Source organism: Aythya fuligula, chromosome 19 (assembly GCF_009819795.1).
Source record: "Aythya fuligula isolate bAytFul2 chromosome 19, bAytFul2.pri, whole genome shotgun sequence".
In the NCBI taxonomy this organism is placed as follows: domain Eukaryota; kingdom Metazoa; phylum Chordata; class Aves; order Anseriformes; family Anatidae; genus Aythya; species Aythya fuligula.
The window spans coordinates 3842259-3909949 of NC_045577.1; the positions used below are offsets into that span (position 1 = coordinate 3842259).

The window sequence follows — 67691 nt, forward strand, 5'->3', positions numbered from 1 at the left end:
GTGGTAGGATGGGGGATCAATCTGTGGGTGCTTCCCCATGCCTCAGTTTCCCAACCTGCACAGCAGTGCCTGGGAAGCTGCTTTCTGCCCCTTTTCTCCCCTCCTCTTGTCCTGGAAGTACTTTGAACATGAGCATTTCTCTATGCAGTCTAAATATGAAGTGTAGCTTGGCTAAGAGTTCACCTAAAACTGGGTCTGGGCAAATATCTGAAGGTCATAAACACCCGGCTGAGTAATTATTTAGAGTGGTCTAAGGGATATGGGTAATGGGATAAGAGAAAGGGAGGAAAATGTAGCATAGTTATCAGAAAATTCTCCCTGACACCATGCTTAGTGCTGCAGAGGGAAATGTAGAGGTCCTTGGTAAATCTGAAGGGGCGATTTATGGATTGGTTCAAGAGATGGTGGTCAAGTCCCCAAGGAGCAGCAGCGAGTGGTCCATGTCCTGGGACTCTGCAGACTTGGCTTTGTGAAGCAGGTAGACCACGGGACATGGGGTGAGAGACGAGCTGATTCACAGACAGATCTTGTACAGATCTTGTTGGTGTGCAACCAAGTGGCTCTGAACTGCCCAGGAATAAGTTCAGGGTGAGAAGTGAGGAGCTGGAGGTGGGGATGAGGATCTTGTCCAGCCCTGCTGGAGCATTTGAGGAAGCCAGCAGGTTTGGAGATGGGGCAGAACTGTCTGCATGACCTGGCTGCTCGCAGGCAATGAACTGGCAGCCTCCAGCCAGTCCTAAATTCCTGTGTGATGTGCTCTGTGAGGCTGGGGCCATCCTCACATGTCCGGTGTTGTGTTCCTAATAATATTCAGAGCTCAGAGAGCAGCAGGCTTCCTTGGCAAACATTTGGATGTTCCCCAGTGCATCTGGAGAGTTCCCTACCTTAGTGGGTGATGTATCTTGTAACACTAGGGCTGATATCTATGTTGTTTTTGTAAATGAAACACAAAAAATTGCTCACTGATTTGAGGTTTGGGCTGAGTTGTCCTTTTGTTTGGTTCTACCTGGGCACTTGTCTTGGAGATGCCTCTGATAGGGGTACCATGCACTGAGATGGCTCTTCTGATCTGATCTCCCTTTCTTCAAAGCTACAAGAAAAAATAAAATGGGGTGTTTTCAGGAAGCTTTAGGTGCAGCTGAGTGGCATTTCTGGAGGATCCTCCCTCCCCTGCATATCCCCTACTTAATGAAGGATGTGAGATGTCTCTCCTTGGGCTTTCTCCTCTCCAGATGGGCAGATGAAAGACTGCTTGGAAGGACGCAGGGGAGATCAAGGGTTGTGAGTGCGAGGCCAGGGGCTGACATGGTCCTTCTTGGTGTCATGTTCAGCTTATCTAACCTCAAGGATGTGTGAGCGACAGCAGAATGGAGCTGCTCAATGCCCTGCTGCCCTGGCTAACATGGAAGGACAGGCAGCAGGGACAGACAGACCATTTCAGACAGACCCTCTCAGGGAGTGTGGAGCTGGGTGAGGATCAAGGCTTTCCTGACCTCCCTCCAGACAGGGGCATTACCTGCCCATTCTCTGGCCCTTCTTTCTGTCCTGCTCCTCGGCAGCACTTTGCATCTTGCCCAGTAATGCCCGGGTTCCTTAATAGCATCTCATGTGGGATTTTATTAAAGGCTTTAGGACAATCCCAGTAAACTATATCTACTGCGTTCCCTTTATCCATTGTTTTGTTGATTCCATCAGAAATCATCTCCCAGAGCAGACGTGCATGCCTCACCTTTCAGAAGCCCCCAGTTTGCTCCGTTCCTCTCTTAGCCATGTAATGTTTCAATTAATTTGCCTGCTATCGAGTTATTGTTCTGAATAGCCCTCAGAAGGGATGATCTGAGGAGCACCACCGGCTTTCGTTGTGCCTAGGATCTGGATGTAGCAATCGAAGCTTCTGCTCTCGGGTGCCGAGAGGGATGTTTTGGTGGGATGCTCGCAGAAGTGCTGCGTGTGTTGAGACAATCCCTGCTTAGAGGAGCCGGGGACCTCCTGGTGATGAGATGTGCCTAAAATGAGCCCCAATAGCCCAGGCTGAGGCTGTGAGATGTGGTTTCAGGAGGACGTTCGTTTTCGGTGATGGTTGAGCTGCCTGAGCACTAAGTTGCTCCGGCTTCATCCTTGAAACCCAACGAGCGGGAGCAGTGTGCGGCCGGGCTGGAGCGGGGAGGAGGCGGTGAAGCCAGCCCGGGAAGGGTTAATCATTTCCATTGCAATTGTGTCATCTCTTTGGGGACCTCTCGCTCATTTTGCGAGCGGCCGCTGAAAGCCGAGGCGCGGGGGCTCTTTCTTATTCAGCCGCACGCAGCGTCAGAAGCACCGGACAGCCGCACAGCTGTGCTCAGCCGCCTCGGCCGTGCAGATGGATGGAGAAAAGGATTTGTGTGCGTGTGCTTGCGTGTGTGTGTGTGTGCGTGTGTGTGTGCCTGAAACCTAATTGTCTGCTGTCTAATCCGTCAGCCAGGGGGACAGCTTGCACAAGCCCCTTCCAGGCAGGCTGATAAATGCAGCGCTGCCAGGCCCCGTTGCGATGCGCTCGGCTTTAATTGGGGTGGCTACGTGCGTGGGCTCTGCGCGCCTGCCTCTGTGGGTGCTGCTCATGGGGAAGAGGGAGTCTGGGGTCCCAGGGGATGGAGCGGGGCTGGAGGCCTTGGGAGCAGGTTTTGGCACTGTGAGCTGGTGCTGGGCTGGGTGGTCTTTTACTACCTGGCGTAAAACCCAGGGCTGTTCTATAAGAGCAGTGGCAATGACAACAGCACTGGTTTGGGGGGCTCTGTGCCTCCTGAGATGGGGCTGGAAATGAAATAGAGGGGTGTTGGGGTTTGGGGATCGCCCAGGGTGTGATGCAGGAGGCACTGACAGCAGTGATTGGGCTTGGAGATGGCACCTGTGATCTTCAGCGTGGTGCGAGGAGCAGAGCCAGGCTCAAAGTGCCTCCCGAGCACGTGGCAGCTCAGGGACTTCCCCAGCCGGAGTGGCGTTTTGTCTTTAATACTCCTCAATGGATTTCCCATGAATTTGTCTAGTTGATTTTTGTAAACACATAAGCTTTAATCATCCCCAGAGAGCTGTGGCAAGGGCTTCCACTGCTTAACCACGTATCACGTGAAGAACCGTCTCCTCTTGTGTCTGTTGAACCCGCTGCCTCTTAATGTTATTGGATGCCTCCTAATTCTTTTATTGGGAGATGCAGCGAGCAATCAATCTTGGTTCACCTTCTTGAGGCCACAAACATGCCTCGCTGGCTGCTTGTTTTCCAGGCTGAGGTCTTCCTCCTGTGGACTTGTTTTTTGATCATCCTGTTCCGGACCTTTTTCCAGCTCTGCTGGTGATGTCAGGACTCCACGCCTGGTGTCATCCTTGCTTGTTATACAATTAGGGGTGATGTCATGATTACAGCAGGTGGTATTTGCATCAGCGTTGGTTGCTTGGTGCGTGTTGATGTCAGGCGAGCGTTGTGTCCTGCCCAGTTATGAGAACTTCTCATGAAGCTGCTGATCCTCAACGCAGGGGTTTAAAATAATAATAATATTTTGCCTTTGAGTTCCCTGCCTGAAAGGGACGGTGCCAGGCTGTTGTTTTTCAGCAGCCAGTGTGCTTTGCAAGATATTGCTGACTTAAATGAGCCATGTGTCTCAGTTACTTCACCCCCCCAGGTGCAGTCACCTCCAGGCTGGTGCCCACCAACTCGTCCATAATAAATGCACATCAGGTTTCAGGGCAGGTGACTCAAGGGAATCACATTTCCAGGAGGGATTATAGGATGGTACTCTGGTTGCTTGCTTGGCAACGTGACTGGGTGCCAAAATCTCCCCTCGTGGCTGCAAAGGCGTGCTGTGGTGCTTGGGGACCCCCAAACCTTTGGGAAGGACATGGGTGGAGGTGGCAGTGGGCTCGGTGGCGGTGCTGCAGGGTGCAGGAGGGGTGTCACTGCACATGGTCATCGTGGCCTGGCCACATGTGGGCACCCTGTGCACCCCCTGGAGTGCTGGGAGCCCCTGCCCATGGCTCCCTGTGCCCCTCTCCCTGCCCTCCTCCTCCCTTTGCCCTCTCTGCTTCTCTCTCTCCACACCTGCTCCTCTCCTTCCCTCCCCTTTTTCCTCTCCCTCTCCTCCTCCTCCTCCCCTTGCTTCTCTCTCTCTCTCCATCCTCTTATCTCATCCCCCTTGTTTTTCTCCTCTCTGCCTGTCCGGCTGATTTACATGCATGCTGCGTTGAAGCAGCTCAGCTGGATCTAATGCCTCCTGCCGCGAGGAGCAGAGCCGGCTCCGGCCTCGGTGCTGCACTTTTCCGGGCAGGGGAGGGAGAAGTGGGGCCACCACTTTTGGCCCCTTTCCTCGTTGCCTTTCCCTTTTCATCCTTTTTTCCCTTCCAGCCCATTTTTCCATTGCTTCGCTCCTCCTTTCGCTCTCCCTCCTGCCAGGTCCCTCACCCATGTCTCCTCCAGCCTCCTGTGCCCCTGCTGAGCAGCTCCCCATGAGACCACTGCTGCTCTTGGCTGGGAGAGGAGGGTCCAAAAGCCTTCAGCCAGCTGGAGAGCTTGGGGGGACTGGGGGCATTAGGCACTGACCCGGGGATTGCTGCTGAGTGCTCCCAGGTGGGTCTCGGGGCAGTTTTCCTCCACCCCTGTGTCCATGCCGAGAGCAGGGATCGAGGTGCCCACGTTAATCACTGGCTCTAATCACTCCCATTTCCATTTGGCTGATTTGCATTTCCGCAAGAGGAAGATGCCCTGATTAATATCCCCTCAGAAGAGCTTTATTGCGATGGCTCCTGCCTCTCTAATTGGAAAGTGGTCTTAACCTTTCATGCAAGTGGCTGGGACGTTCCCTGCCTGCCAGAAGCCCCAGGAAGGGTCTCTCTCATCCTGAGTTTTAGGGGAGTGGAAGGTTTGGAGGCTTCCACTCTGCCTCCAAAGCAGGGCAGGAGCCCTCCATCCAAAGGGGATGCTCCTGGGGGTCCCAGCTGCAGTCCCCAGTGCTGTACCCACCTCCAGCATGGGAAGTTTTCCCAACAGAAGCTGCAAGGGGACAGGGAGCAGGGGGTTGTGCTGGGGTGATCCAACACCGGCGAGCACCCAGCCAGCTCTGAGCAACCAGCTGGGTGCTCCTGAGCTCGCACCCATGTCCTAATTAATGACCCAGGGAGGATGAGCTCCTGTGATGACAACAGAGCTGTTCCCCCTCTGCCCATGTGTGGCAGGGAGGCAGGATCGGACCCAGCCGCTGGGATCCTGCATCTTTGGCTCCCCAGGGAGTCCCAGGCCCACCACCAACCCGCGCTGGCAGCTTGAAAGCCTGCCTTGCACTCGGCTGCTTTCTGATCTTCAAAGGCTCCGGATGCCCAAGGAAATCAGACCTCGTGGCTTCTCTTCCAGTGCAGTCCCCAGCTCCCAACTCTCGTGCAGTTTGTTATCCCTGCCGTGTGCTGCTGCCTCCCCAGCCCTGCGTGGCGAAGGGGCACTGCTCTGTGCCTCTTCCTTGGGTGATCTCTTCCAAAATTTGCTGCTGAAGGAGATGTGTGCGTGTAGGCATGGCCAACTTTATCCCCCCAAACCTCCCTGCTGGCTTCCCAGCACCGCCCAGGGCTGTTTTAAGACCCCAACTCATCTCCCAGGTGCTCTAACCTCCCCTTCCCTTTCCTTCTTAGGTTCAGGAAGTGATTTTTTGATTATCATTACTTTTTAATTTTGGTGTTTAAGCTGCTTTAAGGGCCGCAGCAGCGAACGTTCCCGATAAACAGCCTGGGAGATCCAGGGAATAATCTCTCTGCTTGGTGACGGCAGAGGCGCATATCGCAGCTGCTGGCAGCGCGCGGAAAGCTGGCCTCATCCGCTGCGTGCTCCAGCAGCCCGGGGAGGGGAAAAAATTGCCTCCGTCCTTAATCACAGAATTTGAAATCCCAGCTAGTCTGCACCTTTTATTCCTCAGGTTTATGGGGTTGGTTTTAGCCTCTGAGAGAAAGGGCGATAACTCCCACCCCCATGTAACCCTTTGCATACAACCGTCTGCGGAGCTGTGGGGTCGATCTTGGTGTTGTGTTTTTTTTTGTTGTTGTTTTAGGGTGATGTGATTTGCTGAGAAGTCTGCCCCTAGACCTGCTTGTGCTGTGCAGCCTGCAGGGAGCTTTGTGCAGGGCTTTGCTGTGTGGCTGGGGGGAAATCGGTGGCTGCTGGGTGGGAAGCAGGAGCTGGGGAGGGGGTAGTGAGCAGCAGCTCGCTCCCCTTCCCCAGGGACTCATCCATGACATCCTCGTGGTACCTTTCTCTTTGGGGTCTGGGAGTGGCTGTAATTTTTTACAGGTCACAAAATGCTGTTGGCACCCGCTGTTGCATGCTCTGAAGGCTTGTTTAGCACCATTCTGGTTGGTAAAAGTGCATGTGTTGAAATGCATCCTTGTCAGGGTGCTGGAGCGGCTCCCCAAGAGGTGCCGGGGAAATATGGCAAAAAGGGCGGATGGAAGGATGGAAAAACATAGGGAACAGCCAGAGATGCTTTGTTCTCGCCCCATATACACATCAAATATCAGCCTTGGGGCTGATAGAGAGTGCTCTAACCCTAGCCTGGAACCAGCCTCTTTCTGCTGCCCTGTCCCCTCCATCCTGACGTTGGGGCTGGGTTTTGGGAGCACCTTCACGCTGCAGCCTGTGAGTGCTGGCAGAAATCACACACTGACCGACACGGGGCTGCCATGGTCCAGGGCTGCCCGGGCACTTGGCACTTTATCAGAAACTTTCCACTGAGTGCAGAACATCTCAGCTATTTCTGTGAAAAAAATAAATTAAAAAAAAAAAAATCTAGGCTGATTCAAAAGGAAGAAAAGTGCTACTGCTTCAGCCAGGTCTGTTCTCAAGCAGAGCATGTTTAACATCCAAAAAAAAAATCCTCCTGTTTCTGAGTAAAAATGCTCAGGCGTTGACTACCAACGTGAGCAGCATCGCTCAGGCAAATGGTGTTTACACCCCGAAGCCTTCAGACTTTCTAGATTTCACCTGCTTCTCGGCAGAACCCCCTTGAGAAAATGTTACCAAACAAGGCAATACCGGGGTGGATAAATTGCCTGGAACAAATGAGCCGGAATTCACATGATCCCATTCTTCATGTAGGAAAGGTGTCGCTCCTCCAGCAGTCCCCGGGGCGAGCGCCCACCCTGCAGAGCGTGACCCCGTGGTCCCCAGCCCCTGCTCAGCACCGGGCACCGCGGTGGCAAAGGGCTCGCAGGCGCTGCGGTGCTTTCTGCCATCCCTTGCTGGGTGCGTTGGGAATCATAAGCAGCAGCAAAGCGAGCTTTCTGCTTTATTTTTTTTCCTAGATGAAGGGAAAGAGGGATTTTGCGAGCACTTTAGCATCGGCTGCAGGAATGGGGTGTCGAGAGGGAGGATTGGGGCTGCTGCTGTGAGAGTCGATCCCGCTGCCGGAGGCGTTTTGGGACACGCACCCTCCAGTCGTCACCGCCTGTCCCTCTCCTGCTGCAGCTATTTCTGCCTCAACTTTCCACCGAGCTGCTTCCAACGCTTCCCAGTCTAAAACCATGCTGGTTTAGACAGCCAGTTTCATCCCCCCTTCCATGTCTCGTTTGCATATATTTGCATAGCACACAGGTTTCTGGGAGGGGAGGAGGAGCTGGAGAGGCACATCCTTTATTCCTTTTATTTTTTTTTCCCCCTCTCAGCAGAATTGCATTTATTTATTTAAATCTGGCGCTGTTGCTAAGAGGGGCTCACTCCTCGCCTGGTCCCGCGGATGGGGCTGAAGGGGTGGGTTTGCTCATTTTTGGGTCAAAATTTTTGACTCGAAAGGTGTCGAGCAGGTGCACCCGGACCCCATCCTGGCATATTTACCATTCCCTCGGCCTCACTTCCAAAAAAAGGTGCCCCTCGATGGAGGCACTGCTGCAGCAAATGGTGCCCCCACTACCCACAGCCAGCCTGGCACCTTGCTGGGCTGGAGCCCGGTGTATTTTGGGGGTGGTGATGGATGTTCTGGGGGGAATTGGCTTTCCAGGTCTGATTTTTTTTTTTTCTAGTTTCCCAGCCAAATTGGAAATGCAAACTCTGGGCAGGCGGAGCTCCTGCATCTTGGCAGCTGGTTTTCCCTTCCAGGGATGCTCTGGATGCAGAATGCCCCCAGGGTCAGATGCGAGCCGGGTGTAAACTCGCAGGATTTGCCGCTTGCTGGGGGCAATCACACGGGTCCCAGCACTCGTCTGCCTTCCCACGGCACCTCTGCCATCGGGCTCTGCTCCTGGCTAAAAGTTCCTGGCTGGCCCAGGCAGGGGGTGACGGCACCCTCACCCCAACTCCTGCACTGGGATGGCTGCAGGGAGGGGAAAGAAAACTCCTCTTTTCACTGGGCTCTGCAGGGTTTCCTTTCCCCGGGGCTTTGCTGGGTTTGCATTCTCCTGTCTGGTCCCTGTCTGGGTTTGGTTGCCTCCTCGGCTCTCCTGAAGGTCTCCTTCCCGTGGGATTTGCTGCTCTTCTTGGAAAACAGCAAACCTTTTGGAGTAGGTTTCCCAGAGCCTAGCCATGGTCCTGCTTGGGGACCCGCAAAGAGCTCCGTCCCCATCCCTGTGGGCTCGTTCTTGCTTCTCCCAGAGATTAGAAGGCAAGTCCCTTGATGTCCTTGCTACAATATTTTTTTGCTCTAAGAGGATCAGGGCACCTCCTGGCTGTCCTACCAGGTGGAAGAGCAAACCAACAGGGCTGTGGGTGCGCAGGGCTCACCTCACCGGGATGGATTTCTCTTTCTCTTGGGGGCAAGATGAGGGAGACCAGTTGTGTGTCGAGATGGGGAGGATGAGGATGGTGATAGTGCTGCTGGGACCAGGGGCTTGGGGAAGGGAAAGGTCCCCGGGCTCCAGCAGCTGCCAAGAACGCCTCATGCCTGGCTGGGTTTAATTTTTTTGTGCTAACTGCTGCTTGCAACGAATGAGGTGCTGTGGTTCCTGGCGTTCAGGAGGGCAGAGGCGAGGGAGGGAGCTGCTGGCTAGGACCAAGCAAGGAAGGCAGAGGGCTGGCAAGGCACGGCTCGGCTTGGCACGGCTGCCGTGTCCCCGTGCACCACTAGGACAGGGCAGCACCGGGTGGTGGCTTGGCTGTCACCTGGGAAGGCGAGCTCCGTGCTGGCTTTCTGTCTCCGGGTGCTGGACACCACAAACCTGAAGACCTAAACCAGGATCAAACCCCCAGCTCTGTGCCACGGGGACCCCAACCCCAAGGAGCCCGGGGGCTCTGCTGGGAGCGCCCTTTGCTCCCGCGCCCTCTGGCTCGCCAAGCTTCCCCAGCGGCGCGGCGCGGAGGCTGTTTGTCTTCAGCTTGACCGTTCCTCCGCCTCCCCCGCCTGTCTCCTCCGCTTCCTCATTCTCGGTGTCGGGTTGAGCAAGAGCAGAGCGGAGCCTCCTCGGGATCAGGGTGAGGCCGGGGGGGCCTTGAGTTCCAAGTTCCTTTTTTTTTTTTTTTTTTTTTTTCTTTCCTCCTCCTTCGCCCTGCACACAAAGCCGGGCTGTGATGAAACTCCATCCCTGCCTCGCTTGCAGCGCTCACGCACGGCACACGCTGGAAATAATTGTCCTTGGTGGAGCTCTGCGAGCTGCAGGGATTTAACCGAAAAGAGGTGGCAAGCAGTTTTATTTCTGCGCTCTGCCTTTCAGTCTCACGGTGGCCCCTGGCTACAAGGTGGCTCGGAGGCAGGCATGAGCTGGGGGTCTCCATGCCCTGGGCCCGATGTGGGAGCTGTGTGGCCGCGTTGTGTAGCACCAAGTCCGAGTTTCTGTCATTCAGCAGTGCGTATCGCGTTGGGCTTGACATGGCTTTGATCTGCTGGAGCTCCAGCGGAGCAAGCCGTGGCTGCCTGCAGCACTCCGTGCAGTGCTGGCACTGCTATGGGTGTGCTCCGAGCCCTCTGTGAAGTCCCTGTGGGTTTTGCCAGGGTTGGGGTCCCATCCTGCGGGGGAAATTTCTGTAGGTGCCAAGCCTTAGAGAAAAAGCAAACGTGCTCTGGCTCTGGGGCCAAGCGTTGGAGGTGTTTGGAGCAAGGATTTTGTCTGAGCGTCCTTAGGGGTCCTTTTTCAGCACAAAAAGGGCAAGGACAGGCTGGCCAATGCCACCAGAACATCTCAGAGCAATTCTGGGTCTGTGCTGAGCAGAGCTCAGCATTTTCAGGGTGTCCTCAAGCTCCTGCATGGGGGTGCGTGCTCAGCACCCCGGGCACAGCTCGCCCTTCCCCTGCTTTGCTCCTCAGCCACACCAGCTCTCCTCCTCTCCTCATTCCCCAAACTTGCCAACTCACCCCGCAGTATTGCAGAGCTTGTCAGGCTTTTTCCCAGTTGTGGAATCTCTCTCCACAGAAACATTTTGTTTTCTTCAAAATCCCTATTCTCGTTTTCTTACTTTTTTTCCCCCCAACAGCCAACCCATTCTTCCATGAATCTCCATAGATTTCAGCCCTCGGCCACTGGGGATCTCCGTTGCTGGCTATCTCCGCTGGCTTTAGCTCTCTGCGCTTGGTCAAGGTCAGATGTGGCTCTTTTTTTCTGCTCCCACTGGAAACGAGCCCAAATCCTTTTGCTGTGGAAACGCGGGGCTGGTGGCACAGCTCTCCACCCTCGGTGAGCACCCGCCTGCCACCGCTCCTGCTCTCACCACTTCTGCCTCCTGGGGACGTGCCAGCGAGGAGCAGAGATCCCTGCAACCCCTAAACTTACTTTCTCCCCCCCAAAAATCAGGCGGATGCGATCCCACTTGTGTTCCTCGGGGCTGTGCAGAGAGGCTCGTGCATTATTTACCGAGCTGTGCAGCCGGAGCCAGCCCTGACCCTGCTCTCGCCCGGCTGAGATCGGCGGCGGAGGGAGCGAACCCCTCCTGGTGGCACGGTGCCGGTGGCCGGAGCCGGGCTCAGGTTTCTTGCTGGATGGATCTGGTGGCCCAGCAGCAGTGTCTGGCCCTGCTGCCCCTTGGTGTGGTGCTTGGGGCTGGGCTCAGCCCCTTGTAGCCCCCCGGAGCTGCACCCACTCATGTGGTGCTGTGCTGGGGGCGCGCGAGGCGGGCTGACCGTCAGCCCTGTGCGAGCACTCAACAGCGGAGCCAAATTCTTGACTTTTGGCCCTTGGCGGGGGAGTTGTGGGGTGGGGAGGAGGAGGGATGTGTTGTGTTCGAGCCCCGTTTTGCCTCCACCACCCCCTCACCATGAAAACAGCCCCAGCAAGACGCTGCACCCGCCAGCACGCAGCTTGGCCCCCTCTGCTCTCCCCATCGGAGCCGGCTGGGGCATGGGGGCACCCGCATAACACCCCCCTTTTTTCCTCCCCCCTTTTGTCCCCCTAGATCTCGCATCTCCTAAAAAAAACCCCTTCTCCCCGGCTGCTTTTTTTCTCGCTAACCTCCACTCGCTTTGCCTCTCCTCCCCTCCCTCCCTCCTCTCCATCTCCCTCCCTCCCTCTCTCTGGGGGGAAAAAAGGTCATTGCGCAAATGATTAGTCAGAGCTCAGTTGCTGTAGCAACCGGCTGCTGGAACTGGGACAGGCGTGCAGCGAGGACAACGGAGAGGTCGACCATCAGCGAGGGCTGGGGAGCCCAGCCTTTGTATTTGCTTCCCCGAGCCGGCGAGCGAGGCGGTGCGAAGCCCCCTGCCCCACGCCACGCATGGGGATGCGTCCGTGCCCGGCCAGGGTGGCAGTCCCCGGGTTGAGATGTCGCCCCCGTGGCATGGTTGGAGCTGGTGGCTCGGTGCCATCACGGTTTTGGAGCTCCCTGGCTTCTCCTGGCCACGTGTGGCTCTGTCCCTTGGGGCCGTGCCCCTGCTTGGGGCAATTTCCCGCAGCCACGCGGGGCTCTGGGGCTCTTTGTCCCCTTGTGGCATCCCGCATGGGGTGTATGAAGCTGGGTTCCTCCTGTTCCAGCACGAGGAACTGGGTGTTGGCTGTGTCCTGCCTATGTCCAGCTCCAGAGTGCTGCTCTCCATCTGCCTCTGACCCCCTGAGCAGCTTCAAGCAGAGACATCTCCAAATCCTCCTCTGCTCCCTGCCCCAAGCTCGAGGATATCAGCGGTGGCTGGGGGCTGCTTACCCCTGGAGGGCAGGGTGAGGACCCTGCTGGGGAAGGTCAGGCCACGTGCAGGGTGGTTTGCACCCTGCTGTGGTCTTCAGGAGGTTTTCTTGCCAGGCTCAGCCTGTCCCACTCCAGGAGGAGCAGTGGAGCCTGGCGGGACCCCGTGCAGGGCTGCAAAATGGAGAGAGCAGAGGGGTCCCCATTGCAGTCCTTGCCCTGGGCAGCGCTGCCTCTGCAGCCACACAGCTCTGCTATTTTCCTCTTTAGCCCCCCAAATCCTGCTGTGCCCCTGTGTCTGCCTGTCCCCATCACCAGCTCAGGAGCAGACCCGGTGTCCCACGTTAGGGTGAGGTGGGAGAGCTGTCTCCATTTCTGCTGTTTGCCTTGCACACCGTTCAAGGCGTGCAGAAAGCAGGTTTAGCTCGTAGCACACGCTGCCTTTGGGCTGCTCCCTGCTCTTTGTGCGCTGAGCAGGGATCTGGGGCCACGCTTGCTGCATGGGGGGTAACTGGGCTTTGAGACCCGCAAGGGAAAACGCTCAGGAGGAGCTGGGGGCTGTGGCAGCTCCGAGCTGGTACCAGTGCTGCTGGGGAGGGGATGAGAAACTTCAGGAGCATCTCTGGGACAGCTGGGTGGGCTCCGGATGGTATTTAAGGGATGTCTTTGGTGTCCTGCATAAGGTCAGGCTCTGCCCATTCATCTAGGAGGCTGTGGTTTGGCGTCCTCAAGCCTAGGAAATGATTTTAGCCCGAGTTTGTGAGAAGTGCAGGAAAAGGCTATTTATGCAGAAAATGGCTTCCAATAAACAGGCTTCCTCTGGGTTGCAGAGAGAAATTGCTGAGATGTGCTGGAAGTCTCTTCACTTTGCTGGGACCCTCCTTGAGTGCTGAGAGAGACCTGGCTGTGCCGTGCTCCCCAGAGCCCTCCTGGTAGCCCACTGGGGTGGCTGCAGATGGAGAGGGGCTCGGAGGGCACTGCTCCCACCATTTGCCTCGTCTCTCATCTCTTCCTTCGTTCCTTAAAACCTCATTTTTTGAAGCTGTGTGGCTGCAGAGTGCTGGCAGGGGGTTGGCTGCTTTCAGGGCTCCTTTCCTTGCCGTAGCAGAGAGGAGCGCAGCAGCGTGATGTAAGAGTGGCCTACAGGCTCAAAAGCCAGTAGGGAAATAAAAACAAGCCAGCCACTCTCCTTCCTTTTTTTCCTCTCCTTCCTTTTTTTCTCTTGCAAATCTCATCATTTTAAAAGCTGTTCCCTGTTTTTTTCCAGGGTCTGGAAATCTTTGGGAGATGTGAATGCTCGGAGCTGACCCCGCTGCGTTTGCGCTCTGCTTACCTTCGGTGCTGGATCCGTGTTTTCCTTTGGAGGTGGTGGGTGCAGCTTCGGTCCAGCTGACTAATATTTCAGGTTATCAGAAATGACAAAAAGAATGAATGAAAGGCCTCCAGGAGAGAGGCAAAAATTCACTGTGACTCACTCCAGTGATTTGCATTTGAGCCCGAAACCACAAAATGGTGCCTGCTCCCTGCTGCCCCTCGCAATGTGCTGGGAGACCGCCACCACCCAGAGCTGCGTCCTTCTCCCTTGGGCAATGGGGCCACCTAGTCCCCAGCCCATCACTGCTCCTTTTTGCTACGTCTCCCCTCTCTCAGCGCCCTCCTTGCTCCTGTAGGACCCCCAGGGTATAGGTAGAGGGGTGGCTGTGCTGGTGCTTGAAGGCTGCAACCCCTGGAGGGAGCATCCGTGAGCTGCAAGAGGCAGGGAGGAGGTTTGGGAATATTGGCCGACACTTCTTGTACCTGCTTGCTGATGGCGTCTCTTCCACCTTCTTATCCAACATCTTCTGGAGCTGTTTGCGCCCTGCTGTGTCCTGCAGCATGACTCCCAGCACCGCAGTGCCTGCTTGGTGAAAAGACCCCGAGCAGGTGCCTTTTTGTGCCAAGCCTCTGCTCTGCTCGTGCCCTAATCCCAATCCGTGTGGATGGAGCTCATGGTTCCTGCATGTTTTGGGTGCTCTGTGGGGCTGGGAAGGAGCATTGAGGCTTTTTTTTCCCCCCTTCGAGTGATATCTGAGAGACCTGAAGCAAGCAGTGCTGCCTTTGATGGTTTGGGAGCACATTTGTGGCCGTGTGACAGCTCACGGCTTGGAAAGGGCAGAGGGGAGGGAAGACTGGGGCCACCCTAGTCCATCCCACAGCAGTGGTGGAGGTGCATGCTGTCCGAGGAAGTAGGAAAGGCCTAAAGGTATTTAAAAACAAGTGCTTGAGGTCTCACCCACACCACTGCTGTGCTGTGCTTTGCTGGGAACCATCTGCAGGGCAGGATGGGGCCGGCTGTGAGGCCCATCTGCGGCGCACACCCAGTGGCTTGATGGATCCGGGCTGGAGGAGATGGGCAAGGAGCACAGGGGCGAAGGACTGAACCCTTTCCCTTCATTCTCCTGTCTTAACGCGCTTCTGCTCCTCCCAAGAAATGTACTTGCGAGCGTTTGTCAGTGATTGCCATCGAAACCGGAGAAAATCTATAAGCTGGGGTCAGGCTCCTCTTCCAGGCTGTCGTGTCAGGAGAATCCCTCCGCCTCCTCCCTAAAACCGCAGGGAGCAGCCCCCGTGCTCAGCTCTGCAGCTCGCTGACACGGGCACGGTGCTCGGGAGGTCTCCAGCAGATGTTGGCTGGCGGTGGCGAGGAGCTGGAGCGGTGCCTGGGGACACCACGGGCCCGGGGAGGTGCCTGAGATGAGCCTGCTGTGGGCTTGGGGTGATGGGGTTTGGAGGAAGACCCTCGAGGGAAACCCACTGCAGAGCTAACGCGTGCTGTCCTTTGGTTCGTGCTTTTGTTGAGGGTCCTGGCTTGGTGCCCGTGGGCTGTGTGGGCAGGGAGTGCCCGAGGCCAGCGGGGAATTGTTCCTAGCCCAGCAGCTCCTTGTTGGAGAGGACGTTTCACCCAAATGGGATGTGGGCTTGCTACCGAGCAGTGATCAGGCAGCATGGGGAGGAGCCCAGCTGCTTGTCTTGGTGTTTAGCTCACTGTGGGGTTGGGGGAGCACGAGGAAGCCGCTCAGGGGCTTTGCTCGGGGTTTGGCACATTGCTGCTGGTGCCAGTGGGGTGGGTGCTCGAGCGCCTGGCTCATGGTGCTTGGCTGAGACCTGCAAGTCAGCACCTCCAAAGGGTTGGAGGGTTCCTGGGTTGGTAATCTCTTAAAAGATGTCTTAAATCTCTTAAAAGTTGAATATTCATCAGTGCCTGATGGCTTATTTCTTGTGTGCCTGTGAGAAACCACCCAGCCAGCAGCTGAGGGAGCGCCTGATGGTGCTGGGTGCTGGCGCAGGGAGCCAGGCTGCCTTTCTGCTCCTTACCCACCCCATCTCTTCCACCTGGCCTGAGATGAGCCCCCAAAAGGACCAGGCTGGCTGTTCTTTGGCGATGTGCACCCCGATGGTGAGGGTCAGCCCTACTTCACCCTGTGAGGGCAGTGAGGAACAGCACGTCCCCGTGCAACCGAGCCCCGAAACGGCACGCGGGGAATGACGCAGCGAAGGTGAAATATCAAAGGGAGAAGGGGAAGTGCGTGGCAGGAGCAGGGGAAGCAGAGGAGAGAATAGCCGGAGCTGACCTCAGCGGGGCGGGAGCGGGGTGGGGAGCCCGGCTGCACGCATGGAAGGGAAATGGGGAGAGGATACAGCTGGGACCGGCCAGCGCCGCCACCGTCCGCGCCCTGTGCACCGGCACGCGCTGGCCCTCGCTGTTGGATTTGCCTCTTCCCCCTTTCCTAAGGGCAGGCGTTGTGGATGGAGCATCCCAGCGTGGTCCAGGGAAGCTTTTTGGATCCTTTCTATACCCCTCCTGTGCCTCACAGTGCGCAGGGATTGCAGCAAAAGCATCCAGCCTGGTGCCACCGAGCGCGGCGCTCGCGTGTGGCTGCGTCCCCGTGCCATGGGTGGGCAGCTGGAGGAGCCAGCCCCCATCTCGTGCTCAGCATCCCTGCTCGCTGCAAACCCTGCTGACAGCCACGATGCATCCAGACCCGGTTCTCTGTGCCCTGGGTGGTGATAAAGGCAGCACAGGACAGGTTTTGGCCATCGAGCCTTCCCCGGCAGTGTCACGGCGATTGGGGCCATGTGTTTGGAAGTGGCACAAGCCGTCCCAGGGTCGCTGCTGTCCCTGCAAGTGCTCCCGGCTCTGCCCAACGATGGCTGACTTTTTTTTTTTTTTGCATGTGGAGTTTTATTTTTAGCTGGAGAGAAAAAAAAAAAAAAAAAAAAAAAAAAAAAAAAGGCCCCAACAACCAGCCCTTAAAAACAAACGCACGCAAAGTTTTCGTGAAAAGAAAAAAAATAAATAAAAATCTCAACATAATGGAATTTTTCCCTTCTTCGCAAAACTGCCTGTGACATTTCTAAATGAAGGGTTCCTCCCGTCCTTCTGCTTTTCCCCCTCAATCTTCAGTGAAATTTCTTCCTTCCCTAAGTCGCCCTCTTTTCCTCCCTGAGATAAGCTCCCTCAGGAGGAGTAGCAGCGAGCACAGGGAATGTTTTTTCTGCAATGTTGCTTTTTGAAAAAAGGATAACAAGTATACTAGAAAAAAAAAAAAAAGGAAAATATATTTTTTGAACCTATTAGAGTGGGATTAATAAGTTTTATTGTTTTTCCTCCCCTTTTTCAAGCAAGTTCTTATCTGCTCTAAGCTTTTGGTGTGGAAGGGCTGGGACAGCGGATGGCAAGGAGTAGCTCTTTGCTTTGCTCTTTCTTTGTGCAAGGGGAGAGGATTTTCCCCCCGGTTGTCTTCCTTTGGTGCTCGAGAGGAGCCCTGGGAGCTCATGACGCTGTTGCCACCAAAAACTCAACACCTGGAGGGATTCGCACCCCAACCATCTCCTCTCTCTTTGCTCAGAAATCGGGGGAGTCAGGGTGGATGTGAGGATTTGGGAGCAGCACGGCAGAGCCCCCGTGTTCTGGGGTCCCTTCCCGGCTCTCCATCCCACTTTCTGGTGACCTTATGAAGGCCGCTTTGTCCCTCTTTGCCTTGGTTCCCCGACCTGGGGAAGAGGAGGGCTCTGTCTTTGCACCCACGGGTTTATTTAACGCCCTGTGATCGTGCTGAGTTGTTGCAGGAGTTTGGTCAACCACGACCCACTCGGATGGAGCGAGGGGCAGGAGTTTTCCTCCTGGTTTAGGAACCTCCGGGCGCTTTTCAGGAGCAGCTCCTGCTTTACAGGACTGGAAAGCACCAGAGATGGAGACGTCTTGTCCTGAGCCAGCAAAGCTCCATGTTCCCTGGTGCCCAGAAGCAGCACCCAAAGCAAGCCATGTGCCAGAAGCTCGGTGTGCCTGGTTCTGCCCAGGAGCAGCAGTTTTCTGTAATTTTAGGGCTACACAACCACATCTCCTGCCCGGGGATGTGGTGCCAGGGCTGAGCTCTTGGTGTGACGGACGTGCCCTGGGCCACTCGCTCCTTCTGGCCCCGGAGGCTTTGCAAAAATCTTGGTGCCAAGAGAAGAAAACACCCGAGGCTGTGCCACCCCAACGCAAATCATCCCCTGAGGTCCTGCCTGAGGGGACGGCGCGGCTCAGCCCCACGTACCCCATCCCTCGCTCAGAGGGGACAGCTTGGGAAGGGGCTGGTGCTCGTGCCTGCATCTTTGCATCCCTGCAAACCTCCCCGCCAAACTGCAGGGGAAACAACCTCTCCGTGTGCCAGCACCGCCTGCCTGCAGCCCCCGTGGAGCCTTACAGCCCCCGGCCGTGCAGAGCCGGAGCGGGGAAGGGGAGCAAAGCAACCACGCTCCGTCCAGGCTATTTATTTTGTGCTGGGGTAAGGGATTTTTTTTTTTATATATATATTTTTTTGCTTCAGACATGCGATGAGTGTGTTACTCAGCCATGACTCGAAAACTTGTGAGCAATAAAGTCATCCTGAAGTCTGCCAAAAAAAAATCTTCGCAGCACACCCACCTCCTCACACGTTCCCACTGTAGCTCCTTCAGTGTGATCTGCTGCCGAAACGCGGCTACCTCGAGGGGGGCTGCGGTGGCCATCTGGGAGCTTGCGGCAATAGCCCATGGGCACAGCACCCCGGGGTGGCACCTGCCTGAGGACTGGGGACATCACAAAAATAGCGGGTTGGGGCTTGCTCCAAAATCCAGGAGAAAACAGGGCTGGAAGGGCGTGGAGAGGCCGTGTACCTTGGTGTAGTCCTCCCCCAAAGGATGGGTTGGGTCCCACGTTGTTGGGTTTGACCTTTTGGGGTCCAGACCAACCCCAAATTCCACATGAGGTGGAGAGACATGGCCCTTGCACCTCCTGAAGGGAAGGGACCTTCAGGAGCAGCTCCACGGGGTCTTGGGTCCGTACGTGGCCCTGTGGGGACTGGCTGCATGTGGGGCTCCCCTGGGGCTCCAGAGCCCTACACCAGCCACCATTTGGGGTGGCCATCGGTGGTGGCCCCGGGAAGAGGTGCCACAGAGACGTGTAGGATCTGCTGCTAAACCAGGCAAGTGGGGTTGGCGTTGCGCATCAAAACCCAAATTCCCATTACCGGGGGCTGCACCAGGAGGCAGGGGGGAGCCGGAGCCATCACCCCTCGGGGTAAAGGGTCTGACGTCTCTGGAACTGGGGTGCTGTTGGGGTGGGATAACGGGGCTGCCAAGCTCTGGGGAAGCACTGGGGCGGGCCATAAGGGAGAAGATTGGAGTCAGAGGCACCCCGTAACCTCCCCGCGGGCGGGCAGCGGGTTGGGGGCAGCACCCCCCCTTTGCCCGAATTACCGGGGTAAAAACCTCCTCCGCCAAGGCCTCCTCTCCCCACCCTTTCCCCGCGACGGGGCCCTAAATAATTGATAGGCTGATAAATAATAGATCTGGGATTTGCTCCTTCGCTGTTCTCCGGCGGGGCGTGCGCGCTCGCAGCCTGGCGGTGCTGCATTAGGGTTACAGCGTGTGCGTGTGTCGGACGGGGTAGGGAGCTGTGCAGAGAGAGAGGGGAGAGCATTCCGGGGAGATAAAGGGCTGGTTTGATGTGTGTTCATGTGGCGGGGCTGTTTTGCCTTGCATGCCTTTCTCTTTTGCTTTATTTTTTTTTCCTGGAGTGAAGCCTGGCGCCAGCAGTCTGGAACCAGCCTGACAAGCTTTTGAGTTATGGAAAGGGGGGGAGGCGGCGGGGAGGGGGGGGGAGGAGAGAGAAAAGAGGGAGCGAGAGAGGCAGGGAGGGAGGAGGAGGGCGAAGGGAGAGGGAGGCAGCTGGGCTGGGGGTTATTAGGGGAGAACGCACACAGGGGGCTGGAGAGGGGGGTGGCGAGGGCTGGGGGGCTACCGGGGCTGGTGGGGAGGGGACGGAGCTGGCTCCTCGCAGACCTTTCAAAGGAGATTTCTTGCACTGGGGGGGGAGGGAGAGGGGGAATTGAGTCATTTTGGGCATGAAACGCAAAGCTCGCCGCGTCAAGGAACAAGGAAGTTTTTTAAAGCTCCAATTAAAGGGCTTGGAGAGGTCCGGGGCTTTTAAACAGCCTCGGGAAGGGGGGGTGTGTGTGGGGGGGTCCTGGCTGGCGTTCAGGCTGCCGGCCCATCAGGACATTCCTTTCTGCTGAACGCTGCTGCTCCCGGCCCTCTCCTCCTCCTTTTCCAAGCTGCCGTCGAATCCTTTCCAAGTCCCGCGTCCGAACCCGGGGAACTTTTTGCTCCGTTTCATCTCGCGCCGCCTGCCTCCCCCGGCCTCAGGCTGCGCTCGGCGCTTTGATCCTGCTCCGAGCCCCCCAGGCGAGGGGTCCTGGACTCACAGCTCACCCCCAGGAGCCAGCAGCAACCCTCCCCGGGGTGCTCTCTGCCCATTATTGCCCCAAAATTCCCCCCATCTGGAGGATGGAGACCCCTCATTTGCTGTCACCTCTCTGCTCGGCTCCTTGCTGCCCCGTTGGGGGGCAGCTGGCCCTGAATGGGGTGGGGTGGGATGGGATGGGGTGGGGTGGAAGCACCCGCTGGGGATATCCAGGGGGTGGCCTGGGCAGAGCTTTTGGAAGGGTCCCACTGGGGACAACCCGTGGGGGACGTGCGAGCACCGTGGGGTGCCCACGGGGACAGCTCAGGACCTGCTCCAGGGCTTTCTGCGGCTCCAAGATCGTGGCTGGCATCCCCCACAGATGCTCTGGAGCAGGGTTAGTGGCGCATTTTTCTCCCAGGTATCTTCTCATTGCCTTCTACAAACGCCCAGCACAGAAGGAAGCCCTACACCAGCTCACCTGCCCGTGCTCCTGAGCCCTGGCACCGGGACGGGGCTCGCCCAGGCTCGGGGAGGGAACTTGTCCTGCTGGGGCTGGGGATTTGGAGCTGCCTTTTGCAGGGGCTTTGCTGTTTTTTTGTTTCTTTTTTTTTTTTTTTTTTTGGTTTCAGCACAGCCCGTTTCTCTCTGGCGAACGTTTGGGAGAAAGGAGTTCTTTGTTCCAGATTGAACAGCCTGAGGTCTTCAAGTCAGCTCGTGCGGGGAGGCAGTAGGTGGGCTCTGGGAAGTTGAGGTGTCCGAGGGACGGGCTGGTTTTACACCGCTCGAACCCCTAAAGGGAGGAAACAGAATCGGGGTTCGTGCACCCAGCTCCCAGAGCAAACCCGAGCAGGAGCGCTGCGACGCGCCACCACCATCTGCCAAGGCTTTGTCTTCGCAGAGGAGGTGGCAGGGGGAACACCCAGCTTTCCGAGCTCTCCATTACAGGTTGCTTCTGAGCTGCGGCTCTTCGGAAAAAACACTTCTTTCTCTGGGTTTCCAGGAAGCAAAATGTTGCCCTCCACTGTTTGCTGAGGATCTGGAACACAGCTCGCTGCCTCGCAGCCCAGCTGGTGCCGTGCTCCGGCACCACGGCCCCTCAATCCCATGCCAGGAGGCTCGGGGAGGGACAGCTCCTGCCCAGCCTGGAGGCGCTGAGCAGACCCGCAGGAGGTCCTGTGCCCCTCCGCCAGCCCCCGATCCCAAACGCCTCCCGCTCTCGGGGCTCCCACCCTGCACATCAACGCAGGGCGTAGCTTTGGGTTCAGTTTGGACCAAGTTGGGTCAGCTGAAGACCAAGCTCCTCGCACTGCTTTTCGTACAATAACAGCCCTGAGCAGCTTCCGTGTGCATCCTGAGACCAAATTCCTCCATCCCTCTCTTTCCCTCTGTTTCTTCTCAGTGCTTATTTCATCTCTTTCAGGTAACCATCAAGGCGCACGGGCAAACTTGTCCTCCAGCTCCTCCTGGCTGGAGATGGGTCCGTCCTGCTTGGCTTCACAGACCTCCAACATTTAAAAGTTGGGGTCCTAGACCAGTAAATGGAGGGAGAGATTGCTCTTATCCATTAGGCGAGGAAACTGAGGCACGGGCTACTCATGAAAAGCAGTCGGAGCTCAGGGCAAGGATCTCTGCTGGCTTTCTCTTGGAAACCTTGGCTCCCTTTGTGCTCGTTGCACCTCTGGTTCCCGAGATGCTGCTGGGAGGGAGGTGACCCCGCTCCCCTCCCTGCCCAGAAGGGAGCTGTTGGGGATGGAGCCGGGGACATGGCCCCGTGCCCAGCTCCAACCCGCTCGCAGGCGGCAGGCGGAAATAAAACATAATTCGGGGCTGCCGGAGCCGGGGAAGAGCGAGATGAGTCTTGGTGGGGAGACCAGCCTCATCTTTCATATTCTAATGCCTTGCCTTTGCCTGATTTGTGAGCTCTGGGGAGTCCTGCTGGGAATTCACTCGAACGGAGGCACACGCCGCCGTCCCTCGGTAAATTACACAGAGATATAATGAAGGAGGAGAAATCAGTTACTCTGTGACTGCGGCTCCCCAGGGGACCTTAATTCAAATATTTGTGGAGCTGAGCAAGTGGGGCGTTGGGGAGCCGCCGAGTTGGAGTGTCTCCAGGCAGGTTTCTTGCAGGTGGTTGGTGACGGCGGGGCCGCGCGCCGGGCTGAAGGAGTCTCCTCAAAGGGGGCTTTGGGCTCCTGACGGCGCTTTGGGTGGCGTTAGCCAAGAAGAAGATGATGGAGGAAGACGGGGCCGTGGTCCAGGTGCAGCATGTGGGGCTTTGGTGCTTGGGCTGGTGGTGGCTGGGAGGTTTGTGTAGGGCTGGGAGCCCACAGCTCCGGGCTCTGCATCGCCCCAGCGCTGTCCTGCAGGGTCAGGGACTGGGACCTGGTTGGGAACAGCCCTTGTGAGGTTCCCTGCAGCGAGAGGGGAGCAGGGCATGTGTGGGTTTGCATAAAGGAAGCCAGCTCCTCTCCACCACCACGTGGCCTTCATGTTCAGTAGGGAACGTAGAACGGGCTCCGTGCTGCAGGGCAGCCAGGGGTGGGCGAACCCCGCATCGCTCAACTTAGGGATGAGAAAATCCATTTTCCTCCAGCTCCATCTCCAACCTGTTCCCTCCTGCACCCATGGCTTTCTCCTGCTTCTCCTCCCAGGGCATGCCAGTGCTGTAGACCTTCGAGAGCAGCCAGGACCCTCTGTGCCTGGCCAGCACGCCGTGCCACCAAACGGGGCAGAGCCGGGGCTGTCCCCACCTTTGCTGGGTGCGTGCAGCACCCGCGAGGTCCCACACCTCACCCTCAGGGCCCAGCCTGCAGCTCCACGAGGCCCCACACCGTAACCCGAGTGCTCAGAGATGCTGAGAGCGATGCCAGTGAGCGTGAACACCCGCAGCCGTGCACACAACCCTCGCGCACACCCTCGCACGTGCACCAGCCACCGGGCCTCTCCGCTGCCGTGCCGGCACCGAGCGCACAGCAGCCACGGAGGCGCACACACGCTCACTCCCCACCGGAGCAGCAGGGCTCAATTTCATCTCCTGGTGCCGGGGCTGCCCCATGTCACAAGGGTAATCCCGTTCCCACCCCGTGGCACCCATGGGTGCCCTCCCCTTGCGCGCACAGCGCCGCGGCTCTGCGTGCACACGCGGCCGCGCACAGATCTGCAGCACGCCAACTGTTGGGAAGGGGAGAAAAAAAAAACAGATTCAGCCGCGAGAGAGAGAGAGAGAGAGAGAGAGAGAGAGAGGGAGAGGTGGCGGGGGGAGAGAAAGAGAGAGAGAATGACAGACTGCAATCCCCCTTGAGTGCCTATCCTCATGAATATTAATAAGGTGGTAATTAAAATGCAGGGACACAGCAGGACGGATGCAGGCGCTGCCTTCGGAGCGCTGGGAACGGGGGGAGCGCGTCTTTCCAGGCAGGTTTTGATTCCGTTCTCTGATGAAAAGAAGAAAACGGAGCCTTCAACTTTAATCAGTTTAGAGTTTTTTTGACACGACATATCTTTAATTGCTGAGATTTCTGCTCTTCTCAAACCCGGCTCTACCGTCTCCAGTCTAACCGGAGATAACGAGCCGCGGTGAAGCGCCGCGGATCCGTGCCGTGTTTACGCCTCGACTTGTTTGCTACTTCGCCGGGGTTTCACTTCTCTGCCTCGGGTCGGAGGGCACGGCCCTGCCGCTGCTTCCTTCTGCAGCGAGGGGTGGGTGGCTGGAAACGCAGCCCAGCACCTCTTTGTGTAGCCCCCTCCCCACAAAGCGTCCCCATCAGCGTGGTGCTCGCCGTAACGCCACCTCCCCTGGGTAGGAGGGTTGGAAAATGGGACCTGGGTGGTGGCAAGAAGCTTGGGTTGGGCTGGGGAGGGCTCCTGAGGAGAGACATCCACACCAGAGGAGGTTCCTCCAGCGTAAAAACAGTTTTCTGCCATGATGTTGAGTTATGGAGGAGGAAGGAGGCTTTTTTTCCTCCAAAACCGGGGGTTGGAGGTCGGGTGAGGATCCTCCAGGGGATGCTCAGGGCAGGCTTGGAGGTGAGCAAGGTGAACCCAAGCTTTCCTTGCTCTTGGAGACGAGAGTCCAACGGGTCTGGTCCATGGATGGTGAACCACATTGCTGGGAAAACAAATGGGGGGCGATGGTTGGTGCCCAAAGGGGTCGTGTCTGGTGTGGGAGCTGGGCCAGGGCAACCCAGAGCTGGGATTTATGAGGGGCTTTCTCACAAAGGGGGAAAAAAGGGCCCACAAAGTACCCCAAACCAGCATGAATGTTTGTTTCAGGTCTGTTTTGGGCAGAAAGGTTTTGGTTTCATCATGCTTGGAGGGTGCTTAACTTATATATTTTTTTAGGTCTCCTCTTTCACACTGAGATTATATTTGAGCTGGAAAAAAAAAAAAAAAAAAAAAAAAAAAAGTAGATTTATTGGAATGAAAAGGTCACAAAATTATTTTAGAAAGTGCCCAAACACACCGATCCATCACGTGCACGATGGAAGAGGAAGGTTTGCATCTTCAGAGCCTCCTTCCCTGCCCCACACCCACCACAACCCTGCTGAGAAGGAACAGCAGAGCTGCAGCATCCCGGAGCCCTGGAGATTTTGTTGTCTGGGGGGACAGTGTTGGAGCCTAATGGGGTCTTCTCCACCTTGCCTCTTCCCCGAGGGATGTGGGATCCCTTCCCAGTGTCCAGGACGTGCTGTAGCAGGTGAGGGCTGCCTGCTTAGCCCAAGAGGCACCGGAGCATCGTTCCCTTGAGGCTCCAGCCCGCTCCCCAGACCCTTTTGGCCACCCGGGCAAGAGGAGGACGGCGCCTGGGGCTTGGGGCTAGCAGCAGGGCTTGGCCCCACCAGGCTGATGCCCTGGATGCTGCAGGGAGCAGAGAGGCTCCTTGTCCTGGTGCGAGGAAGCAGCTCAGCCATCTGTGGGCTTGGCTGGCTTCATCTCCTTGTAAATCCATCCCCACGTGGAGAGGTGGTGGTGGGTCTGGGTGCGGGTAGGGGCTGGAAATGGAGCTCAACCCCTCGGCTGAAGGGTGCTGACCCAGCTGAAGCTCTTTGCTGAGCGCTGGCTTTTTGTCCGAGCCGTCTCCCTGGGAAGCAGCGGTGGGCGACATCTCCCACCTCCTCCCCAGGGACAAAAAAAAAAATCCCTTCTGCACAGCCCGGCACTGGGGCGAGCTGCAGCCAAGAGCGATGGTGAACGGCCACGAAACAAGTATCTGTGCATGCCCTTAGCCATCAGGGTCTTTGTGATGCTTTGTAACGTGTTTTGGTGTGGCAGGGCTGGGGGAGTGATTTGCATCTCCCTTCTTGGCTTTTACTGGGGTGGGTGCTGTGGTTTGTGCCTGGGGTTGGAGCTCGTTGTGCAGGAGGGGCTCACGGACGGGCTTTTCTTGGCCTTGTTGGAGCTACGAAACCCAAGGAGATGCTCTGGGTCCCCACCAGGCAGGAGGGGACAGGCAGGGGATGGACAAGGAGCCGGGAGCTGGGGGAAGGGGGCAGCACCTTGGGGCCAGATAAATCCAGAGGGAAAACCAAGCAAAGCTGCCTTGGGCACCATTTTTAGGGGCAAAAATAATCTCTCCGTTCTTTTTTCTTTGTTTGTTTTTCTCTCCTTTCCCTGCTTCTCCTCCTCCTCCATCCCCTCCTCTCCCTTTTCCTGCAGCGCTAACGCAGCCGGTTTGAGGAGAGATGAGGGCCGGGTCTCGTCCTGAAGCCCCTCCACCCCAAAACCTCCCCACGTTTCCACCGAGCCTGTGCTGAGGAATCGCTGGGAACCGCCAGGTTTGCCAGGCAGACACCAAGACAAGGCAGGGTGACAGCCCTGTGTGTGCCCGGGGCGGGGAGCGCAGCACCCTACAGCAACCGGAGGGAGAAAGGAGTCACTCGGGACAGGATTTAGGTGGTGGGGAAGGGCCGGGGAAGGGCCGGGGTGACGTGCAAGGGAGCCGAGCCCTGGCTGGGGCTGGAGCGCAGGGGGGAGGCTACAGGATGCCCCCCGGGCACTGCTTCCTCGTGGCACCCCTCCAGCAGTCCCCGTCACCCCGAGTCACATCCTGCTTGTGCTGGCTCGTGCCTCATCCTGCTGCCTGCAGTTTCTCAACCCCCCTTTCCCTCCTGCCAGCGTTTCCTGGCCGCTGAGGTTGCCGCAGGGCATGGGGGGAGCAGCAGGGGAGCAGCGAAACCCTTTGGGGGAGCTCCCCAGGCACCGGAGACACCGGGAAATTTGGGATCGAGGAGCAAACGGGAGCGTCCTGGCTCACGCGGGGATGTTTGGAGCCTGACCCTGCTCCTGGCTGCTGCTTCATCCCCTGACCACAGGCTCTGATTTTGCAGCAGGCTCTGGTTTTGGAGCAGGCTCTGGTTGTGCAGCCCCGGCTGCTGCTTCCCGAGGTGGGAGCGCAGCGGGTGCCCGTTCCCCGTCCCTCTGCCGAGCCAGGGAGGTGGCACGCCGTGTCCCACGTCCCTGCCCCGGGCAGTGGCTGTGCCAGGATGCTTACACGAGCAGAACCCAGGGCTGCAGAAACCTCGGTGCTGCGGCGCTGCCAGCGAGGAGCCCAGCCCGGCGCTGCAGTCCCAGGCTGAGCTTGGGTCCTGCAGAGAAAAAAAAAAAAAATCTCGGCTCCATCCTGCCCTGTCCTACAAAACTGAGGGTTCGGAGCAGAGCCCCATCTTCCTCTTTCCAATTCCCTCCTGCCAGAGCAATCCCCATCCCCTGGGGCACGCCGCACCTCGCTGTGAGCATCCCAGCAGATAAAGGGTCCCCTGCTGGCTGCAGCCCCCCCTGAGCCTCCCCAGCTCCCCGTGCTTCGTGCCCGGAGCCCTTTTCTCCTCCGCAGCCCCATCTCAGCCCCATTTCACGCTGAACCAGGGTGAGCAGCAGCCTCCTGAGCCTCCTGGCTCTGCTCAGCGCCGGGGTGCTGGGCTTGGCTTTCCTGGCTTTGAAGTGTTTCTGCCACGGCCAGGAGGCTTCGAGGGGAGTTTTCGGCTGAGCAGGGGGGTGCAGCAGTACAGCAGCGAGCTGGAGCCTCGGGGAACGGGGTCAGCTCCTGCCTCTGCCACAGCCTTGCTGGGATAACCTCGGTCGAGGCTTTTTGTGGGGCTTGCCCTGCTTTCAAACAGGACTCCCTGCTCCTCCTGCCGTGCTGCTAAACCCGCTTGTGCCAAACCCCTGGCTGGGAAGGGAGGGGAGCAGAGGGTCCCCCCCAAAAAACCTGCTTTTTTAGCAGCTAGCCTTTACCGGGGGGGTGGCGGGGGAGCTCTCTCCCCGCGGGGTTTTCACCCAGGCATGACATTGCCTTTGCTTGCTGCTTCCTACCCACGGAGCTGGAGGAGAGGCTGCTGGCTCCTGCCAGAGCTGCACTGCAGAGCTCTGAGCCGCAGCTCCCCGCGCCCGGGGCTCGCCAGCCCCATCGGGGCACCGGAGGAGAGACCTGGGGCCGTGGGGCAGCTCCGAGACCCCTGCCAGCATCCGTGGGGCTCCAGCTCGCACCTCGCCTTTTGCTGAGGCCTGTGGCAAGTCGCAGGCTCAGAGCTTTGGGGTTTAGGTGCCCTGGAGAGCAGCCGGGGTGGGTGAGGAGCTCCGCGGGGAGCACGGCACCTGGGGTGCCGCGTTCCGCCTCGCCTCCCCCAGGGGAAGCCAGGACACGTCCAAGGGAGCCCCTGGGATCATCGCACCCACTCTGGGCTCAGGGTTGGGACCCAGGGGTGCCAGCACGACGCATCCCACCTCCTCCATCACCCTTCTCCCCGTGCCCAGGGCAGCGTGGCCGGGCACCGAGCCCACCCAGGGGTGCCGGGGCGATGGAGTGCGGGTGGCTCCTGCCTGGGGGAGCCCTCGGCTCCCCGCTCTTCCCAACAGAGCACGCAACGGTTAAATTCCTTTCCAGCTGAGCTGGCAAGCAGAGCCCAAGCATATTAGTCAGATCCCTGTAGGGGGTGGGGAGGAGGAAGGAGCAGGCAGCGAGGAGGGGCCGGAGCCCAGCGCCGAGCGCTGCTATTCTCCGGGGCGAGTGCGGGGAGGCAGGCGCAGCAGGAGTTGCTGCTTCCCAGAAACTTGATTATTTTTAACCCAGGAAGAAGAAAGGAAGGAAAGGGGAGGGGGTAGAAAAATAAAATAAAATAAAATAAAATAAAAAAAGAGGGGGTAAATCTGGAGGAACAGGAAAACAAGCAGTTGGCATTTGCACACAGCTTGGCAGAAGGGGGGGTGGCGAGGTGCTGGGGTGCCCGGTGCATGGGCAGGGGGATGCAGAGCGGTGCCAGCCCTGCCTGGGGGTGTCCCCGCTGGGTGCCCCAGGGCTGCTGGATGTGCCTGGGTTTCCTCCCAGCCTTTGCTTGCAAGTGGGGGGCTCTGCAGCCTTGTGGGGCTGGGGCTGGCAGGGGCTCCATGGGGAGCTGGGGGTCCCCAAATCGCTCTGGAAGGCCGGCCAGGCTGCCCGAGGGAGGTTTGGGGTTTTTTTTTTCATCAGCTGGAGAGGAGGTATGGCAGAGGAGAAAGTGAGGTCTTGCTTCTTTCATTGCCCAACAACGCTGCAGTGGGAGTCTGGCACGGGCGAGCTGCAGAGCCCTCTTGGTGCCGTTCCCACTGCGTTGCGTGGATATGTTTGGTCTGAGGTACAAAGCCCGTGGTGGCTTCGCAGCCCTGATGGGACCGTGGTGGGACACGCTGCAAGCCAGGCTCCCCCTTGCCCAGGGCCAGCACGGGCTGGCACAAAGCTCCCCGTGAAGGCCAAACCCTTCCCCAAGCCCACGAGGTGAAGAGCTGCCCACCCCCAGTATTTCTGCATTGCTGCAGCACCCACGTTTGCGTGGAAACTCGGTGTGCCCCATAGCTGCACCACCAGCCCGAGTCCTTCCATAAAACGTCTCGTTCTCCTTGGTAGAAATCCTCATTTTTGTGCTTTCTTGTGCTGCTCGCTGCAGCCCTGCTCCCCCCGCGCTGCCCAGACCCCAGGGACGTGAGCAGTGGGCAGGGAGGGTGCTTTCCTCCTGGGACCATCACCTGGAGAGCCCTGGGTGGGGAAATGTGGCTCTGCATGGCCAGCCCACCTCGAACAAGGGGCACGAGTGCCTCCCCATACAGGCGTTGCCATCTCGGTCCTTTGTAGGACTTCTGCTGTCATTTTTTTTCTGGTCTGCTGCAGGGGCCAGATCCAGAACGGGTCTGGATTTGGCCACACAGCAACGTCAGTGCCATCTTCTCAAGGAGAAGTCCTTGTTTTAGCCGACGTGGCCAGGCCTGGTCAGAAAATGGATCCTGTTCCCCGAAGGTGACGATGACAAAGAGTTCACCCGAGCCAGACCGGGTTCGGAGCAGGGAGCGGGCGCCTCTCGAACTGCAGAGCAGTTTGCAATTTTTTTCCATCTAATTTTGCTTTAAACCAACAAAACCTCTCAGCCTCCTGGCCGAGGTGCCCCTGCTCTGCTGGGTCTCGGTGGGGGTCACCCACATTCAGCCCCCGGGGCAGGGTCACCCCGTCCTGGCCACGCAACCCGGAGCTCCCTCGCCCCCAGCCCGGCTCTCCAGTGCGCAAACCCTGCGAGCCCCCGGGTACTTCCCTGCACCTCCCTTCTGAGCATTAACAGCACTAATTAATCCCGGGCTGTGCTCGGTGCAGGGAGGGATCAGCTGCCTTTCCCAGCAGAGGGGCCATGGGGACGGTCCCCGGAGCCATAGGGCAGGGGAAGGTCCCCTCCTCGCTCAGCTCTCGGCACCCACATTTTGGGGACGGGCAGCGAAGCCTTGGAGACATGGGGTGGGATCGTTTCGGCTCCCCAAACTGGAGGCAGGGCAGAGGGAGGACACCCAGCCTTCCTCCTGGCCTCTTCCTCTCCGTCTTACTCGGAGCTGGCTCTTGCCAGAGGGTCGGGGTGGGCACGGCGTGGGCATTTGGGTGCACGGCAGGAATTCCTGACTCTCGGCCAGTTTTCGGTGTTAATTCCCTGCTAGGAGGCTCCAAAGGCACAAAAACCTCTCAGAGGGCAAAGGGCCTGAGAGGGGAAGGGGTAACTCGTCTGAGAGCAGCGGGGAGGGAGGACGGGGAGGAGAAGGGAGCAGCAGGGAGAGGGAAGGAGATTTTCTTGGGATTTTACCCAGGAGAATTCCCATCCTTTCCTTAAACCAGCAGAGCTGGAGAGCTTGCCCTGCCGGAGCAGCACACCTCGGGTACCCACGGGGAGCCTGAAGCACCGACCTCCCCAACCCCAATCCCTGCACCCCGGCACCCAGACAGCCCACAAAAACACCCCAAAAGCAGCAAAGAGCCCCAGGGCTGCAGCAGGACCCGCTGCCACCCCCAGGGCTCTGCGGGCCGGGGCTGGCACCCGTCACCCCCCCACCACGCAGGGCGCACGGGGCCGGGGTCTGCGGGGAGCGAGGGGTGACCGAGGGCCCTCCGAAGAGCCCCTTGTGCTGCAGGGAGACCAGCTCGCCGCTGGCAGGGTATTTTTTTTTTTTTTTTCCTTCCCCGCTCTTTGTTAAGCTCCCTTTCAGCTGAAATGGCAATGCCTGGGTGTTCTGAGCTGACAATAATTGCTGCAGTCTAGACACTGTCTGGTATGAGGCACGGGGAATCAAAGAGGCCCCTTCTCTCGCTGCGACTTTCACACATGCTCCCTCGCTCGGGCTCCTTCCTTCTCCCTCTCCCATGTTCCCTCGGTCTTTGCCTCTTTTTTTTTTTATTATTTATTTTATTTTTTTTTTTTATGGCTCCCCTCTCTCCGCATCTCGCGGAGATGGAGGAGAAGCGTCAGCATCTTCCCCCCCACGCGCTCCCTCTCTGCCGTCTGTTCCTCTCCCGGCTCCCCCTCTCCCTCTCTCTCTCTCTCTCTCTCTCCTTCCCTCATCTGTCTCCTCGCTCTCCTTCCTCCACTCTTACCTTTATGCTATTCCCTTCCTCCCAAAGTTAGCAGAGAAGGGAGAGGGTGGGGGCTGCCTGCGCCGGGCTTTAACTCCTTCCTCGCCCTCTCGCGGCTCTCCCCTTCTCGCTGGGTGCTGGGTGCTGCCTGTGGGGCTCTCCTGGCTCCTCTGGAGGTGCAGGAGGTGCCTGCAGGGGTTGCAGTGGGCTGGAAGCAGCCTCAAGCCCCATGCCAGGAGCTGCGGGCTGCCCTGGCACCCTCATCCTGGCACCTTCACCCTTGCACCCATGGGTGCGCAGCTCCCTGCGCCACCGGCACCGAATGGAGCTGGGCTGGGTGCCCTAGGAGGGTGCCCGCAGCCCTCAGCATCGTGGTGCTGCAGGTCCGAGGAGGTGTGACAGCTTCTGCAGCGCCTTTGTCACCTCCATGCCCAATCCTCGGCAAGGGAGAAGGCGTTTGGGAGCCCTGGGGGGGTGGCAGAGCTCCCCAACCCCCTGCTCGGGCACAGCGCCTGTGCCCCAGCCCCAAACGTGGTCCAATTCTCGCTGGGATGTCTCCCAACCCCGAAGGAACCCATCCCTACCCGCTCAGGGACTTGGGTTGCTCCTCGCAGTGCTGCAGCGAGCCAATGGAGGTGGTTTTGTAGCCACAGGCCCATGGGGACATCGGTGCTGCGGGGAGATGGCTCTGAGCTCGCGGCACTGCTGCTGCCTCGGACAGGACGCGGTCTCCATTTGGGGAGCCGTGTGGCACTTCCAGTCGTGCCCAGAAATCAGGTTTTTGTTCCATTACACCATTAACAGAGTGCTTCTAGCTCGGTTCTGGACTTCTATCAAGCCCTAATTTCTGAGCAAAAGCCCCTTTTCCTGTAAAGCTCCCCCCTAAAGAACACCGAGGTGCTGTACACGCGTCCTGCTTGCTGCCAGATCTCATCGCAGAGGCAGCACCACCAAAGCTCCCACCGCTGGGGAAACTGAGGCACGGGGCAGGGCAGCCCGCTGCCCCCACGGGACCACACAATTCTCTTCTTTTGGGGTCCAATTTGGGGCTCGGCTCTCCCCGTGACTCCCCCCACCCCGCTCGCCGTCGCCCAGCATCTCGGTGGCGGCCGCGCTTGCTCGCTTACCGCGGAAAAGCCACATTAGGAAAGTATGCGCCGTGTTTTTAACGGCCTATAATGCAATTTAGCAGCTGGAAACGAGGAGGAAAGCCAAGCCCGTGCGAGCAGCCAGATCTCCGCCGTCCACAGGCGAGCGCTCGGCGGGCTCAGTGCGTTTTGCCACGGCCGGAGACGTCGTTTGGGGAAAGGGGCGAGGGGGAAAAAGCCTCGTCCTGGGAACGGGCTCTGCCTCCAGGGTGCGGGGAGGAGGCGAGAGGAGCCAGCAGCTGTAGGGTGACACGTTTGTCCCCAAAACCACCGCTGCCTGCCTCTAGCTGGCCAGGTCTGGCTCCCCCAGGAGCTGGGTGTCTTGGCTCTGCTTCGGGGCCGGGATTCTTCGCAAGATCTGGCAACGGGGCTTGCAGCGGGGGTGGCCGGGAGCCGAGCTCTTCTCAACATCTGGTCCGCACCGGAGGCACTTCGGGGGCTAAAATCACCCCCGCTGCCCCTCGTCCCAGGTCCCACTTGCACCTCTGCCCTCCTGCAAGGCCCCCAAGGATTTTTTGGGGGGACATCTCCCAGTCCTGCACCGGGGGAAGATCCCGTGGGGAGGCTCATGCAGGAGCTGCTTTCCCTGGAGCAGCAGGGGGATGGAAGCCGCCTGCAGCTGGGCTGGATCCTGGGTGCTCTGCGCCATAAAACCCAGCACGGGACAACCAGCGCCTCGTGGGCAGGGGGCTCAAAGCAGGGGGGGCTTCACCGTGCACTCAGGGGCTGCTCCTGCTGTCCCCTGGGGATGCTCAGGGCTCGTTTGCACAAATTTTGGGGGCTTGATGCAAAATCTCCCCGTGGTGGTGGTGGCCAGGATGCAGCTCCGCAGGGAGCAGCTGTTTCGCCTGGGCCATGCTTTTTGTTGATTTTTTTGGTCTTTATTTTTTATTTTTTTAATATATATATATATATATTATTTTTTTTAAGTGGCCCAAATGCTGCTGTCTTCATGGCACACTCACTTGGCCAGATGCTGCCCGCCGGTGATGCCCGACAGACAGAGGCAGCCACGGGCTGGTGAGACCTCAACGGGCAGAGCCAGTGGTTAAAAATAAAAACAAAAAGGCTGTGATAGTGCGAGATAAAACAGGAGAGGAAGCACAGGAAGGGAAACAACTCGCCCAAGGGCATCCCTGGGCCAGCAGCAGAACCAGGAATGAAACCCAGGTGTGCCGAGGTCCCTGGGCTCTGCCCACACCCATGGGTGCTGCACGCTGCCGTCCCCGGGCAGGGGCTGCTCGGTGCACAGCTGGATTCCCAAAATCTCCAGCACCTTCTGGAGCCCCACCGTGGGCTGTGGGGCTGCTCTGCACGTGGGGAAGGGGAATCCAAGAGATTTGGGGTCTCTGTTCCCCTTCCCGTGCCACCCCGTTGGGAACGCTGGGGGATGCTGGCTGATAAGGCAGAGGGGCAAAAACACCGCCTTGATTTTGGAGCTTATCTCCAAATCCTGATGGAAACAGACGCAGAGGGAAGCTGGGGACGTTGCAGGGGAGGGGACTCGCACCCAAGTGCAATGGGGCTGGGGCTGGGTGATGCTGTGTGGGGTGGATGTGGCTTGGTTTGGGGTCCGGGCAGCTCTGGTAGAGAGATACAGCACAGGGGGAAGGAGATTATAAAAAATCTGGGGCAAAACCAAGGAACTGGGGCAAAACCTTTGGGTCAGGGAGGGAGAACCAGGCTGGGGCACCTGTGATCCCCCTTCCCAGCCCTGCAGCACCCTGAATCTGGGAATCCTCCTTGTTGTTTTTCGTTAATTAGGGGCTCAGTGAGGAAGAAAAACCTTGAAACCAAGGAAACGAGGGAGACAAAAAGGAAAACGTCGGCTCCTGCGAGGCGCAGCAAGCCGGCCACGGCACCCCGGGGTGAGGCTGGGTGCTGCTGTGCTGGGGCACAAAGGTGAGGGGGGCAGGAGAAGGGGGAGAAGGTGAAAGGAAGGGCGATACGGGGGGGGCAAGTGGCTGAAGACGGAGTCCTTTGCCTTGAAGGAGGGATTGGGAGCGTTTGGCAGGTCGGGATGGCTCCACGAGGGAAATCCCGCGTGCCAAGGTGGCTTCGGCCGCAGCCTGGGCCACTTGGAGGAGATTTTTGGTGCAGGAGGTGCGGTGGAGGAGGCGAGCAGAGGTTTTTAGGGGAAGCTGTGGAGCAGAGAGCAGCTGGGGTGGGCTCAGCGAGCCCACGAGGAGCCGGTCCAAAAATCCTGGGGACAGCTCGGGATGGGCAGCGCGTGCGGGCGGGCGCAGCCACGGCCGTGCCCAGCACCAGAAATCGCAGCGCTCCGGCTCAGAGGCTCCACCGAAGGCAATAATCCCGGCCAGGTTTGTGAATTCCCCCTGAACAACCCCAAATTTCCCCACCGAGGGGCAGCACCCCCCAGATCTCCATCACGGCACGTGCCAGGCGACACGAAGCGGCGTTTCGGCCGCTTCGTGTCGACCCAAACCGCCCCGATTTTCCCCCATTTGGGCTGGCACCGAGCAGCATCCAGCTTACAGGGGGGCACTCTGGCAGCCCCCTACCCCTCTCCCCGTGCCCCCCATCCCCTGGCAGGGCGGCTGCCCCCGCTCCGCAGCCGCCTTGCGCTCTTTTCCTGCGCGTCCCCCCCCCGCACCCCGAGGGTTTTTTCCATGACACAGGCAGAGCGAGCGCGGAGCTGCCTCGCGCGCCCGGCTCCCCCGCCTGCAACCTCTGGCACCGCTTTTTCCAGCGGCACATTGTGCAAATGTAACCTTTCAGCAAGCCGCTCCTACGGCAGGAAGCCGTGGGGCCGCGGCTGCTGCCAGGAACGCAGCCGGCGCGGAGCTGGAAGGCAGCCCGTTAATCAGAGCCGGCTGACAGCGAGGCGCAGCCTGCCCGGCAGATTTCGGCTCCCTCTCCCTCGCCCGGCCGTGCCTGAGCCTCTCCTGCTGGCTGCGGCTCGGCTGAGCTTTTCCTCCTGCCTTTCTGCCTCCTTTTCTTCAGCCTCAGCCTCTTCCTCACCGGGTGTCCGGCTGGGTTTGCTCCCTGCTCCGGGCTCCTTGCTCCTTGCCGTGTGCTGTGCGGGGTGAGAGCTGCCCTCGGTGCAGGGTTTGGTGTGCCCAGGGGCTGGGGGCATCCTTGGGGGGCTCTGTGTGCCATCCCCTTTGGCCACAGCACCCTCCACAAGCAGTGCTTGCACCCACACCAACCCAAAACACACACCAGGGCATCAAACCCATCGCCACCCGGCACCACCATGCCCAGGACTCTGATAGAAACCCGTGTGGCTCCAGGGGGGGCTGACCGTGGGGCAGAGCCCCCATTCCTGAGCCCCCCCAGACCCTGGGATGGGGTCTCCCAGCAGGAACAGCCAGCCCAGAGCTCCCCAGCAGGCACAGCTCAGCAGCACGGCAGCATTTTGCCCTCTGGGAACAAACCAGCAGCGTTTTGGGAAGCCTCTTGCCCACCTCCAGCCAGCTGGAAAACCCAAAACTGGAGCTGTGGGCCCCGCGGGGAGCTTTTAGGCTGGGGGAGGTGGCCGGGGTGACAGCCAGCAGTGTCACCTTGGGTGGAGTTTCCCCAGGCTCGTGCCCTGGGGGTGCCCAGCAAAGACCAAAAAAAAAAAGGGGCAGGAGCCCTGCGATCACCTCCTGGTGCCCTGGGCTCTTGCCCCCTGCCTGCCTTTATTTTTCATGTCGTTTTCTTGCCGGCTTCGAAGCACTGAAGTGCTGCATTGTAGCATCTGTTTTTGTGGTATTTCCAGCCCAGCTGGAAGCAGGAGGCACTAGAAACCCAGAGATGGAAGGAAAGAAAAAAAAAAAAAAATCAATCTGGCAAGATTTCATCTTGCTGCCAAATTCACCAAAACCGGGGTGCTCGGAGAGCCTCGCTGCTGGCGCTCGAGCTCAGCTCCTCTCCTCATCCACCCTTTCCTAATTTCTGGGCTTTGCTCGCCCCAAAACCATCCTCTTATTCCCCGTTTCCTTTCAGGACACGGCACAAAGCACAACCCCGGTGCCGGCGTCGGGGCCGGGCGGGTGCTGCAGCCGCTGAATTTCTTTCACCTTTTCCTCCGGTTGCCAATGGTCCGGGAGCAGATGGCGATTTTCTCAAGTGTGTCCCTTCTTCGAAGGCGCTCACCGAGACAGCGACGGCTCAAACAAATCCGAGCCCCCCTGCAAAGCCATCATTTGGTCTTCCCATCTGCCCAGCCTCTGCTTTCGGCCCCGGCTCGGCTTCAGCCAGCTCCGACGAGCGGGGCAGGATGGGGACGGGGTCGGGGTGGTGTTTGTCCCTGTCGTTCTGTGTTTGTCCCTGTGTTTGGTTGTGTGACACGGAGCCGTGACAGCCAGGGCAGCCTTTAGGGTGGACGAATGTGGGGTGGAAAGCATTTGGGGGTGTAAGCAGCCTGGCCTGGCCCGGCAAACCCCGGGTGCCAGGGGCGCGATGCAGCGGGTTGTTTCGGGGCCCCTTGTTCATTATTAATTCCATGGAGGCTGTCAGGAGGTTTTAGGATCCCAGCGGTGGGGTTTTGGGGGTTTTGGGGCTGTGCTCGTGCGGTGCCAGGGCTGGGTGAGATGAGCTCGGCTCTCCCCAGCAAGGTGCCCAGTGCCAAACTGGGGAGCTGCCTCTCCAAGGAGGCACCGGGGGGGTTGTGTTCAGCCTCCCCACCTGGACCAGGAGCCTTGGGGAGGGGGCAAAGGGATGCTTTTAGTCCACCCAAACCCCCCCAAAAACCAGGAAACCTCATCGTGTGGCTGTGCACGGGGCCCCCAGGCCAGTGGCACAGCCGGGACCCCCACCTTCAGCACCCCAAAAACGGGGCTGAGCCAGGGAAATGCGCTCTGGGGCCGCTCTGCCCCATTCCCAGCTGCATTTTTCCTTCTCCCCTTGTGCCCCCCACCCCCAGAGGAGGTCTGTGGGAAGGGGCCAGGACCCCCTGGCAGGGGCCGTGGGGAGGGGGCCGCTGTGTAACCGGACCCCCCTGCGCGGCCCTGCGCCAGGAATGCCTGCGCCGAGGGGGGGCTGCCAGGGGCTGACAAAGGGCGAGAGGCTTTGAAATGCAGTTTCCTCTCCCCCTTCCATCTCCCCCGTGGGTTAAACAAATAACCCCCCCCCCGGCCTGGGGATGCCTCCCCGCCTCGAGCAGCCTTTTGTTCCCAGGCTTTTGTTTGGGGAAGGGGCCGGGACCCCCCCGGCTTCCCCCAGGGACCCCCATGCGGATGGGGTCCTGAGCTGCCCGGGGTGCTGAGCCTGAGGCAGGAGGCCCCCCCCGGCCCTTTTTGCCTGTCCCTGGAGGCAGGAGAAGGGAGCTGCTGCTTGTCCTGTCCCCGCTGTGTCCCCTCCTGGTGTCACATCGCCACCAGCCTTCGGGTCTTTACGTGGGTACCCCCCCCCGGGCACCCCCAGATGGTAATGTGAGGGGGTCCCTGCACCCATGGGACCTCAGAGGAGTTGGGCACTGGCTGCGTCCTGATGGAAAAAGCCCAAATCAAAGCCTGGGGGTGCTGCAGAGACCCCTGCCCACCAGGAGCCCCTCGGGTCACTTCTTATTTCGCATCCCAAAAGCCAAGGCACCAACGCCCTGGGCAGGCGTCACTTCAGGCAGCCTCCTTCTGGGGCAAAAAGCTGGGGGGAATAAAACCTTCGGAGGGTGAAACAACCCAGATATGCCCATGGAAACTTCCAGCCACCTCCCTTGCCCGTGATGCTGTTGTGCTGTGCAAAAACAACCCCAAAAACCTCCAGAATTAACCAAAAGCAAAAGGTGAGACCCGAAACGAACCCTCCGGAGGGCAGCCCCTGGATGGGAGCACCTCGGATGCTGCCTGCTCCTGCTCTGCAGCTGGAATCACAGAAAATAAACCTCTGTTAGTTTGGTTTTGTGTGTGTGTATCGAAGCTGTGAAAGCAGCCCCGGGATGGGTGGAAAGGTTTTGTCCCACCTCAGCTCCCCCTTCCCATCCCCATCCCCTTGGTGCTGGGGGCGCTGACGATGCTCCAGCCTCTCCAACCAGCCTGGGGCTGGGGGGCGAGGAGCCTCTGGGGCCACAAAACCTCCCGGATCCCCCCCACCTCTGTGATTCCCCATTACCAGGAGGCAGAAGATACCCCAGGACACGGCTCCCTAAGGGCTGGGACCCCCGGCAAAGCTCTGCTGGGGGCTGGCACGGGGCAGCTGGGGGTGCTCGGAGCCTTTTTATCCCCTGAGTTTGCGGCTGGGTGCCCCCAGGGAGCTGCTCTGGAGCTGCACCGAGCACCCCAGCACCTTGAGGACCCCAGCACCCATCACCCCAGCACCCAGCACCCCAGCACCCAGCCCTCCAACCCCATCCGAACACAGCGGGGAGGCTGCAGCCCCCCGGGGGAGAGCAGCCCCGCAGCCCCAGCGCCGCGCTCGTCACCCAGACAAGAGATCAATAACTAATTTCGCTGCAGCAGCAGCGCGGGTTTTTTTCCAATAATTGTGAGCCGGCGGTTGGGAATGAGGCTCTCAGCACCGCTCCACACTAACCTGCACCCGATCAATCGCCACACCGCTGGGGCAGCAGGAAAACTCATTTTTCTCTTTTTCTTCCCTCTCGCCAGCCTCCTCCGGCTCCCTCCCGCCTAACCCCGGCTTGGTGCTGCCAGAAGGGCTTGGGAAAGGTGGAGGTTGAGTCCCAGCGGGGTGCGGGATGGGGTTTTGTAGAGCCGTCCCCGTGCTCGGTGGCAGCCCTGGGCTGCTCATCCCATGCCATCCCACAGCCCTGGAGGTTTGGGCCCATCTCCCGTGGGCCAGCACTGAGCATGGGGCTCAGCACCCCGCCTGAGGATCGCTGAGGGGTGTTTTCACCTCTCCTTCGTGGAGATGATGAGCTCCCGTCGGGTGTCCTGGCTAGCGGGCTGGGAATTTAGTGGCCCGTTGGGAGCCTTTACGTCATGGCCCTTGTATTTTCAGTGACACAGGGAAAGCTGTAAGATATCATCCTCTGCGGGGTTGTTTTGCTCTAGGGCATGAGCCCTGCTGAGGTTCTCCCCTGTTGTTTAGTCCTTCTCCACCTGTAACTGCACCGTGCCTCAGTTTCCCCACACGTAGCTGTAAGAGCTGGTGCTGAGAACACCCCGAGCCAGATGGGGCTGGGCCTGGGGCTGGAGCCGGGGCTGGTTCCCAGCTCAAAGGCCCTGGGATCCCCACGCTGATCTCCACGGTCCCCAAATCCATGCACCCGGGGAGCGATGGCATGCAGCACCCCCCGTGTGCTTCGCTCCAGCCTGGGGATGGTGCCACAGGGGTGCACAATCCCCCCCCCCGGGCAGGTTCATGCCTTTCTGGTGACTCCTACGATTCCTATTTCCCTTAACCCTCTTTCTGTGTGCTGATTTTTTAATTCGCATCATTCCCTGGCTGTGTCAGGCTTGCAGATCTCGCCCTGGCACCACCTGGCCAGCAGCTACAAGTCACCAAGGTTGCTGCCCGATAGCACGAAGGATGGCTGTCAGCACGTAATTCCAGGGCTATGGCTAACGTAGTCCTTGATGTGGCAAAACCCACAGAAAACCAGCACTGGGGCCCTCGTCCTAGCTCCCTAATTTCAGCCCTGGCTCCCCAGGGGCACCCCTGTGAATTGACCACCGCCTTCCCTGCGCAGCGCCAGGCGACGCCTGCATAATTTCAAAGTTTTATTACGTGCCTCCAAGGCACTTATTGATCGGGGTCCTCTCCAGCCGATGGAGCTTTTAGCGTGTCCTGAGCAAGGCTGGAACCTCAGCCCATCCAGCTTACCAAGCTTCAGACCTCCGTGGCATGGGATGCTGGCTGTGCTTCCCCTTGGGTTTTCGGCTCCTAAATCTGAGCCCAGGCCAGCTCCCCAGGTGGGGTCTCCCACGGAGAAGGATTTTCCTGGAAGGTGAGTCCGAGCTGTGTGCTTGGCACGCGGGGTGAGGGCAGCCGGGGCGCTTTCTGCCTCGCTGCGGCTCCGGGTGCTGCTCCTGAGTGGCACCAACAGCCCCCGGGGGGATGCTCGAGGGGTCCCGAGCGGAGCTGGGAGCAGAGGACACAGCTTTCAAACTTTTTCTTTACCACTGTCAGAAGCAGTGCTGCCATCGAGGGCCACCGAGCTGCCACCTAGGGCCACCACGGTGCCATCGACGGCCACCCGTCTGTGTTGGTGCGGGGCGGTGGGCGCACCCCCAGCCTCTTGATGCCACTGCCACCCCTGGGGGTCTTGGCACTGCTGGGACCCCCAGCATGTGCATTTTGGTGGCAAAACCCCTTGCACAGCACTGGGGGAGCACCACCACGATGGCCCTGGGGATGCCAAATTGGCCACCTGCACCCTCTCCCAGTTTTGGTGCGCTCAGGGGCCACCTTGCTCTCTCGTCCCGGTGCCCCCCGGCCCGGGGGGCTCCCGGTGAGGGTGGGGACATCAGGAGGGGGCTTTTGGGGGCCCCGCTGCCCACACGGCTCCTTTAAGAAGCCCACAACCAGCTCAGGAACGAGCTCAAGGTCACAGCAGGAAACCTGCGGACTTGGCAGTGAGGAGGAGAAGGGAGCGGGCGGAGGGAGGGAGGAGGGAAGCAGCCGGAGATAAAACCCAGCTCGCAGCCAGGGAGCGGGGACGCTGCCGGGGGAGCCACAAGGTGGGGCGCAGCGGGGTGCACAGCAGGGGTCCCACCCTTGGGTGCCCAACCCCAACACCTCGAGGCCCCTCTCCGCAGTGCCCGCTGCCCTCCCATGTGCCCAAAGCTGTCCGAGCAGAGGAAAGTCCCCTCCTGTCCCCACAGCCACCCTGTAACTGCCCTCCCGGAGCTGTGTCCGTGCCACAGGGACACCCCGCGAGGTTTCCCAGCTCTGTGGGAGCAGAGCAGGAGGGAGGTGCTGGCCAGGAGGGTCGGATCCTGCAGCAGCTCCCAGCGCTTACCTTGCCCGGATGGTTTCATTTATAAAGCAGCAGCTCCCGGAGTCCCGCGCTCTCTGCCTTCATCCCAACCCTGGGGGATCTTTGGAGCTGTCCTCACCATCCAGCACAGGGACTAAAAAGTACACCGCAGAGCCCCAAAGCCCAGAAAGTTAATGACGATTATAAAAAAGCCCTCCACAGCTTGTTTTTTAAACCCTTGGCATTGCAACTAACCTCAAGATTTCGGGAGGCCGACTTGCCCTCCCAAAGGAGGCGTGCGCCCTCCCCATGCCCACAGCCAGCTCGGAGCATCCTGGGGGCCCGATCCTGCCCTACCACCTGCAGCACGTTTACCTGCACGGGGAGCCGCTGCCTCAGCACGTCTTTGGTGGGCCAAGCGTGAGCAAAGCCAGGACAAATGCCTGCTCACACGACCCGACCCTGGAGGAGACCGGAGCCAAGCTGGGTTTTCGCAGGGGCTGCAGCGCTGAGGCAGCTCCTTCTGGGCTCGCTTTGGAGATGCCTGATTTTAATTTTCATCAGCAGAATTAATCTGCGGAGCTGGTTTCCCCTCCTCCCCCCTTCTCCTTCTTTTCCTCCCTGGTTTAGAGGGAGAATTTGAGCGTTTCTCCGAGGAGCTCGGCACCATTAACATTCACTCCTGGCGCGAGCCAGCCGCGCTGCAGCACCAAGCGCAGCCCTCACTGCGGGGCCTGGCGTTGGCCGGGGGGGCGAGGGACAGGGGAACCAGCCCTGACCCCTCCAGGCACCCTCACCTGGCCCCATCCTCACCCCTGGAGGGGGCTGCTTTATTTTTGCCACCCCGGTCTTTTAGGAAAACGAAGGGCACAGCGGGGAGGGGAGCAGGGTGCTCCTAGCGGTGCTCAGCCCTGGCTGTGCCCAGGGGGATCCTGGCTTCAGGCTTTGCTCTGCAGCCTCTGGGCTGGCTGGAAACTTGGGGGTTTTGGACAAATGACAGCCAAAGTGCTCTGGGGATGGGACCTGAGCTGGGGGGAAAGAGCAGCTCTAAATCTTGCAGGAGTTGGAGTTTTATGTGATGCAGGTTGGTGGCCCTGGGCTGTCCCGGCCTTGCATAAAGTTCACAGAATCACAGAATCACAAAGTTGTGGGCTTCTTTTTTTTCTTTTTTTTCTTTTTTTTTTTTTTCTTTAATAAAGATTAATAAAGATGAATTAATTCCTTATTACCATTATTATTACCACTACTATAATTATCTCAATACTGCTGCCCCCTGCAATAACTCACACGATTTCTGCAACACCTGCACAACCCCAGCCCGCGGCGATGCCCTCCAGCCCCGGCCCCGAGATGCCACCTGCCCCTTCCCCGTGTCCCCTCCACGGTGCTGTCCTGGGGGCTCCATCGCGTCCCCCTGATCCCTGTGGTCCTCCCTTGTCCCATCTCAGCATCTCGGAGCTGTGCCCCCAGATCCACGTGTTGTGCACAGCCCAAGCTGCTCCCAGCTGGGACGGGGTGAAGGATGCAGCAGCTTTGCAATCAGGGGGGTGCCGGTGGGTAGCAGCAGCCCCTCGCAGGGAAAAGGGACTTTTGCAACAACCGCTGGCCTTCAGTTTAATCAAAGCCAGCAGCCGTGCGTGCACAAACCCACCCGCAGCACCCTTAAACCCTTCCCTCAGTGGCAATCCAGCGATCAGCTCCGAGTGGGAAGTGCAACCAAAGCAGCCCAGCCCAGGAAGGAAAAAAGCAGCAAAGAAAAAAAAAAAAAAAGTTAAGTTGGGATGGAAAAGGAACGTTAACTCCCCGCCCCGGATGCGGCAGCCCTCTGACCCCAAAGCTCATCCCAGGCAGGCACGGAGATGAGCGTGAGCCTCACGCTGTGGCGTGCCGAAGCAATAGCTGCCACGGGCGCTTTTGCCTGGATGGAAGGAGAAGGTTTTGCTTTATCGGCATTCCTGGCTCCGTGAAGCCTTTTTTTTCTTTTTTTTTTCTGGCTGTGGAAGGGATAAAGCCCCGTGTGCTGAGCCCGTCGAAGCCCAGGCACGCTGCTCCGCAAGGGCAGGAGGTGTTTGCCGAAAGGAGACGCCGAGCGCTTTATTTTTAGTCCCGGTTTAGCAAGTATTAATTAATAAGAGTGTGCATGCTAATGCTGAAACGACACAAACTGCAGCGCCCGAAATGAGTATTTGGGGCTTGCCCGAGCAAGGATTTACTGCCGCATGAGTTAATGGGTGCTAAAGCATTGCTCAGACTGCAGGGACAGGCTGACAAGGTGCGGGGGGCCACGCTCTGACTCCTCCGTGCAGCACCCAAAAGTGGTGGGAAGCTTTGCAAAATGCGTTTCACTTTGGTCAGCTGGGGGCTCCTGCTCATCCCAGGGTGCTGTTTTTGCTGTTTCGGAAGGGGACAGAGCAATGTGAGCACGCAGGGAGGTGTCACATTGCCAGGGTACCACGATGCCATGGCTCAGTGGACGTGTTACGGGGGGAAATGTGCTGCATCAGGGCTCAGAAGTGGAGGAAAACCCCTGTTTTGGGGGTTTGGGTGCCCCACCAGAGCCACACATATTTTGGGGAGATTCTGAGCACTTGGCTGCCGCCACTTGAAATGATTGGGAATTAGGGCGAAGTATTGAGTCCTGCACCCAAGCCGGCATCGTGCCCCTGCCCCAGCGTGCTGGCAGTGGTCAGCTTCGTCACATACAGCACAGGGGCTGCATGAGAAGCCCTTGCCCACGGCCTCACCAAAGCCCCAGGGGATTGAGGCGCCTTCCCGTGGGCTGCAGGGTGGCCCTGGCACGGGCAGGGGTCAGCTCCCCGAGCGTCACCTCCCCACGCTGCTCTGCAGCGGCTCGGCTCCTAGCATAGAATTTTAATTTGGTTAGTTGAGTTCTTTAAACAGTGTGAACTTGCTAAGTGCCTTGCATATTTTATACTCACGAGTAACATTTATCAAACAGAAAGTACAATTAATCAAACAGGGAGCGTTGTAACTCGGAGCAGTTTGCCTTCGCCCGCCTCTCTCCCTCTGTGCCGCCGCCTCTCCCTCCCCTCTGCCCCGCACCGCGCGCTGGGGCCGTGTCACCGTCACCGAGCTGGGACACGAGGGATGCACGTAGTGCTCACCACGGCTCTGCTGATCAGACACGATGCTGCACCCTACGCGCACTCTCTTGCTCGCTTGCTCTTTCTCTCTCCCTCCCCACCACACCAGACATACATATTAAAAAGTTTTATATATGTATACATAGTTTCTGTGTATATATATGCATATGTATACAGGTACCCATATACTTACATGTATATCTGACTATCTGGTGTATAAAAATAGCTGTATGTACGCATGGTGTATACAGTACATCTACATACATGTATATGCATGTATCCATAAGTATTTGTATGGATATACATAGTCCAATTGCTCTATGGGTATGTATATACATGCACTCATATACATGGTATTGTACTCATAATGTTATACACACGGTCTATGTAGATAGTTTATATATATATACATTATGCTATCTATTATCCTGTATCTAGTATATAACGTATAAATAGTATACAACGTATAGTACAAAGTATCTCATATATAGCTTATAATATAAAATGTATAGCATATAGTATAGAGTAAATAGTATATAGCTTATAGTATAAGGCAGTATAAAGTAAAATATAGTATATAGTATGTAGTATATAGTATATGGTATATAGTATATATATACCTATATATATATATACACTATATACTATATATATAGTGTATAGTGTATAGTGTATTAGTGCATAGTGTATAGTGTATAACATATAACATATAACATATAACATATAACATATAACACATAGCACATAGCACATAGCACATAGCACATAGCACATAGCATAGACTACACTTCTCATGTAATAAATCGATTTTATATACTTAAAGCTGCCGGGCACCAGACAAACAGCAAAGGGACGATGACCTCTGCCCCTAGGCACTCACACGGTGAGGGCAGGGTCACCCAAACCAGTCACATTTCGGCTCTTGGGGATGCGGGGACAAAGCCCTGGCTGCACCGGGTGGACACCGGCACTGGGGCTGGGGGGGCTTGGAGCTGCTGGGGCCGGTGCTGGGGCACCCACATCACCACCGGTGTGGGGAGAATCCCGAGCTCATTCATCACGACTGCCCAGACCGGGCCTTGGCTGATGGAGTCGGGGGCTTGCAGGGGGTGAGACCTGAGCCCCCCGAGTTGTTCTGAGCCCCCCAAGTTATTCAGATCATGAGCAGGGCACGCGGAGGGATGCGCCTTGCCCATCACCTGGAGCAGCTCACACTGCCCTGGTCACCTCTCCTCCAAATGCTGGTGCAAAATGAATTAGAATTAATTCATCAGAAAAGGGCAATAAGGGTGATTAAGCACCTGGAGTGTGTTTGGGGGGGGTTCACTGGGTTTTGTACAACCCAGCCAGGAGCGGGGCAAAATGGGCCGCAGGGCCAGGGCCTTGGGCTGGGGAGGGGATATTTTGGGTTTGCTGTGAAATGGGGGATTTTCGTTAAAAAAAAAAAAAGAAACACAACTCTATGCATAGCTTTTTCTTTCTGTTGAGTAAAATCGTGAGGGCCGTTGGCCTGGCACAGCCAGCGCTGGGTGAGGAGAGCAAGCTGCTGCCTTCTGGAACCTTCCACATTCAGAGAGGCGAAGCCCCCACCGCCCCTCCTGCCCTCGGGGGTCTCCACAGCCCTCGGGGTTTTGGGGGCAGCAATTTGGGGGCAATTCCCCATTATTCAGACTGGGTGCTGGGGCCCTGTGGTATTGTGGGGTATATGTGGTATATGTGGGGCCTTGTCCTGGTCCGGGTGTCCATGGGAGCTTAGGGGTGTTCGACCCATTTCTATTTCTGTTTTTTTGTTTGTTTGTTTTTTGTTTGTTTTTGTCATAATTTTGGGCCAGGCTCCAAAACCGGCCTCCGTGTTAAGGTTGTGGGAGCAAAGGGGGGTGTCGGGGGTGGGACGGTTGCAGAGGCAGCAGGGGGGCAGCGGCAGGATGGGGTGAGGGGAGGCAAAAATGGGGGGGTTTGGGGCATGATGGGGGGAGAAGGTGGGCTTTGTGGGGAGAGGTGACGGGATGAGGGGCGAGAGGATGAGGGGGGACAGGACGGGGGGTGACAAAGAGAGGGGTGACAGGATGAGGGGTGACAGAGAGAGGGGTGACAGAATGAGGGGTGACAGGCCACGGGGTGACAGGCTAGGGGGTGACAGGCCAGGGGGTGACAGGCTGAGGGGTGACGGGCTGGGGGGTGACAGGATGGGGGGCAACGGGCTGAGGGGTGACAGGCTGAGGGGTGACAGTGAGGGGTGACAGACCAGGGGGTGACAGAATGAGGGGTGACAGGCCAGGGGGTGACAGGTCAGGGGGTGGCAGACCAGGGGGTGACAGGCTGAGGGGTGACGGGCCGGGGGGTGACAGAGTGAGGGGTGACAGGCCAGGGGGTGACAGGATGGGGGGTGACAGGCTGAGGGGTGACAGTGAGGGGTGACAGACCAGGGGGTGACAGACCAGGGCTTGACGGGCTGGGGGGTGACAGGACGGGGGGTGACAAGACGGAGGGTGACAGGCCAGGGGGTGACAGCCTGGGGGGTGACAGACTGAGGGGTGACAGGCGGGGGTCTTTTAATCCTTGCAGTGCCACCCGCACACCCTCCGCGTGTGGACACCCCCCGTTCCCGTGCCGCCCCCCAGCAGCAGCCGCTGCCCGCCGGCGCCCCCCGCTCCTCCTCCAGCGGGGCAACAGCGGCACCGCGCGGCCGGGGGGGGGCACGGCTCCCGGGGACGGGACAGCACCGGGACCACGGGGCCCCCCCCACCCCCACCGGACCCCCCCCTTCCATAGAGCCCCGTTCGCAGCCCCCCCACCCTTAATCCCCCCCCCCTCCCCCCGTTTCCCGGTGCTCCCCCCCCCCCACCCCCCCCCCGCCGGTAACGGAGGGAGGCCCCGCCCCCCCCGTGCCCCCCCCCCCCCGTCGCGGTGACGTCACGGGGAGCGCCGCCGCCCGGTGGGTGCCCGTGGCCGCCCGGTGAGGGGGGGGGGGGGGGGAGAAAAAGAGGGGATTTTGGGGGAAAAAGGGGGGGGGGGAGCACCGGGGGGAGCGGGTACGGGATTGGGGGGTGGGGGGGGAGAAGGGGAAGCACCGGGAGCCCCACACCGGGACCCCCCCCCTCAAATTAGGACCCCCCCCGTTGCCACCGGGACCCCCCCGCACACAGCGGGGCCACACCGAGCTGGGGGGGGGGTGGGGGGTGTGGGGGGGTCCGTTTAGGCCTCGCTGCCTCTCACCAGCCCCCCCCCAACCCCTCCGGTTTGTGCCCCCTCCCCCAGCACAGGGAACCCCCCCCAGCGCCCCCCAAGTGGGTGGGGGGGGGGCAGGGGCACCCCCAGCACCGGTTACCGGGACCCCCCCCCCCCATAGACCCCCGAGGTGGGGGTGTAGGGAACGGGGGGGGGTCCCCAGGCCTAAAACCAGGCCCCCTCCCCGGCCTGCAGCCCCCCCAGATTTGGGGATTCCCCCCCAAAACGGGGCTGTGGGGCCAGGGGGTGCCCACAGGGTCCCCATGGGGTCGGGGAGAGGGGGGGGGGGGTCTCACCTCCACCTCCTCAGGGCCACGGTGGGTTCCCCCCCCCCCCCACCTGCAGCACTGCGGTATTTTGGGGCTAAAAACCTGTTTTTTTTTCTCCCCCTAGAGCCCAGCACAGAGCGGCTCCACGCCAAGCTGGCCCCCCAGGAGTGAGGTGAGGTCTTTGGGGTCTCCAAACCCACCCCGAGCCCCCCCGGGGAAGGTTTTCGGGTGCTGTGACACCAGGAACCCCTCATATTTCTGTCTGTGGAGGTGTTGGAAGGGGCTGAATTTAGCCTTGGGCCACCTCAAATCTTGCTGCTAATCCCCCCCCGGCGTTAATCAGACCCAGGGGGGGTGAGTTATGGGGTGTCCGGGGGGATTTATGGCTCATAGGGCTGATTTAGAGCCTGGTTTTGTTATATCACAAATATCTTAGCTCACAGGCACGGCTGAGATTTACAGCCCTTGGGGAGGTGCTTGGGGGGACTTCCAGCAACTCCCCCTGGACCTGGGGGGTTTTGATCTGGTAATGCTCTTAAAATGGGAAGAGAGGAGGCAGAAGAGGTGAAATGGGTGCGTCAGCCTTCAAAAAAAAATAAAATTGGGGATTTTAGGGTATGTTGGATATTTTGGAGATCCTTCCTGCCCAGGAGGGGCTCCAAAACTCTCCAGCATTGAGGTCCTTGTTCCTGCTTGTTGTTCCTTGAAGTTTTTAGGGTTTGAAGTAGCCCTGGTGGGAGGGAAAGGGGTGTCAGGCACATATTGGGACGCTCAGAGAGCTGATCCCACAGCCGTGACACCGAGCTGGGGATGGCGGTGGTGCTGTCCCACTGTGGGGCTCACCGGGAGCCCTACCTGGGTTGGGGGGGCTTCACGCTGGGGGGCTTCTTTGTTCCTGACCCGTGTTTTTTCCCCTCCTGGAAGAGCAGCGAGTCCCCCGCTGGGCCAGCATGTCGAGCGAGGTGGTGGAGGACGAGTTTGAGTTCTACTCCAAGGCGGAGAAGTACTGGAAGGACGTGCCCGCCACGGTGGACGGCATGCTGGGGGGCTACGGCCACATCTCCAGCATCGACATCAACAGCTCCAGGAAATTCCTGCAGCGCTTCCTGCGGGTAGGTAACACGGGACGAGGTGCTCCCAAAGCCCAAGGCTCTTCCCTCTGGGCTCTTCCTGCTCGGTTGCCTCTCCGGGGAGCCCAGCCCCTCGTGGTTTTCGTTCCCAGGATGGCCCCAACAGGACGGGGACGAGCCGCGCGCTGGACTGCGGGGCGGGCATCGGCCGCATCACCAAGCGGCTGCTGCTGCCCCTCTTCAAGACGGTGGACATGGTGGACGTGACGGAGGATTTCCTCACCAAGGCCAAGAGCTACCTGGGCGAGGAGGGCAGGCGGGTGCGCAACTACTTCTGCTGCGGCCTCCAGGACTTCAGCCCCGAGCCCAACTCCTACGATGTCATCTGGATCCAGTGGGTCATCGGTGAGGGGCGCTCCGTGGCCTGTCCTCTCCCCGTCCAGCCCCACAGGCACCAGGGAGGGCTGGGATTGGGATCTGCCCCGTGGAGGGTGTCACACTGTAGGGTCTTTTTCCCCCAAACCCTCAAGGCCCAGGGTGTGGGTGGGACAGAGTTGGACTGAGCCCATGAGACGCAAGTTGGACCCCCCCGTAAGCTCTCCCTTGAAAATAGCTCAAATATTTTGACTGCTTGGAGCAGGAGGGATCCTAACAGCCTCCCCTTCTCCATCACGCTACCCGGGGAGGGGTGATCTCACACCCGCTAACCCCCCTCTCTGCTCTGCTCCCCCCCTAGGACACCTCACGGACAACCACCTCTCCGATTTCCTGAAGCGCTGCCGCGCCGGGCTGCGGCCCAACGGCATCGTGGTCATCAAGGACAACATGGCTCAGGAGGGAGTGATCATGGACGATGTGGACAGCAGCGTCTGCAGGGACCTGGACGTGGTCCGCAAGATCATCCGCCGCGCCGGGCTGCACCTCCTGGCCGAGGAACGCCAGGAGAACTTCCCCGACGAGATCTACCACGTCTACACCTTCGCCATGAGATGAGGCTGCCCGGCGGCCGGAGAGGGGGTGGGTCTCTCTCCAAGGCCAGCTCGGAGCAACAAGGGCAAGGACAGAAGGTCCTGCCGGGGCCGGGAGGGGGCGAGGACCGTGCCTTCACCGCCGGGGGGTGGCCAGCGGCGAGGGCGTCGCGACTTCCTCTCCTCCGGGGCTGGTGGCGAGGACGGGGCTTTGTCTTCCAAAGTTGCTGCTGGTTGTGGAAAAAAAAAAAAAAAAGAAAAAAAAAAAAGAGGTGTTTGCCAAATACACGCTCCTGCTGTCGCACTCCTGCACGTGGGCTTTGTCAGGCGCAGCGCCGTGGTTTGAGGCCACGCTCGGGGGCTCTGCCCAACACTGCTCGCTCCTTGGGCACCCATGGGTGCTCCCTGCTTGCACAGGGGCTTGGTGTGGCTGTGACAGGCTGGACGCCCCTCCTCGCGTGGGAGTTTGCCCCTTTTCCCACTCCCGAGCTCGCTGCTGCTCACAGAAATGAGGGTTTAACTCAGCAACAAGCTGGGTAAAGCAAATGGGAGAACCCCCCCGGTGTTTCCTTGCAGTGGGCTTTGGCTTCTGGGGTTCTGAGGTGGGTTTTAAACCCATCAGGAGGCCTCCCAGGTGCACAGCAAAAGAGAAGGGAGCTGTAATCCTGGCTCGTGTTCTCCAGAGATGTGGTAGCGCAGACAAAGCCCTGCCTTACCTCCTGGAACACTTTTACCAGCCCCAGTGACCCTGAGGAGAGATCCAGTGAGCACTCGGTGTTAGCAGGGCACCTGCTCTGAGCTGCCCCCCCCACACCCTGGCACTGCTCCCCCGGCTTTGAACGCTCCCAGCTCTTCCCCTGCCACATCCAGAGCATTTCTGCCAAGCCTCACCCCGTGCAATTCCTCCCACCCAGCACAGAGGTGAAACGAGCAGGCAGGTCCCACGCGGAGCCCTCATCACCACCCCAGCCCCCCTGCAGAAGAAACGAGCCCCTGGCTGCTGTTACAAAAGGCTTTGTTTAATCGCTTTTTTCCAAGGGATTTCACTTTTTGTTGTTTTGTTTTTGATCAGTTCCTCGGGACGCACAGCCCGGATTCCACAGGGTGGGAGAAGGTGAAGCACAGGAGCTGCCGGGAGGGCAGCGTGGGGAGACACCCCTGCAGATCCCAGCTCTGCTTGCTGTGAATACCTGCCCACAGGAGATGATTTCCTTCCTCTTCTGCATCCGTTCTGAGGGCAAGGCTCAGCTCCACGGCATCTTTTGGACTTCACAGGGATGCCCAGGAGCTGCCAGACGGCTGCAGCAGGCTGGGACACGAGACCTTCGTGCCCAGTTCCAAAGGTCGGGGCTTTCTGTAGCAGCCTGGCAAGAAAACCCCGAGCTCTGCTGCAATTTTTTCTTCCTGGGCAGGAGGCGCTGGAGCTCGTGAAAGAGGAGCATGTAGAAGGCCCAGGGACAGGGAGGAGCAAGGCACGGAGCAGTTAGCTGCCCGATCCTCCTCCCTGCATGCACAACACCGAAAAACAGCCACTTGTCTCGGAGCCCAGCGCCTCCAAGACGCATCCCCTGTGCCGAGAGGATCGAGTGCTCTTGGCAGAAGCTCTGAGGGCGCTCAGCAGCCGGGCTGCTGAAAGCACCACATCGGGGCGCAGAACCAGGGCCTGCCCCCGTCACAGCAGAGCAGGAGGCACAGAACTGGATGCCAGCGCTCCCCTGGGGGTCTGGCTGCACTTGGCACCTCTCCGTGCTGCTGCTCAGCCCCCGGGACAGGCAACACCTCTTCTCTCAGCACCCTGAGGCATCTCACAGCTCTGCCCCTCGTCCAAGGCACTGCTTCGCCCACCGCAGAGCCAGCAGGGCTGGAAGGAGGGGAGCTGTGCAGCCACACTGGCCCTTCACCCAACACCCACACAAACCTTTCTCCCCAGTGTCTCCCTGATTTCCAGCAGCCCTCTTCACCCGCAGAGGGCCACCTCCCCACGAGGTGCCCCAGGAGTACCCCTGGGCTCCTTCTGGTGTAAAATTAAATCAAAATAAGCACGTGTTCATCTCAGAGCCTCCACGGACGCACGTGCAGCACCGTGCACGGAGAAGCACGGCCCTGAAACACAGCAGAGAGGCCCCGTGAGCACCCCTCGCTGCAGGGAGACCCGGTGCAGAGCAGCGAGCTGCTGGCTGGCCACGGGCACCACGAGCGTGGAGAGGGGAGGTGGAGAGGCACCAGCCAGGCTCAGAGGTCCTCGTGCCCAACAGCAGCGTGGTCGATGAGCAGGTACCACTTCAGCCTGTCCGGAAGAGGTAGAGCTTTGATTTTAACATCTACAGGCCAAGGCTTAAGGCGCTGCCGGATAAACACCCTGCAGAGATGTTTCAGTGCCTGGGGGGTGTGCTCCAGCTGCTTCAGGGAGCAGAAGAGAGTCCTGACCTTGTCCCCGTGGTACCTACAGCTGCTGGTGTTGACCTCAAAGTTGCTGGGCAGCCGGATGGCTTGCGAGCTGGCCATCATGAGCTCCAGCAGAGTCTGACCCTTCTGCAGGAGGTCCGCGTAGAAGCTGTCCTCTTCGGAGACACTGAGGTGAGAGCAGAGGCACTCGAAGACGAGCTGGAAGCCCGACCAGCAGGCAGGGCCGTGGAGGCAGCAGTTGTAGGCAGCTCCCGACTCGAGGAGGAAGCGCAGGAGCGCGAAGTGGTGCTTGAAGTTGCTGAGGCAGAGATGGGTGAGGGATTCGGGGGCCGGGCACTCGCTGGGGTTGGCCCCGTGGGCCAGCAGCAGCTGGGCGACGCGGAAGCAGAAGCCATTTGTCACCCGCGCCTCCTCCGTGCTGCTGCTGCACACCCCCTCGCCCAGCAGGAAGATGAGGGAGGTGAAGACGGTGTCGCCGTCCTTGGTGGTGGCCCTGACGTCTGCACCTGGGGGGGAGACACGGAGAACGGAACTGGGAACGCAGAGAAACGGAGGGCACCCAGCACCAAACCCTCCTCTGCTCCCTTCTCCTTCCAGGGACGAGCCCAGGAGACCACAGAATTCCCAGGGCCTCCCCGCTGCCTGCCCCAGGCAGAATTTAAACACCAGGACAAGATCGTTGTCTCCCTGTTATGAGAAGCCCAACACGTGCTCCACGAGGAGCCACGCTGCAGGCTGTGATTTCTGAGAAAGACACTTTTCTCTTTATCCTATTCTACCTCCTGCCAGAAGCAAGAAGCAGAGAGCACGATTTCTACATTTGATACGTTTATCTGGGAAGCATCCTTTGGAAAAAACGCAGCCAGAGACACCAGGACAGCCCTAACCCTGCCTCTGCCAGGCTTTACTCTTGCTCAATCAGGAATGCAAAAGAGTCGGGAGGGCAGCACCCGCTGCTGTACAAAGAATCAGCCTGGAGGGGCTTTTTGTGTGCAGAGGGGAGCTTCTCCTCACCTCCTTCCAGCAGCAGACGGATGCTCTCGGTGTTGTGGATCTGGACGCCGTCGCTGCTGGCCAGGGCGTGCAGCAAGGCTGTCTTTCCTGCAGTGGGAGAAGACAGATAAAAATAATAAAAAAAAAAAAGAGCTCCACCTAGAAATGCTCACCCCAGAAGCGGCTCCCTGCTCTCTGCAGGAGCACCCGGGGGGGCACACCCACCGTTTTTGTCGGCTGCATTGACATCAGCCCCCAGCTCAAGCAGCCTCTGGAGGCACGACAGCCGCTCGGGCTCCTCGCTGGCCAGATCAAGGGGACTGCTCTCATGGATCTGCAGAGATCGAGGGGGAAAAACACAAGCATTAACGCCTCTTTGTGAGCTCCTCTATAAAACCCCTGCTAGGGCTTCATCACGGCCAACATCAGAGCATTTATTTCACCCCATCCCATTAAAATCAAGAGCGACAGCCCCTCCACAGCATCCCCGTGGCCACAGCTGGGTTAACCCAACCTCCTCCCACCCACCGCAGCAGGACGGGTTTGTTTGGCCAAAGGCAGCGTCTCAGGAGGCCACCAAGAGCAGGTGACACCCGAGGGGGGAGCTGTCCCCAGGCAGCCAGGTCCATACCCGGTCTCTGCGGTTGATGTCCGCCCCGTGGCGCACCAGCAGCTCCACCACGTCGGGCTGGTTGCGGAGCACCGCGATGTGCAGCGGGGTGTAGTAGGTGACGGGGTCTGGGGGCAAAAACACGCCGTGTTTTTTGGAGAAGGGAGCAGCCCCGCACGCCCCCCACCCCCCTTCCCAGCGGCCGTACCTTCGAAGCTGAGGTCGGCGCCGAACTCCAGGAGGATTTCCGCGGCGGTGACGAGCCCCAGCTCGGTGACCTTCAGCAGGGCATAGCTCACGCCTTCCTGGTAGAAGGGGGAGTGGGTCTCCCTCTCCAAAACTCGCCTCACAGCCGAGAGCTGGCTCCTGTCGCTGCCCAGGCAGGCATGGCTGGGGATGCACAGAGAGAGAGACGGTCACTCACCTGAGCATCACACATCTCAGACGGGTTTGCAGAGGTCAAAGCAGCACCAAAGAGAAAGAAAAAGCCCTGCTCTCTCCTCTTGTCCCGCAACCTGGTGCGGTTTTATCGACGTAGGCAGGCTCCTGGGGAGCATACACAGCCCCGTGCTTGCGCTGCTCCAACCCCACGCTCCCAAAGGGTCCCTGGGACCGGCAGCCCCCCGGGACAGCTCCGTTCCCAGCCCCATCCCGTTACCTCTCCAGCTCGCTCCTACCTCGCCGCGTCCTGCAGCGCCAGCAGCCCCAGGATCTCGTCCACCAGGGGCTGGTACTCGAAGATGATCCTGCGGAAGCCGTGCAGGAAGGGCATGCTGCTGCCGCCCGGGGGGGCCCCTGCATGGCAGTGGCGCCTTGCCCCACGCAGGACTGTGGAGGGCAGACGCCAGCAGGGCCTGAATTCCACGGGATTCCCCCTGTTTCCAAACAAACGCGGGTTTTGAGAGATTTAACAGTTAAAAAACACCCCCCAGCCGCCTTGTAGCTTTATAAAAGGCCACAAAGGGCAGCACAGCCCCCCCACACCCCTTGCCCTTATCTCCTGCTGGCAGCACAGGGCAGAGCCGGGCCCGGGGCCGGCCCCACCCGCACAGGACCAGGCCCCACACACAGGGCCGGGCCCCGCGGCCCTGCAGGCCCCTCACCGGGGGGGGCGAGCCCCAAACCCCCCCCAAACCCTCCCCAAACCCTCCCAAACCCGGGACAGAGCCCGGAGCACGGCCCCGGGGCCTCCCAGCCGCCCCCGGAGGCTCCCGAGGGTCCCACAAGGCCCCTGGGGGGGTCCCGGTGCCGCAGCCACCCCTCCGCCGCCCCCACCTGCCCGCCGCCGCCACCGCCACTGCCCGGAGCGGAAGCGGAAGCCGGCGGCTAAGCCGGAGAGGGCGTGGTCTAAAAGGGGGGCGTGGTCTATAAGAGGGCGTGGTCTCGTAGGTGGGGCGTGGTTTGGGTGGGAGGCAGATTGGGCGTGGTCTGAGGGGGCGTGGTCTCGGGGGGACGTGGTTTAAAGGGGGCGTGGCTTGAATGGGCGTGGTCTGAAGGGGGCGTGGCCTGGTGCGCGTGCCCGCCAGGGGGCAGCAGAGGCCGCGCGGCAGGTGGGGAACGGCGGGGAGGGGGGGGGGGAGCGGCGGCGGCGGGGGCGCGCACGGGGGGGGGGGGGGGGGGGGGGGGGGGGGGGGCGTGCTCAGCCGGGCGCGTGCACGTACAAGGTGCACGCGCACCCCCGCCTTGCACACTGCTCCGTGCACACGCAGTGCACGCTCACGCCCGTCCGTGCACGCGCACACCCAGTGCACGCTCACCCCGTGCACACCCAGCCATGCACACCCCCCCCCCTCGTGCCCCGACCTGCTCCATCCCCCAGGAAGCACCCAAGGGTGCGGGTGCCCCCTCCCTGCCATTGTTATTATTATTGTTATTATTATTATTGTTATTATTATTATTGTTGGTTTTGTTATTGTTATTGTTGTTATTATTAATAATTATTTTTACTATTATTGTTATTCCGGTGGAATTTCCAGCTGCATGGAGCTCCGGAGAGCTGGCCCTAACCGAAGCCGCCTCAAGTTTCCTATTTACTTTTATTTTATTTTATTTTATTTTATTTTATTTTATTTTATTTTATTTTATTTTATTTTATTTTATTTTATTTTAATTTATTTTAATTTATTCGGGGGATTTCTTTCATTCTGGCGGGGCGCTTCCAGCTCGCGGCGTGAGGCAGGGGGGGCGAGGAGGCCGCCCTGCCTGGGCGCTTTTCTCCTGCCCCCATCCCCAAAACCCTCCGTGGATCCCCCAAAAACACTCCATGGCCCCCCAAAACCCTCAATGGATCCCCCAAACCCTCCATGGACCCCCCCAAAAATCCTCCGTGGATCCCCAACCCCTTGGTGGACCAGGCATCGCCACCATCCCCGTGCGCACAGCACCACTGGAGACCTCCTAGACCCAACCTCCCCCGGAGGAAATTTCCCCATTTGGAGGGAATTCACCCCAAAAGGGGGCTGAGACAAAAAAACTGACGCTGGTGAGCAGGACACGAGGGGGACCCCGACCCCAAAGACCCCCCCTGGGGTCACGGCGGGCGTCGTGCCGGTGCCCGGCCGGGATCAGCCCCGGCCTCCCCAGCGCCTTGGCGGGGCGGCCGGGGAAGAATGCGAGCTGGCGATCCATCAGGGAGACAGAGCAGCGGCGAGCCGAAGAAAGAGGGGCATTTTAGGAGGAAAGCCAGGGAAATTTGATCATTAAGAAATCCTCCTGGCTGTCTGGGGGAATTTAATTAAATTGCTGGAAAGGGCTGTGAGCACATCTGGATCCAATATGTGCAGCTTTGATTTTTTTTCTTTCTTTCTTTCTTTTCTTTTTTTTTTTTTCTTTCTTTTTTTTTTTTTTTTTTTTTTTTTTAGTTCACTCTTTTCCCATCTCGCCGTTGAAGGGGGTTAGGGGGGGGGCTGTAGGGGGGGGGGGAATAAAAGGGAAATAGCAGAGCCACGGAGTATTGGTTCATCTGGGACTGGGATTCCTGGCAGGGAAAGAAAGAGAGCGAGAGAAAGAATGAGCGAAAAGAAAGAGACAGAACCGGGGGGAACGGGGAATGGGGGAGAAAAGGAGAAAAACCTTTACCACGGGCTGGGGGGGGGCACGATGCCACCAGGGACAAGGAGCTGGGGGGGGGGGGGGCAAGGATGAGGCATGGGGCACAAGGTGGGGCATGAGGCACCCTTGGGTGCTGGCAGGGCTGGGAGCCACTTGTGGATGCTGAAACCCCTGCGGTGCCGGGGGGGGGGGGTGCCCATATTTTGGGGGCCAAACCGAGCACGGTGCTTGCCCCGATGCCCCCCCCCCGGTGGCTCAGCTGGCCCCGAGCTGCCCCATCCTCATGGGTCAACAGGGCCCTTCTGCACCTCCAGCGCTGCGAGGTTTGGGGTGCTAATGTGGGGACGGCTGACCCCATCCCCTGGGGGGGGGCACAGAGGTGCCATCCCGAGGCTGTCCCAGCCTAATTTTGGGGAGGGGGCTCAGCACGGAGCAGGGCACAGTGGTGCCACCCACCCCGGGACCCTCTCCGTGTCCTGGCCAGGCACCGTCAGCCCCCGTCTCCATCCCGTGTGTCCTCCTCGTTACGGGGCACATAACCAGAAACCCTGGGGATGCGGGCACCCCAACCCAGTTTCTTTGCAGAATAATATAGAAAGGGCAAGATTTGGGGAATATCGAGGAGAACGAGCATTTTGGTACTGAAAGGAGCCCCGAGTGCACTGCGCAGCACCGGTGCCCGCGGCGCTCCCACCCAGCACGGCACAGCCACGGGAGGTGGCTCAGGAACACCAGGAATCCCCTAGAAGGACATAAATTGAGATGAACCCAAATTAAGTTGTCCTTTTTTTTGTTTTGTTTTTTGTTTTTTTTAAGGCACCCTCAGGGAGCTGAGCTTTGGTCCCCCAGCCCCTCTCGGCGGTGTCGGAGCGCTCACCCCGCTCGGGTTTAGGCACAGCAAACGTGCTTGGCTGCGTTTTCACCAAACATGCTTTGCTCAGCACGGCTGAGAGCCACCTTGCCAGCTCCAAAGGTCCAGTTTTGATCGCTTAAAATGCATTTTTCAGGAAAAAAAAAAAAAAAAAAAAAAAAAAAGGAGAAGATCTCACACGAGAGGCTTGGGGAACGACAGGAGAGGGGGTTTCAGACAAATGGGTCTAGCTTCAGATGCCTTGTGTGGCTGGCGGAGTTAAAAAAAAAAATGATGCTTAAAAAAAAAAAAAAAAAAAAAAAAAGCAAATCCTAGAGCTAAAAAGGAAATTGCATTAATACAGATTGTTTTATTTAAAAAAAGCAAACCCTGACCTCTACTTCAAAAAAGTCATTAGACATTCTCCTTCTGAAAGGCCGACAGGGGATATTACTGAAAGGCCAGTTAATTTCTCAATGACTTACTGTTCTTGCTCTGCTCATGGAAATGTGTAAAGAGTCGGAGGGTAATTTAAGGCACCCTGCAGAAAGGTGTGTAAATCTTTGCATGTCTAAAGAAACTTTACCAGACCGCTAGGATTGGGAAAAAGAAAATGCTTGCCCTCTTTTTTTTTTTTTCTCTCTCTCTCTCTCTCTTTTTTTTTTTTTTTCACTTTCCTTTGGAACTCCGATCCCCTTTGATCATAAAAAAGGTCATATTTCACCCAAAAAAATATCGGCAATCACAGGGCCCGAGGAAGTGCGAACCCGAGGGGGTTTCGCCGACGATTATTCCCCCCCGTTTAATTATTTAATGCCAGGGGCTGAGCGAAAGGCCTCTCCCCTGGAAGAGCCAAACGCTTCCAGAACGAGCTCTGGCCCTGAGCGAGGAGGCAGGGGGGCAGTGCCCGGGGCTGCCCCCTCCCACCCCAACAACCCCCAAGCTCCCCAGCCCCCCAGATAACCCCCAAAACCCCGACGGAGCCGGGCGCATCGCCACCAGGACACCAAGCTCCAAGGGGTCGCCACCATCCGCAGGGGCCGGGCTGTCCCTGGAGCCGTTTGTGCGGCACCCGGTGTCCCCCCCATCCTGGGGACAGCACGTCCTGGCAGCCACTGCGGGGAAAAAAGTGGAATAATGTGGATATTGGGCCAAGGAGGGGATGTGGTGGCTCCTCATACAGCTCCAGCACGTGGCACGTCGCCCCCCAAAGCTGCCTGGAGGGCTGGTGGCGACGTGTGCCACCCGTGTGCCCCGTGCCATGCTGGGTGGCACGGCAAAACCGGAGTGACACCACCTCCAGGTTTACACGGGCAAGGGGAGGATGGGGATCCGGAGCTGATTCCGGCCTGTATTCAACCTTGGGGCCAGCAGATCGGGCCAGGAGGGGCAGTAAAACAGCCCCCAAAAAAAGCAGGAGGGGGGTTGGGAGGCCGGGCTGGCTCGTTTTTTTTTTTTTTTTTTTTTTTTTTTTTGCACGCTGCGGGAGCCCCCCCGCGGACTCGGAGAGCCAAAATCTTGCCTTCAGCTACACCCCTTCCAATCTGCCGAGCTCTGGGAAGCTGCTTCCCCCGTCAGGGAGATCAGATTTGGCAGCGCTGGCTCGCTTCGAAATCCGCACGCCTCCGACTTGAAGGGGAGAGGGAGCGCAAGGAAAAAGCTTGCGACAAATGTTAAAATAACTCAGCCGGGGGCTCGCCTCCCCGGGACGGGGCTTTTTGGGAGCTCAGAGCCGGGCTCCAGCACCCAAACTTGCACGGTTTCACCTCGAAACCCCCGTGCGCCCTGCACCATCCGCGTGCGCCCGCAGCCCCATCGCCCCCCAGCCCCAAACCCCCCCCAGCTCTGCCCCCTTCTCTCCCATCGCCTCCTCCATCTACACACACACACACACGTATACCCCTAGCGGGACTGGATTTTAAAAGAAGGGGGGAAAAACTCCTTTTTCCTCTCCCGGCGGCTGGTTTTCATTAGGGAGGTTTCTTTCGCAGCCCCAAGGGAAGCAGCCTATGAGTTTTTAACTGTGGTGCAGGACGTAATTATCTCATTAAGGCGAGAGAGCCAGGCTTTTCCCAGGAGAGGTGACCTTGCTCCGGGGTTGCTGGGGCTTAGAGGAGGGGGGTAGAGGTGGAAAAAGAGGGGGTAGGGGGGGGGGGCCGTGTCCCCCTGTCACCCGCGGGTCACCTCTCCCCCTCCAGCCCCATTTGGGGTCGGGGTGGCGCACCCCCCCCCCCCCCCCGCGGAGCGCGGCCGCTTCCACTTGTTGATAGAAGCACTTGGAGAAGGGCTGGGGGGGCTCGCGGGGGGGGCAAAGAAGGGATAGCGGGGCTCTGCCCCCCCCCTCTCCCCATAAACCTTCCCCCTAACCCCCCCCCCGGGCTCCGCTGCCGCCGGTGCTCGGCCCCTGGCAGGGGGCAGGTCGCCGGCCCGGGGGGCGAGGGGCGAGGGGCGAGGGGCCGCCCCGCTCGGCTCGGAGCAGGGGCGTTTGTTTGAACAGCTCCAGAGCAAAGAGCAGGGGAAAAAAGTTTGGGCTGGGAGCGTGGTTTTTTTCCCCAGACGTCAGCACAAGGCGGAACAGGGGCTGGGGAGGGAGCCGGACTCGCAGGGCAGCCGGGATTTATTTTATTTATTTTTGCCTTTTTAATTATTATTATTTTAATTTTTTATTATTATTTACTTGGAGGGGGGCGTGGGGGGGGGGGAGGGTGGAGAAGGGGAAGGGGCCGGGGAGCGGCCCGGCACCTCGGGGTGGGCTGGGGGTGGGAGCCATGGACTCGGCGCCAGCCTTCGCCATGGACAAGCCGTTCGCCCCCGGCACCGTGCGCGCTCCGGAGCCTCCCGAAAACCCCCAGGGCCGGAAAAACTTCAGCGTCAGCCACCTCCTCGACCTGGAGGAGGTGGCGGCCGGCATGAACGGGACCCCCCCCGCCGGCCCCCCACCCGCCGGGGGCGGCAAGGCGATGCCGGAGCCGTCGGGAGGCAGCAGCGGCAGCGAAGCAGCGCCCCAGGACGGTGAGTGCCGCCGCCCCGGGATGTCCCCCCCCCCCGGCCCCGGTAGCCTTGGGGTTGGGGTGACCCCCCTGCACCTCTTGGCCCCCCCCCCCCCCGGGCCAGGTTACGGCCCGTGGGCAGCGCTGAGCACGGGGGACAAAAGGGCTCGGGGTACCCCGATGGGGGGGGAGGCGGGATGGGGGGTGAGGATGTGGCGGGGGGAGGCTGAGGGGGGGCCGTCGGAGAGGTGGGCGACCGGGGGGGCGCTCCGGGATGCCGGTGGGAGAGGAGCCGCCGCCGCCCCGAAAGCCCCCGACGGCTGGGACAGGGGGACAGGGACACCGGGGACAGGGGGACATCGCGCCGGGGGGGGGAGGCACCGGGCACCGGAGGTCGAGGAGTGGGGACACGGGCACGGCACCGGCCGGGGACACCGCGCCGGGGGCTTGGGGACACCGCTGCCACCGGGCGTGCCGGTGCCGAGCTCCCTCCCGGTGCGTGCCGGGGCTGCGAGGCTGCGCGCCCCCCCCCCTCCCCATCCCGGGGCTCCCCGGGTGGGTTTCTGCGCCTCGGGAGCGGAGGCGACCCCGGGGGGAGCGGGGGGACCGGCCCCGGGACCGGCCTTTGTCCGTGCGCTCCCCCCCGGACCAGAGGTGGGAGCCGGTGCAGCCCCCGGAGCGCAGCCCCCGGAGCGGGTCTCATCCTGTCCCGGGGGGCTGGGGCCGGGGCTGGGGCCGGGGAAGGTCCCGGTACCCCGGTTCTCGTCCGATCCGAGCAGGAGGAGCACTTGTACCGGGACAAACCCGCTCCACCCGGGCGCATCCCGGCTCCGGAGCGAGCAGGATTGGCCCCGTCCCCGCTGCACGGCCCCGCTCCTGGGGTACCTGGAAGCCCCCCCGGGGTGCTGGATGGGAGAAGGGGCTGGGGAAGCTCGGGGTGGAGGCGCAGACCCCAAACCTGCTGCCGGGCTGGGCTCGGGTACTCCCAGTTTGTTTCGTGCCCTGGCCAGGGCCTGACCCGTGCCTGGGCAGGGGCAGGGGGCTCAGCCCCCCCGGAGCTGCAGTGAGGGGTCCTGATGGGAGCAGGGTGCTCCCCGTGCCCCCTCCTTGTGTGCATGCTTTGGGGCTGAAGCACCCTTCTTGCCCCCAACTTATTCCCTGCACAACCTCCTTCCCCTGCAGGGAGAGCCCCCCATCCTCCTCGGGGTGCTGAGGGCTGGGGGCTGCTTTCTGGGGTGGTTTCGGGTACTTTTGGTGGTGTTTTCCATCCTCCTTCCCCTTCCCTTGGGGTTTGTTTGCGTTTCTCACGTTGCCTTTGGGACCACGGGGGAAGTTTTCGCCCACGGATGGGACCATACAGGGGGGGCTGCAGGCAGCACGGGGCGGGCACAGCTTTCGGACCCCCATCCCATCCTACAGCTCGTCTCGCGGGGCTATTTGCAGAAGGGCAGAGAAATCACCGCACTGCTGAAATCCCAGCACTCCCCAAAGGGGCTCAGCGGGGACCAGGAGTGCTGCAAGTACCAGAGAGAGAGCCAAGGGGGCCGGCTGATCCTCACCAGCCCATTTTTTTACCCTGAAAGCCCATTCTTCTCGGGGCAGAGCCCCGTGGGTTTTGGCACGCTGATCCTGGCACCGCTGGAGGAGGGGGATGCTTCCCGTTGGCACCTGCTTCTGCGAAGGCACCGGGACGAAGACACCATCGGCACCTGGGATGCACCAGCAGCGCGTGCAGGAATGGAAACCTTTCTCCCCACCATCCCACCTGGAGAGGGAAGGAAATACCTGAGGGATGGGAGCTGAAAGCAGCAGGAAGACGAGCAAGGAAACGGAGCGAGAAAACCCCAGTGCGTGAACACGCTGACCTGTGGGGCTGCCACCACCGGCACCGCCGGGGCTGGGATGCACTTTCCGAAGTCGGGATGGGGAAACACCAAATACCAGGCGAAAGCCCTGCCCTTGCCCTTCAGATCTCACCATGCATCAGCGTGATGACAGCAGAGGAGTTTTTTTCTGGTAGCGCTAGCTTTTGTCGTCGCCCTAAAGCGAAACGGGCTCCTGGCGTCTTCTCTCTTCTTCCTCTTCACCCTCGCTTTTTTTCCTCCTGCTGGGTGCAGGTCTGGAGCCCCACGGGTTGGTGGCAGCAGGTTAATTATCAGTGCAAACGAGCCCTGTATCCGATGTCTCTCCGCAGGGTGCAGCTCGGTGTCCGGCTGGGCGGTGGTTATTGGGGTCATTGCGCTGCTGGGCTGAGGAAGGGTGGCCCCAAACCTGCTGCAGGCACCCCATCCTCTGTGCAGGGCTCACCATGCTGGAAAAGGGAGGGTTTTATGCTTTCCTGAGGAGGATCTGGGCCCTTCCTCAGCACCCCAAGTCCCACAGCCCTGTATTTGAGGACCTGGGCTGCCCAGCCCCTGCCCCAACCCAGCCCCGAGGGCACCCAGCGCATCCTTGCCGAGGGCTGGGCACAGATAACAGCTCTGCGACACATTTCTCCCCAAAGATAAGAGGCAGAAACCCCACAAGCCAGGCAGGACAGCGGCAGAGGAAATGGGAAATGCCACGGGGGCAGCGAGGGCTCGTCCCCATCCCCGTCCCCATCCCCATCCCCGTCCTCCCCCGGAGCGGCGCGGCAGCCTCCCGGCGAAAACCTTCCGCACAACTTCTGAGGTCTTGAAAGCTTGTTCACCTCCTTTCATTAGACTAACAAATAATGTGTAACGCGAAACATCTGTTAACAACAGCCCTTAATGTTCTCAAGATGATAAAGCAGGAGGGTAATTTTAGCCAGCAGGCCCTGACTGATGGCTTTTCAAACAATGAGCGGCCTTTTGGTGCTGCCTGCCGATGGGAGAGGGTCGGGCGCTGGCTCCGGGGGATGCTTTGGGGGCTGGCTGGGAGCTTGGCGTGAGCCGAGGTTGTCATGGGCTCCGGGAAGGGCTGCGACCCCATGGGAGCATCCCCAGGGATGGGGTGGGGTGGGGGAGAAAGTGTCCATCGCCTGCACGCCGGGAGATTTTGGCTGGTCCCAGATGGGAGCGGGCGATGGGATGGGGCTGGGTGGCAGCCCCGGGCACCCCACCAGCAGGTCCAGACCCTTCCTCTCCCCGTCCCCTCGCCAGGATGTGGGGTGGACGAATCGCCCTTGGTCCTGGGGTGAAGCGAGAGGCTGCACCCAAAGGGGCAGAGGGGGGTTGAGGTGATGGATGTTACAGCAAATCCCTTTTAATTACACAAACAAGGGCAGATGGAAAAAGGAGAGGTGAAGCAGGGGCTTGGTGACAGCAAGGGGCTCGCTTTTGGGGTCAGGGGCCGGCCGGTTGTCCCAAGCAGTCCCAAAATTTCCCGGGGTCCTAGGTCACAAAACGCATTTTGTGCCGTGCCTTTCCTGCCTTCCCAAACGCTGCGTGTCCCCATCAGACAGGGGCACAGCTCGGGGACACCTCGGCTGCTGGAAAAGAGTTGGTTTGTGCCTTTGAGGCCCTGGGGGCTCCTTCCTTGGGGTATTTGTGCACAGGGCTGCAATTAGGGACAGCAGCGTTAACTCATGGCCAACCCCTGCGCCTGGCCCAGGGGAGTACAGGCCCGTGGGGACCGGCACATCGCAGCCCTAAATCTGCAGAAATTTCCCCTGTGCCTCCCCCACTGGGGGTGCCGGGGGAGGCGAGCTGCTTCGGTCCTTGTAAGGCCAGCACAGCCAGCACGGGTGGCACACGGGGCTGGGACAGGAGCAAAACTCACGTGGCCGTGGTGTCCAGGGGCTGCGTGCCACCGTCGCTGTCCCCAGGGTGTGGGGACATCTCCTGCCCTGCAGGGAAGGATGCAAACCCCAGGGCGAGGGGTTGTGTCCGCACAGGGGTGCTGCCCGTGGAGCTGGGGGGGGGGGCACAGCACCACCAGGCTGGGTGTCGGAGCCCAGCACTCCCCCAGAGGTGCAGCATCCATCGTGCAGGTTGATTAATTGCCAATTAATTAATCCTGGCCAGCTTCACGGGCAGGATCTGAGAGCATCCCAGGCAAAAAAAAATAACGGGGAGGGACCCACCTTGGCCCTAACCCCCCAGTCTGCAGCACAGACCCTACAGCCAGACACCCGCTCCCCAAATGGGGACCCCCCCACCACGGTCACCCCACACTCCTGCTGCAGGACCCCCCATCCTACCTGGTGGTCCCCCAGGTGCAGTGGGACAGGTCCCCGGGTCTTGCGCATCCCAAAACCCTGCAAACCACCCCAAAACAGCACAAACCACTGCCAGGCACCGAGATACCCCAGCTACAAATGGGGTTTCGGGTGTGGGTACCCCAGAACCACTGCTCCCCATCCTCCTCCAGCTCCCAAGGGTGCCATCGCCCTCTGCTCCATGCCCTGGGAGGATGCTCCCAGTCCCAGGCTGCTTTCAAGCCCTTGCAGACCGGTGGCACCTGGGCTCCAGTTTGGGTTGGATTTGCCCACAAATGGGCCGAACTCCCCCAGCTGGGCTCCAGGACCCCCCTCCCGGTGTGAACACCTCGCAGCTCGGGGATCTGCAGCCCCTGGCAGCGGTGCTGTGCGCTCAGAGCCCTTCCCAGCAAAGAACTACCAGCACGTGTCCTGCAGCGTTTGCACAGCTCTGCGGGGCTGCTCGCCTCTGTGGCGGGGTAAAGCAAGCCATTGCCGTGGGGAAAAGACAAAAAAATCCTAAACCAAGCACCTGGAAATCCCCCTTTTCCCCTATTGATGTGATTTTTCTCCCCTCTGCGCCCCCAGCGAGCTGGGTTTTTGTGGCAGCGCCGCAGGGGATGCTCCTTCCCCCCTCCTTTCCAGCAAGGAACGGGTGTGGAGACCTTTTCTTGGTGGGGTCCGGAGGGGACAGAGGGGTCCTGCGTGCCTTGGGGACACGGGGCTTTGCCCTGCTCCATCAAGAGCCCCCCCAGCAGCTCCGGGTGCCCGGTGCCACCGTGCCCAGCCCTGGGGGAGCCCGGACATGGGGACACCTTGCCCGCCCCCCCCAGGCTGTTATGTCTAGCATGACCAGGAACAGCTCAGTGCGAGACTATTTCCCCTCTCCTTTTGGGCTGTTATTTCAGGGAACGGGGCTGATTCACAGGAAAAATATGAAATTTTCGGCTCCGCACGGCCAAGATGGGCGAATTTCAGCGAATCAGCATTTTAAGAGAGCCTGGGCGTGTGTCTGTAGCTGGGAGGCTGATGAAATGATTTAGGGCTTTGAGGCTGCCTCGTTAGAAACCCTTCCCCTCTCCCAGGGAGCGGGGCGATCGCCCCCTTTCCCAGGGCTGCTTTCCTCTGGCAACAGGCAATTTTTTACCCCCCCGGGGGGGCTGTGAAATGATTGAGCCGAAGGGATGGGGTTGGAGGCAGGATGGGGCCCGGGTGCTTTGCTGCGGTTTAAGCCCCCGGCGGCTCGAGGCTGGCAGAGCCTGGGCGTCCCCCGGGCTGGCACCGTGTCCCTGCCTGCGGCGCGCTCGGCGGGAGCAGCAGCTGGAAGGATTTATCCCGCGGGGGGTGGCGAGGCTGGGACAGCATCCCCGTGCCACGGGGGAAGCCCGGAGCATCCTGTAAAACACCAGGGTCGGGGGCTGAGCTGGGAACGGGGAAGGGTTTAGCTCAGGGCCAACACGGCCGGGTTTTATCCCGTCTGGAAAAAGCAGCGGGGAAGAGGGAAGAAGCTCCGGGCACCGGTGGCCACGAGGAACCATCCCCTGCGTGGGGCTGGCGGTGGCCAGGGAGGATGGGGCCAGCCAGCCCTCCTGCTGGGAAGGGGCTGCCTCGGGCTTTCAGGGCGAGATCTATCACCCGCTTCCCACCGTGCTGCAGAAAAGTTTTTTTTTGTGTGTTTTGTTTTTATTTTCTCTGGACACCCCCAAATTTCTGAGAATTTGTTAAAAAAAAAAACAAACAAAACACCCTCACCCTCGAGGCGTTCCCAGCCCAAGGGACGCGTGGCTGCGGGCGACCTTCCCACGGCGCAGCGAAACCAGCAGCATCCCTCCCTGCCCCAGGGACCCCCCCCCTGGCACAGGGAACGGGGGATGCTGTGGGGACAGGACCCTCCTGTGTGCCCCCGAGTGGGGCAGGGGGTAAAGGGGCCGCTGGCTCTGGAGGATCTGGTGAGATTGTCCCACCTCGGGGCAGGGCACACCGCTGGGGACACCAGGAGCACAAGCGGGGTCCCCATCGGGAACCGAGCTGTGCCTGGCACCGGGCTGCAAACAGCAGCTCCCCGGGCAGGCGCTAATTAAGCAGAGGACCTAACGAGGCCGCCACCGTGCTGCTCCTTGCCCCCGAGGTTGGGGGGACAGCGGGCAGGCTGGGGGAGCGGGAGCGAAACCTCCGGGGGGCTCCGGAGCCTTCAGAGAGCGGCAGCGCCAGCCGCCGGCCCCCTCCTCCTTCCCTCCTCTTCCCCCTTTTGGAGCGGGTATAATAAAGCAGCTTTTCAGCTGCGGCTGCAGCGATAGATCAGGAAGAATTGTATGAGTCTATTAAAGTCTGTGTGTCTCTGAATGGAGACTGTGGCTAAGCCAGGCGCCAGGCTCTCGCATTGAACCAGATGTGTGGAGGCGCCATCCTTTCCAGCCACTGAATCTGAGAGGCTGCAGGCTTCACACGCAAGGAAACTGGAGTGCACATGGCAGGGGAGCCGGGGGAGCGCCGGGGAGCACATGGCAGCGCAGGGGAGGGGGCAGAGCCCGGCGTCCCCCCCCCTCCTGGGGGGGGAGCACCCGGAGAGGGGGCAGCGTGGCCGTGGCGGTGGCTCCACGAGGTGCGGGCTGCACCCCGGGGTCTGCGGGGTGTTAACGCAGGGTGGGATGGCAGCCTGAGGTGTGCGGGGCACGGCGGTGTTATGGGGGGGGGGGAATTGCACCAGGAGATGTGCAGAGCTTGGGGGTTTTTGGGGGGTGGCGTCGCACCCTGAGGTGCTCAGGGCACGGCTGTTTGGGGAGGTGCATTGCACCAGGAGACCTACAGAGCACAGGGGGGTTTTGGGGGGGTGGCATCGCACCCTGAGCTATACAGAACCATGGCATTTTTTGGGGGGTGGCATCACCCCCCAGGATGTACAGACCACAGCATTTTTTGGGGGTGGCATCACCACCCCAAGCCATACAGAGCATGGCAGAGTTTGCGAGCGGCTTGCACTGCCCCCCGAGCCATTGCAGGAGATTTTTTTTGGGGGGGGTTCCCTCGCTCCCTGAGCCACGCAGGGCATTGCAGTGGTGGTGGTGGTGGGGAGCTGCAGCGCACCCCAAGCCGTACCCCAAATCCAGCAGGGACGTTGCAGGGCCACCGTGGGGGAGTGGCACTGAACCCCGAGCCATGCAGGCGCTGCAAGAGGGGCAGGAGCATCGCAGCACAGCCCCTTGGTGCGTGGGATTGAGGAGTTTCGAGGTGGGTGGATCCCACCGCACCCCAAATCGGGGGGGATCGGTGATGGGGGAGCCCCGCATCGCGCCCCGAGCCCCGCACGGCCGTGGCCGTGGGACGCTGCCTCCTCCCCGATTTCACTTTCTCATCCTCGGCCGGCCACATGGCTGTAATTTGGGGG

The 67691-nt window shown here is 59.6% G+C and overlaps 3 protein-coding genes across 6 annotated transcripts in view; 2 read left to right on the forward strand and 1 right to left on the reverse strand.

Annotated features, from left to right (window-relative positions):
• The first annotated feature begins 46613 nt into the window (after positions 1–46613).
• Positions 46614–49551, forward strand: NTMT1 (N-terminal Xaa-Pro-Lys N-methyltransferase 1). Of its 3 annotated transcripts, none has more exons than XM_032200263.1 (5): positions 46614–46647; positions 47334–47381; positions 48134–48321; positions 48432–48684; positions 49016–49551. In XM_032200263.1, exons 3-5 carry the CDS (start codon positions 48160–48162, stop codon positions 49270–49272), a joined length of 672 nt encoding a protein of 223 aa, XP_032056154.1. In that variant the 5' UTR covers positions 46614–46647; positions 47334–47381; positions 48134–48159; the 3' UTR covers positions 49273–49551. The 3 variants fall into 3 exon arrangements, with proteins under 3 accessions (XP_032056154.1, XP_032056153.1, XP_032056155.1); XM_032200262.1 differs by having other exon boundaries at positions 48139–48321; XM_032200264.1 differs by lacking the exon at positions 46614–46647 and adding an exon at positions 46653–46668 and having other exon boundaries at positions 48139–48321.
• Positions 49552–50206: 655 nt separating this feature from the next.
• On the reverse strand, positions 50207–54540 carry ASB6 (ankyrin repeat and SOCS box containing 6). Its single transcript, XM_032200294.1, has 7 exons — positions 54532–54540; positions 53915–54131; positions 53465–53646; positions 53278–53384; positions 52872–52980; positions 52668–52754; positions 50207–52159 (listed from the first exon to the last, which is right to left on the reverse strand). The coding sequence occupies exons 2-7, from the start codon at positions 54055–54057 to the stop codon at positions 51480–51482; spliced, it is 1308 nt and encodes a 435-aa protein (XP_032056185.1). The 5' UTR covers positions 54058–54131; positions 54532–54540; the 3' UTR covers positions 50207–51479.
• A 5385-nt stretch (positions 54541–59925) lies between these two features.
• Positions 59926–67691, forward strand: part of PRRX2 (paired related homeobox 2) — a 19715-nt gene continuing 11949 nt past the window's right edge. For both annotated transcript variants that reach the window (XM_032200280.1, XM_032200281.1), the window contains exon 1: positions 59926–60169. In XM_032200280.1, the coding sequence (XP_032056171.1) occupies positions 59926–60169 (244 nt within the window). The remainder of the gene's footprint in view (positions 60170–67691) is intronic.

Bases quoted from the DNA above. Each gene is read 5' to 3' on its own strand.
- NTMT1 (XM_032200263.1), top strand. From the start codon at position 48,160: ATGTCGAGCGAGGTGGTGGAGGACGAGTTTGAGTTCTACTCCAAGGCG. The intron at 48,322-48,431 runs GTAGGTAACACG...TTTCGTTCCCAG, and splicing joins TCCTGCAGCGCTTCCTGCGG to GATGGCCCCAACAGGACGGG. The intron at 48,685-49,015 runs GTGAGGGGCGCT...CTCCCCCCCTAG, and splicing joins CTGGATCCAGTGGGTCATCG to GACACCTCACGGACAACCAC.
- ASB6 (XM_032200294.1), bottom strand. From the start codon at position 54,057: ATGCAGGGGCCCCCCCGGGCGGCAGCAGCATGCCCTTCCTGCACGGCT. The intron at 52,981-53,277 runs GTATGGACCTGG...CGATCTCTGCAG, and splicing joins ACATCAACCGCAGAGACCGG to ATCCATGAGAGCAGTCCCCT. The intron at 52,160-52,667 runs GTGAGGAGAAGC...TCTCCCCCCCAG, and splicing joins CCGTCTGCTGCTGGAAGGAG to GTGCAGACGTCAGGGCCACC.